Genomic DNA, 72,089 nt, shown 5'->3' with positions numbered 1-72,089 from the left:
GAAGTGTTCCATGATTCATTGTTTGCCTGTAACACCCAGTGCTCCATGCAATATGTGCCCTCCTTAATACCCATCATCTTGCTGATTTTATCTCTACGCCTTGCCATTTTAATTACTATGTGTCTTGGTGTGGATGTCTTTGGGTTGATTTTGTTGGGGGATGTTTATGCCTTCTGCATCTGGATATCTATTTCCTTCCTCAGATTTGGGAAGCTTTCAGCTATTATTTCTTCAAATAAATGTTCTGCCCTGTTTCCCCTCTTTTCTTCTCCTGGGATTCCCGTAATGTGAATGTTTTTATTCCTGAAGATGTTGTTGAAGTCCCTTAATCTATTCACATTTTTAATTATTCTTTTATCTTTCTCCTCTTCAGCTTGATTGCTTTCCATTCTTTTGTCTTCTAGGTTGCTGATCCGTTCTTCTGCTTCCTTTAGTGTATTTTTAATTTCAGTTATTGAGTTCTTCATTGCTGATTGGTTCTTTTTGTTATTTTCTATCTCTTTGTTGAGGGTCTCACTGAGGTCCTCCACTCTTTTCTCAAGTCCAGTGACTATCTTTATGACCATTGCTTTAAATTCTCTAAGAGGCGTATTAGTTATCTCCACTTTGTTTAGCTCTCTTGCTGTGATTTTTGTCCTATTCTTTCCTTTGGGACCCATTCCGCTGTTTCCTCATTTTGTTTAATTCTCCATGTTTGTTTCTCTGTGTTAGCAAGGAGAGGTACATCCCTTGCTTTTGAAAGTAGTGGCCTAATGAAGAAGTCCTGTAGTGTCCTGCAGTGCGATGTCCCCTGTTCATCATAACCTGGCACATCAGGGGTGTCTCCTATGTGTGTCGCATGTACCCTACTATTGTGGCTGAATTGCATTTGCCTTCAATACAGTCATCTGTGATGCCTCTCTTTGCCTGTTGTGAGCAAGTGTTGGTCCCTGTGTTGTTAGTGGGCCATTCTGGGGTACAATGCTGTCAGCTCTTTTTCTATTTGTGATTTATTAAGAATATATTCTATTACGGTCTTATTTTCCTTCTCATATTTTAGGTCACTTTGATAGCTTTTATTCTTTATTTAAAACAGTTTTCATTGTATTCTTTGAAATTCAATTCTTCCTAGTCTTGTTGTTTTATTGTATAGGATGTTTTAATTTGACAATTAATTTTTATTTATAATTGATTAGCTTAAAATATTCATTGCTTTATCTTTTTCCTCTTTTTAAAATCCCAATTATTTTATTCTTTAAACTTTTTAGAGATTTTCCATTTTATTCATATGTTTATACACATGATCTCCAGTCTTAAAAATCATCCAGCAACATGGCTTTTATTTTCCCCATTTTACAGTGTGGTAGTTGATACTCTGAGAGGGAAGGGCTTGTGAAGGTGACAGCGCTAGACTGTCAGGATCATATTTAACATAGTCACCTTTTAAAAACATTTTTTTCATATGTTTTCTTTAATTCCTGGACCTTCCCCCATTATGTCAACTGGACATTCTGTGCCCAAATATCAGGTAGGGACATTGCAATTAAAATGATTATAAAAGGAATTTTCCTCTTGGCTTTTGTGTTTCAAAAGCTGAAGGATTAAGGAGAGTGGAAATGACTCAAGGACAGGTGAAAAATAAAAGAAAATAAGCAGGATAAGAGGACCTAAGTTTTTCCTTCTGCTCCCAAACTCTCAACCCCATGAGGAAATGATTATACTGACTCAAAGACTTGAAAAGGAAGTTAGGAGGTTGTAAATATGGAGGAATTCTTCTGAGAGGGTCCTATACCTGCTACGTAGGGGTGGAGTTGGCAAGATTCTCCAAATGTGTTTTCGTATTTGAAGCAGATGGGAACTGTGGCTTGACATTTCAGGGGTAGAGGCATAGGATAGTTAGGATTAGGATAGAAAATGGCTTACCATGTCCTGAGATAGCCTTCCAAAGATTTATAACACTCAGCATGTTGAAGAAGCAGCAAAGTCATGCAAACTCTTTTGTGGCATGAAAGATACAGAGCAATTTGTATATTATGGAAGTGTTCTGAGGATGGGAACAAGGGATAACTCAATGACACCTTTTATGGACTGGTGATAGAGATCAGTTGGGTTGATGGACATATCAACAATGTCACCACTAAATCCCATCATCTCTCTTCTTGAAGTCATAGAACAAATTATAGAACATCTGTTCTCTGTGAAGTTATTTTGTTACAGCTACATTCAAGATGCACTTACTTTATTTTGCACAATTACACTACATTTCCATCTTTTTTTTAAAGATTTTATTTATTTATTTGACAGAGAGAGACAGCAAGAGAGGAAACACAAGCAAGGGGAGTGTGAGAGGGAGAAGCAGGCTTCTCGCCAAGCAGGGAGCCCTATACGGAGCTCGATCCCAGGACCCTGGGATCACGACCTGGGCTGAAGGCAGACGCTTAACGGCTGAGCCACCCAGGCGCCCCTACATTTCCATCTTTGATACTCCTCCTCTGTACTGGAACAATCAAAGAGGTGATACAGGATAGAATGAAATCTCCAAGGATGACTTTGCACCTTTTATCATCTGGGATCTCAGAACAGCAGAATACAGCGGATGCTGAAACATAAAAGTGCCATAATAAAATGATTGGTTTGCTTAAGAAACAGTGATTTTGGCAAAGCGGTTTTGCACTGTATCATGTGAGGTTACATTGCCTACTTTCTTCCTTGCTCCCCCTCCTGACTCCACCTTCAACCTAGTTCACCTGTATGAAATGTCACCTGATCATCTGATTGAGATCCTATTAATATCACCACCGGATGTGGTGAAAGCATGATCAGCATCAGGATCCAACATCCGAAAGGATGGCCTCAGCTTTGAGCCCTGCTCCCTCAGGCTGCTTAACCACAAAGACATCCAAAACGTCTGCTACAGCCTCTGATCAGCTTCTGTCAATCCCAGAATCTAGCACTGTGTCTGATTAGGAAAGAAAAAATGCATTGGGGGGGGGGGTGTCCTTTCCTTTTGCAGTGTGTCTTTTGCCTGCTAGATCCCCTCTCTGCATTCTCCATAATCTGATTATAAAATTCCAGATGAGGTTTCTTGATTCTACATTCCTGATTTAGATGGGCTGATAAGCTGGGTCAAAACCAAGAACGTGTTATAGCAGGGTAAAATGTAAAGACCTAGATTAAAATTTTTAAAAAAATCATTTAACAAACAAAATGTTGGTAGAGTTGGGGGAGAGAATATGAAAGAGATGTGTTTGGAACCAGAATGAGAAAATCAAAGCATTCATCACAGGAGTAATTCCTCATTTACTTATTATTGTTAGTTCTCTTCTGTGTCTCCAGCACTTAGGACAGTCCTGGCAAATATTGTGCTATCACTAAATAAACATTGAATGAATAAATGACACACTGAGTGAACACTCCATCCCTGCCAGCTGAAGCAGACTGACTATTTGTCAGAAATGATGTAGAAGGATTTCTGCTCTAGGTGGAGTCTAAACCTTGGCCTCTAAGATTCCTTGCAAGATTGTATGACTCCAGTCATGTCAGCTTATTCATTCTAGATCATTTCTCTAACTGGAAACCCCCCCACACATAATTGAACAATGTAGTGTGGAGTGGTTATTAGTAATATATTGAATTCTTGAACATTTCCTTAAAATAGATAGATGTGGATATTTCCTAAAGAGGGGCCTACAGGTAAAACCTTTTCTTAACCTGGTGACAGTAGGGAATAGGGTCAAGCATGGGAAAGATATTGAAATTCCAAGTCGCCATCTTTTTCTCACAAAACCACTTGGAAATGTTTGAGGAGTCATTTTCACTGTGAATTCATGGTATAGGAGATCATCAAATAAAGCACTCACGTTTTTCCAGCATGGTACAACTCGAAAGCTTTGTGGAGTTGGTCAAAAGGCAACTGATGGGTTACTAATGGGTCTATATTAATTTTATTTTGCAGGTAATCAGTCACTAGTTGGGGAATACAGTCTCTGGTTTTATAATCTGCAAAACAAAAAGACTACTGTAATAAGATTTGAGAAATGCCAAACCAACCAAAAGAAAAAAAAATGTCATGGAGATTTTTCTTCTGAAAATTTGACACTGAACATGGAAAATAAATCATTTATACATCAGAAACCGTTGACTGCTGTTACTAAGTGTGCTGCTCCAGAAATTCTGTTACCCAGAATTCCTTTGGAGGAAAACTGGGTCAATATTCACATGTTACTGAGTTGAAAAATGGTCCTTTTAAACTAGAAGTCTCTAGCTCAGCTCCTGGGCTTACAATGGCATAAATATTTCCTCCTCTGTGTATTCACACACATAGAGATGGCATTGGAAACTTACTATCAGAGGAATGGGGACAGATGGAAATGTTCATTGACTAAAGCTGTTGGTCAATATTTCTCATAAATAAGGGCTCTTCTGGAAAGATAGGAGGAGATGCCAAAACACCAGGTTGGTGTTATATATTTATAAAGAATTATATGTACAGGTATATATATATAATTATACATATATATTATTTATATAGTGTTATATAATTAAGAAGCTTTGCTGCTAAAAGAGCACAACAAACTCACCAGCATGGAACTGAGGTTGACCAAATTATTTGGAACATTGGAAAAATCCAAAAACTATTTTGCAGGAGATAAAAATTGTATTTGAACTTAAAAAACCTATTTAATTAAATTAACTGAAATTGATTTGTAAAATTTTCCAACTCATTGGAGAAGTCTTTTATACCATTATAGCTCTGTTTCCTCAAGGAGAGGAATTTTCAATTCTATGTTTCTACAAGGTCAAAAGGGATTTCATGAGAGCAACCAACCAGTCCCTCCTATTCATTGACCTACCTCCTAAGCATACACCCTTCAGCGTCCGTCCAGAGAAAATCTTTGACGCATCCAGGGAAAGCTTTGAATTTGATGGAGCCACCCCAACGATCAGACAGACACCATGGCTCAGGTGGCAGGAATCCCAAGCAGCAAGCTGAAAATGACAATCATGACCGTAAGCACCTTCCCACGAATAAGTAACAACTACCACCAGAGGGAGAAGGAATCACGTTCCTAAATCTTGAACCTCTTCCTGGCCAGATGCTACCTCAACCTCAGCTCCGACACTGCCAGTGACGGGATCTCGCTAGAGAACCAGGAGAGTTCAGTGGGGAAGAGCACAGACTGTGCTAGCTGTATGACCTTAGTTAAGTTACTTAACCTCCCTAGGCCTCAGTTTCTTCATTTGTAAAAAGAATAATAATACTACCTGCTTCATAGAGTGGTTATGAGGATTAAGTGATTTATCATTCTTAAAACATTTAGAACACTATCTGACATATAGTGAGGACCTTATATTTGTTAAATAAAATTACCCACTGCCTTTGCCAGACCTTCTCCCTGGCCATGGTTCTCTGTCTAACCCATCTGTATTAAAACCAAACAAATCTACACATATGGGTGTATGAGGCTTTATTGTTTTTTTTTTAATTCAGTTTTGTAGGGCTGTATAGTGTACTTCTTCACATCTGTTTATTTTACTTCAAAAGGTTGACTGAACCTTTCTGTCTTTCTCCTTTCCTCTGTTTTGCCTTATTTTCTCTTTCCTGTTACCTATATCACTACCTTTACGTCCTTTATTTTTCAATCAAGCACATTAGGTACACACTGAAACATATTAAATGTCTATATTCTGTCCTCCAAACTGGAAAATCCAAGAGTGTGGTACCTATTTTATTCACTCTTGTATCCCTAGAACCTAGCACCTTGGTGCATAGGAATTCGTTGTTCACATGAATGAGTGGTTCTAATACAGGAGCCATAGTTGTCTTGTGAATTAAATAAGGTCTATACTTCAATATAAAAGCATATATGCAGAGCTAGGAATAAAGAAAGGGAGTAGTGATATTGTGGCCTTTTGGATGTTTTTTAAATTAATTAATTTTTTGCCTTTTGAATGTTTAAACTTTGTGTGCTACAATGATCTATTTTTAAGTATATCTTGCTTTTATTTTTAAAATAAACATTTTGGAGAGAATTTACATTCTGTTTTTACATTTGGGGTCCACGGGTCCAAAACCTATGTTCAGGAGAGTTTGTACCTATCTACATGAGAACATTTAGCATGTCCCTCCCGCACATTAAGCATCTAATCACTGTGCCCCAAGCCCACGTACCATGACATCAGGGAGTCCAATGGCCTCAAAGGCAAAGTCAACACCAACTCCTGTCATTTCCATGACCACCTGCTGGACAGGCTTCTTGAGTTTTCGAGGGTTGAGACAATCGGTGACCCCTAATGCTCTGGCCCGGGGAAACTTCTCCTCATTGATGTCAACCCCAATGATTCTAGCAGCACCAGATGATTTACAGCCCATGACAATGGCTGATCCGATTCCACCAAGTCCATAGACCACGCAGGTAGAACCACGAGTGACCTGCAAATTCACAAGGCGTGTCTGTATTAGGAAGCCAACCTGGGCACATATGTAATTAAGAAAACAAACAAAAACAGCCATTGAAACTTTTCGAACTGTATATAACAGTTGAACATGTAGACTGGCTGACGTAATTTTGATGCTTTTCAGGCAAATCACTATGACACATACTAACACAGGTACCGTCCTCACCTTGGCTGAGTGCACAGCAGCCCCGTAACCAGTGGGCACCTCACAGCTTATGGCACTGACTTTATCCATAGGAGCAGCAGCGTCAATTTTCGCCACTGCAATCTCAAGGACGACGGTATATTCAGTGAATGTGCTTGTGCGGAAAGAGTGATGAATCTTTTTTCCTTTGCAGGTAAATCTGCTGGTCCCGTCCAGCATTAATCCAGAAGAAGACAGAGCACTGTTCCGCAGTGACATAGACACAGGTGCAGGGCGGCATACACACATGGAGTTGTAAAGACACAAGTGAGCACCTTCAGTTACAGGTCAGTGCTTATACTGTATCAGCAATTTAACAAAAGAGTAAGGGGTAAATTACTAACTCTTGCTTCTCACAGAAGTTTCCCTTGGGATGCAAGCAGGAACTGCATTCTCTACACTGAGGAATAATGAGTGTGAGGACTTTATCTCCTATATATAAAAAATAATAATACAAGCATTAGTTTAAAATATTCCTGGAACCGAAATACAATACCGTGTTTATAAAAGTTTCATTGGATCGTTGGAAAACTTGCTGCGGGCAGGTTATGACGGCCAGGATACTACATTGCCCATTGTTGTTGTTTCTTTCTTTTTAAGTTTTTATTTAAATTCCAGTTAGTTAACATACAGTGTTATATTAGTTTCAGGTGTACAATATACTGATGCAACACCTCCATACTACACCCAGTGCTCATCACAGCAAGTGTGCTCCTTAATCCCCACCCCCTACGTCACCCATCCCGCTGCCCGCCTCCCCTCTGGTAACCATCAGCTTGTTCTCTATAGTTAAGTGTCTGCTTCTTGGTTTGCCTTCCTCTCTTTTTTTTTTTCCTTTCCCTTTGCTTGTTTATTTTGTTTCTTAAATTCCACATATAATTTAAATCCTATGATATTTGTCTGTCTTTGATTGACTTATTTCACTTAGCATAATACCCCCTAGCTCCATCCATGTCATTGCAAAGGGCAAGATTTCATTCTTTTTGATGGCTGAGCAATATTCCAGAGTGTGTGTGTGTGTGTGTGTGTGTGTGTGTGTGTGCATGTATACCACCTCTTTATCCATTCACTTGGGCTGTTTCCATAGCTTGGCTATTGTTGATAATACTGCTATAAATATTGGGGTGCACATGTCCCTTTGAATTAGTATTTTTGGATCCTTCAGATAAATACCTAGTAGTACACAATTGCTGGATCATAGAGTAGTTTTATTTTTAACTTTTTGAGGAAACTCTGTCCTGTCTTTCAGAGTGGCTGCACCAGTTTGCATTGCCACCAACAGTGCAAGAGGGTTTCTCTTTTTTCTACATCCTCACCAACACCAGTTGTTTTCTGGGTTGCTCATTGCTGTTTTGAAGGAGAAACTGTATAACCTGGTTTTAGAAACTACATTATTCTTTTGGGCAAATAATGGAAATTTGGGGGTATTTCTTATGGGGTGGGTAGTTGTAGGTCTGCTTTCCCCTGCTCTGGAAGTAGAATAGTGAAACTAAGAATAAACCTTGGAGATGTTATCTAGTTTAACCATTTTGTTTTCCATTGGAAGGATTTAAGCCCCACAGTGTAGTCACCTGCCTAAAGTGGCTTGACTAGGTAATAACAGAGCACTTTTCATTGAGTCTTCTTGCCCCACGATGGCACACTGACCCGTAGCAGGTCTTCTTTAGTGGGGCTAAGTTCCTAGATATGCTAACTCTAGGGAATAAAAGAAATCACTCTCCCTCTGCAGAGAGAGTTCTGGAGAGAATATTGATTATATTTGGATCCAGTCATTAACTAGCCCTCCTGGGCCTTAGGGTGACAGGCTGGATGGGGTCTGCGAAGAAAATTAATTAACAAAGTCATCACAGACTTACAAAGGCCTGTCAGAAGTCTACAACATTGTTCCTTGTGGCTCTTACAATTTTCCTAACAAAGAAACAGCCCCCTCTTTGGCCTCTTGCCGGGTTTAGATGACATTAAAATCTGTTGTAAATTTAAATAAGGCACATCTTAACTTCATTGGCCCTTAAAATTTTCAAAGATCTTGGATCTCAAATTCAGGAGAACTTTTGCTCTCTTATCCTTTCCCTCCAAATGTTCATTGTTTTCCACAAAATTTTCACTGGAATTGTTTCTGGCTAAAGAGGACTTAGAGCATATGTCTCACCTGTGTGCGTTATGTTCTCGGAGACATAGAGACCATGCCTTTTACCTTTGTCCCCCTGCTATGCCTAGTGGCGGATGCATGGTAGCCGCTCCATAATTGTTTGCTAGATGAATTCCCTGGTAAGAGCTTCACAAGTGTCCTAACCATGCACTCTCTTAAATCTCTTTGTGTGCCTGGCTCCAAGCTGTGGGGTTCTGTAGTACCTTAATCCATGTGATTGCCCTTATTCGTTCTGTTCATTCCAGACGTGCTAAGAATAGCTATGGCAACATCTTTTTTGATAGTCTGGGGAAGAGCATCTACTTGCTTTCTTTGATTCTTTGAATATCATTATCATCCTGTCAATGAAAATTCAAATTCTATATTCCAGTTGATTAGAACGTTCACTTGTCAAACATTCTAAGGCATTCTAGCCCTGGGACAGGCAGTGTGCTAAGCATGTAGAGGGTTCAGGTACATAAAAGAAACAGTCTCAATAGTTTTCAATCTATCTAGAAGTACACTGGTCCTGTCTCAAATCTCTTTTAGCTATGGGCATATGCTTGGCTCAGCTACTACCCTTCTGGATTGTTAGAGAAGACAGTAGGGAAACTGTGAATCTTGGAGTCACTGGATACACTTAATATAATGATATGTGATTAGTTAGAAGAGTCTAGAGGCAAACCAATTTTTTCTCCTGTAAATATATGTTAATGCATTTTAAGTTCCTCTAACTCTGTGCCAGGGTTCTCTTTGGGAGGCTGTTTGTGGGAGGGGTTTCATGGCCCCACTTCCTACCTGGTTTCACTGAGCTCACTCCTTTGCCAATACTCTCCACAATCCCAGCTCCTTCATGGCCTGGGATGTAAGGAAAGACTGCTGAGAGTAATCCTTTTATTGCATGATCATCACTACCGCAGATCCCTGTAGATGTCACCTGCATAGGAATTAAGTGACCAAAGATCAATTGGTTTGGAATTTTTCTTTTTTTTTTTAAACTGAGACTGATTATTAAAAAAATTTTTTACATGAATTATGTCATTTGATCCCTATACCAATGCTCAGAGGAATACAGGGCATGTCTTATCATTTCCAATTTAGAGATGAGGAAAGGGAGATTCAAAGACTGAGAATGACTTGTCCAAAGTCACATGACACATGTTCAGATCTGGAAATAAATTTAGGTTTTTTGAAATCTACTCTGTACATTGATGTCATCAAATAGTTTTGAAATATGAGGGACAGTTGCATACAGGGAAGGACTTTTTTGCCCACATTATCAATAGCACCGCCATTGAGAAATAAAGAATTTTAGGCCCATATTGTGGAATATTTTCCCATGCTCTGGGAAAATCTGTTTTAATATTTTAAACTTGTACGTTGAAAACATTCTTTAAATTAATAATGTAAAAATGTGTTTCAGTTTAAATTAACCATTGCAAAATTTAGTTGTCAATTAGAAGTTTTGAAACTTTTTACTTAATGGCCTGAGTTTTCTTGTCTGTTAATAGGCCTGACCCAACAACAGTGATCATAAAAATGAAACATTTAATGTACCATAACCCCTAAGTTATTGCTCTGCCTGGAATACAGCCAGAAAAGCATGTATCCGAGCATACTGACTAGTTTTCCAGTATGTGTAGTGGGAATGGCAGCATTTATAACTGGAACACTGGGAACAACCATGGTATATGATTGTGGCAAATGGCTAAGAAGATATCTCATGAGAAATATGCAGTGCTAAAATGGCTTCAAGATGTTATAAAAGGCTAGAAGTGTCATTTTAAGTAAGCAGCAGGCTGGAATCTCCTTATTGGGTTTGTTCCATTTATCAGATAAGAATATGTGGTTATTTTTGGGAAGTTGTCCATGGCATAAGCTGGAGGTGGAATTTTCTGTGCTTCTGAACAGATCCAATCCTTAAGCTTGATTTTGTCCAGGGTTCAGTGTGGTATTGCTCAAGCTTTTGCTGATGCAACTTCCCCCTTGTTGGATTGTGGATTTTTTATCTAGGGTTTAGCCTTTGTGGTGAAGGAGCATATCGGTGTAAGGTCAGAGAATATTGGCTAATTAACTAGGAAACATTTCAACAGATGGTGACCCAGTACACAATAAGCACTAATTAAAAGCTGTTTGGATGGATGATAAGTAGAAAAATATAGCTTCAGAATAGCAGTCAGTTACTAAACTTCTTCCTCTGTCTACATTCTTATCACTTTTCACTTCGTTCTTTACCATCTCTCACGGGTGAAATAAAATCTTTAGCGTAACACTAGACATGGAGTTGATAATTTATTTAGTGCTAGTTCCCATATTCTCCTATTTTGTCTTTCACAGCCCATCTGTCTTTTTCTGCTTTCCTCCTTCCCCTCACTGCTTTCCCTCTGTCATCTTTCCAATTCCCTTCATTTCTTTTCTCCTGTAACCATTCTCTTATACCTTCTACTTTGATTAGATATACTATGGACTAGAAGCATATGGCTTTCGGTATTTGTTGTGTTCATTAAATCAAGTGTTGAATTTCCTGGTCAAATTAGAAGGTAGGTGAAGTTAACGTTTAATAAGACTTAAAGCAATAATACTCCTAATACTGAGTATTTAATGATTTTGTAAAATTTGAAATGTATTGATTGAGAGGTGATTTGAGAGTGGCAAGGAGCCTTTGACAGGTCAATGTTTCCTATCCCTGGTGTAAGTTCTGTTCAATAATTGTTACTCTTCCAAGTCGCTAAGACTATCATGGAATCCTACCTGCTCATTCCTAGAAATTGAAATTTACCACAGAGTGAACTTTTTCAGACAAACTCTGAGATTATTATAATGTATGAGCCCAAAATAATAGAGATGGAAAATTAGTCTGTTAGTCACTGCGTATTCATTTGTTGATATCAACTTTGTGTCATAGAAGTAGGGAGAAATGAACTTCTTATCCCCTTTCCCTCAAAAATGAAAAAAAAAAGTTACCACTTAAAATACCCTCTAGGTCACATTGTGAGGTATATAGGCCTAAGATGATATGTAATTTAAATAAAAATTTCAATATTGAAAAAATAATTATGGTGGATGAGTGAACTACCAGTATTTTACAAGTATTAAGACTATCTTAAACATTCATTACCTGTATTCATTTATCTGCTTAAAAATTTCTTAGTAAAAGCTAAGAAAAGTGGACAAACCCCAAATGCAAATTTTATACATTTTATATATATAATTTATAATATATAATTTTTATATGAAACAAAACAGGATTTCCTTACATTAAGCTTCACAGGTAAAAGTTAGAAGACTTAAATTTACCTTAATACGAACTTCCCCAGCCTTTGGTGGTTCAACTTGTACTTCCTCAATTGAAAGAGTAGAATTTGCTGCCCAGGCAACGGCTGCCCGGCATGTAATTGTCTGTTGACACAACGACAATAAAATGACATCACTTAGTGAAAAAATTTAAGTTTTATTCTGATCATACAAATGACACTTATTTGTTATAATTAGTAAAAATACAAAAATAAAAAAGCAACAGAAGAAAGATCATCGCAATTTCAGATACAACCTGAATTTTAGCATGTTTCCTTCCAGTCTCTTGAAACAATTTTGATATAGTTGAGATTGTGTCCATACGCAGTTTTGTATTCTGCTTTTTTGCTAGTAATGGCCACCATGTAGTGATCAGTTATCATCTACTTGTAAGCAAGCATTTTCTCATGACTTCAAATGCTTTGTAATCAGAATTTTAAATGGCTGCTTTATATTTCATCATGTATATCCCAATTTGCTTAACAACTATCTAGACATGTAATTATTTCCATTGTTTTGACTGGTCTAAAGTATACTGCGATAAACAACTTTGGTCATAATTTTGACTTGCCTGGTTTCCTAAAGTAACAATTACTTTGGAGAAGATAGAGACATTGGTAGGGCTAAATTTATCTCCAAATTTCTTTACAGAAATGTTGAATAATTTGGCTCAATTCCTAGAAGTATGAAAGAATATCTGTATCATCATTTATTCCACCCTCATTGGCATTGACAGTAGTCATTAAAACCGAAGTATCTAATAGGTACAAAAAACTAGCAATTTTTTTTCACTAGTATTTTTTGAATGCTAATCATGTTGAATATTTTCTATGTTTATGTTAGTCATATGTATTTTCCTATTTTGTGGAGTGTTTGGTCATATAGTTAATATAAGTATCTACTGGTATCTTGGTGTTTTTCTTATTATTTGATCTCTTTATACATGAAAGGAGTGAGCTATTGTCTGTCAGCTTGTTGTACATGATTTTCCCTGGTTGATATTTGAACCTTAATTTTTATGAAGTTACATGCATGTGCGTGTGCACACACACACACACACACACATTTTAAAATTTTGGCCAATTGAAATATCTTTTCCTTTGTTATTTATTCCATTTTTATACTTTGGAAATTCTCTCCATATAGAGACTAAATATTTATCTTCTTTCTAGATTTTTATAGTTTGATTTTTAAATATTCAACTTGTAAATCCAACTTAAAATTACTTTTTTATGTGATGTGCACTTATAGACTCTAAATGAATTGTCCTAGCATGAACTCTGATTGTTTCTCTCATTTCTGCTTAAATGAGCCCCTTTACTACAGAAGTTCTTACATTTACAAGTTAGGTGCTCTTTGGAAGCTGTTTCTATCGTCCCATTTCTCTTACTCTCAGTTCCTGCAGCAACAGCTTGATGATTTGAATACTTTAACTTTTTGATATATCTTAATGTCTGCTGGGACTAGTACCCTTTATAATTTTATGTATGTTCCATTTGCAAGTTTACTGCACTAGTAATTGTAAGATATACTGAGCCCACTAAATCTATTATGTCTTCAAGAAATTTAGACACCATTAGAGGAGGTAATATGTCTTATACTACAAAGAAAAGGGACAAATTCCAGAAGAGAAATTCAAATAAAATGATACCAAAAAAAAAAAAAAACCAAAACCCAAAACAAAACATTACATCTGGGATGCCTGGATAGCTCAGTTGGTTAAGTGTCCACCTCTTGGTTTTGGCTCAGGTCATGATCTCATGTGTTGTGGGATTGAGCCCCGAGTTGGGCTTCTCACTCAGCTGGGAGTGTGCTTGAGAGATTCTCTCCTTCTGCCCTTCCCCCCCCAAATTAAATAAATGTTTCAAAAAAAAGGAAAAAACATTACTTTCTTCAGGATGAAATGATTCTGCTTTTATCTACAGAACTCAAGTAAAAATTCATGAAAAAACTTTTGTAATTTCAAAATGATACACACTCAAGGCAAAAAACTTGGAAAACTCAGACAAAGGTAAAGGGGAAAAACTGCAAGTCTGGCACCTAGCTATTACTATTTGTAACATTTTTGGGTAGGTCTTTCCAATTGATATTCTATGTGTGTTTGTGTAATCATACTAAGAATACTGTTTTATAGTCTGCTCTTGCACTTTGCTTTATAAATGTTTTCCAAGGAATTTAAAATGATCACTTAGGACTCTATTGACTAATATATCATAATTTATTTAATCAGTTTCCTAGCATTTGACACATCTGTTTTCAGTGTTATACTCTTTTTTTTTTTCTTTTTTGGAGAGAGAGAGCGAGCATGAGTGTTGGGATGAGCAGAAGGAGAGGGACAAGCAGCCTCCATGTGGAGTGCAGAGCCCAACCCACCCCAAGATCACGACCTGAGATGAAATGAGTCGGAGGCTTAACTGACTGAGCCATCCAGACGTCCCTCCGGTGTTACACTCTTTAAAACAATGCCACAGTGAACTTATTTATAAGAACAACATGATTATTTCCTTTGAATAAATTTCTGGGTCAAATGATAGGCATATTTTTAAGACATTTGATACAATATTGTCGAACTATCACCTAAGAAATTTCTAGAGTTATTTTCCCACCAGTGATGTTTGAGTTTCCGCAGGTGGGAAACATTAAGAATTGTCACTAAAAATCTTTGCTAGTCTGATTGGAGAAAATGGTGTCTTAATTGTGTTTCAGTGTATGCTTTTTAGATAACTAATGAAAATGATATAGATCTATTTTAAAGGTATCACTTACTTTGCCTGAAGTGTCCATGATGAATTTTCTTTCCTTGGTGCCTTCAGGTATACCCGAGAGAGCTGCACTTCTTTGACTCTGCTCCTGGACAACCTAGACAGAGTATTTATACTGTTTGCATACCAAAAGTCATTAAGCATAATTACATAATCACAAATCCACATGGGGAAAACCAGACAGGTAAAGTGGTTGGCAAATATGTGAAGGTGAAGGACAGAAAAAAACATGGGAGAATGATTAGGGAGGGAGGGGGTTCAAACAAGGATGCTGAATAAGGAGAGCTTGAAAGGTAGCAATGCTGAGAAAGCAATAAAAGGGCTATTAAAATGTGAATTAAGTGACAGAAAATAAGAGGAAGATCAATTACTAATTAGTTAGCAACAAGAATTTTTGGATTGTCAGTTACATAAGAGGTATTGCTAGATCCAGGCAATGTAAGTATAACACAGGGTCTCTGGGGGTCAAAAAAGACAGAAAAGCACAAATAATGATATAAAGTACTACAAAGAAGCTGAAGACAGAGTAACAAAGAAGATAAATTCATTGTGAACAATTAGAGTTTTATTTAGGTAACACTTGAGCTGCATCTAGAAGAAAGAATTTATATAAAATAAAATAATGAGTAGCATATTTAAAACGGGGGTTTGAGCTTAATCGAGGAAAAGTGAAACTGCATGGGCTTTGGGTAATGCTAATAATGATGGTTATTCTGCTGTTCCTGATAATGATAAGGATGACAATGATCATCATATTTATCTTTTAATATTTGTTTACTGCAGTGTTTCTCTACATCAGAGAGCAAAGAATCCATTGTGGGAAGTTGTAACAATTTGTAACTCTGGGCCCCACCGTTGCTATTCTGGCTTCTGCTAGATAAGGATACCAAGGAAAATAGTAGACAAGAAAGCATCAAGGCACCACTCATTAAATTTCCAGAGTAAGAGTGTGAGTTCTTTGGTTGGCTACTCAGGCTGCCCCTGATTCACATGTCTTAGACATTATTTGTCCAGAGCTTCCTTGGAGGAGGCCAATGAAGCAGTTTCTTTGCTGAGAACATATTACCTTCACAGTTCACAGCTACTATAAGGTGAGAGTAATTTGGGTAGGAATGGATGTGAGAGTAATTTGGGACAAGCTTCAATAATTAGTAGCTCTCTAGATTTGGAGTTTTTTCTGGCGATGGAACTCTCTTAACCCTTTAGTTAGTTGTTTATAAGTTTCATTTGAAGGGTTTTATATCTCCTAATAATTCAGAGATGTTCTCAGGGTCCTGACCCTAACACTGCTTCTATTTTATCATGCCGTGTAGGGACTTGCCATCCCCCAGAGGATATTTTGAAGCTCTTGCTGTAAGACTTAGACCAGAAACTGGGCTAGGGTGGAGAAGCCCAGCTTCTTTGCTCTGAAACCTGGCCAGGAGAATGTTCTCAGGAGGCATGTCAGGTGACTATGCTTTATATAGGGAGGTATCCCCTTTATGGGCAAGATGGTACAAGAATGGAGGTTCTTGGATGGGGTTGAAAGAACTTAGGATTGTTCATTCTTCTCTCTTCTTAAATAACCTTGCTCTACAATACCCTGGTCATGAAGCTTTCTGCATCCATGCACTACTCTTGGAAACTACACGTTGCTCCTATTCAGCAATGCTTGAATGCTCAATATTGTCTGAGAAGATTGACTATGATTTGAAGTGAACGAATGTTCTGATGTGAATGATTTTTTTCAGAAGGGTCAGTTTGGGCTTGTCTCTCCCATAGCATCTTGCTAAAGGCTAAAACATTAGGAAGTTTTTTTTCTTCCAAGTTGCCTAAATTTAGAGCATTAGTGGGCATGTGGTCTGAAGCCTGAGATGACAGGTGATAATTGACCATTTAATTGCTCTTCTATAAATCTATCTTCCAAATCAAGGATGGTGGGATCTTCAGTGCTTCTCAATCCCCTCCACTCAGTGAGTTCCAAAGTTCCGGCATATCAGTGAACCATTTCCCTTCTGGGACCCAATTTTTGTATTAGGGCTCTTTTCTGTCCAAGTTACTGAAACCCAACATGGACAAACTTAATGCAAAGGGGGAAAATGTTGACTTAACAGAAATCATGAAAGGAATGAACAACCAAACAAGGTCAAGGGCAGGAATGCAATTGGGAGCAGAAACTTGAATCAATTCAACTTTAGTAGGATTTTCCTCTTCCTTATGTGAGGCAATGCAGCAAAGCGGTTAAAAGCATGAATACTAGTACTAACAGACCTGCATTCAATCTTAGTTCTGTCTCTCACATGCTGGGACATAAAGCAAGAAATCCAACCTTTCTAGACTTCAGTTTCCCCATCAATAAGATGAGGATGACTATGGTAGTTCCTACCTCATAGGTTTGCTATAAGCATTAATTAACAAATGACGATTGTTTAGAATTGTGCCAAGTACATAGCATGGCCTACATATAGGTATTATCTATTATTATTATTATTATTATTATTATTATTATTATTACTATGTCTCTCAGCACACTGATTGCCTCTTCTCACCACTGCCTTGCTTTTGTCAGCCACATAGTGGGAAATATGGCCACAAAAAAGCCACTTAATTCTTAAATCTAACAATTCCAACAAGAGAGTTCAAATCTGTCTGTCATTTTAAGTCCAAAAATGTAATGAAGTCTCTCCTTGCTCAGTTTGGGTCTGGTGCTCACTCCTGGACCAATGAAACCTAGCCCAATTTGTGGAGATGTGGAAGAATTTGGTAGCTGTTTTCATAGCCATGTTTATGTCCCTGAGCGGCTGACGGTGGCTGGGGAAAATCACAGGGCAGATTGGCTCCGTTGTAAATTCTGGATCACCAAGATGAAGTGAAGTCTCAGTAGTGCTTGGCAATATATCATTTTCCTAGCCAACTTGCTGTCCAATTTCCTGAAATAAATGTCAGTCTTTGAACACTTGTGTCAAATATCTGACCATTATCCACCCTTCCCTCCATCTTTTTCCATCCCCCTTTCCCTCTAGAGATGAACTTACAGTACACTGAAAATTCACCCAGTTGCTCCAGGCAAAACCCTCCCCTTTCTATATCCACTTCATTAACAATTTCTGCAGCTCTACCTCTGATATATTTCCCAAATTTGTTAGTGCTTAATGTCTTACTCCCTACTCTAGAATACAATTTCTGTGAGAATAGGGACTTTGAGTCTCAATATTTTTCTTCTATTCCAAGTGTCTGGAATGGTGCCTGATATATAGTAGGATATCAGTAAGTATTGATTAATTGAATTAAAGTGAAGTTATCAGAAAAGAACTTCCTTGGATGCCTATTATGTAATGTATGTGTTATGTAGTCATGTAACTGCATTCCTACTCATCTTGTTCTTCCCTGTCATCTGTCTCTGCTTAGGAAACTCGTTGTTACTGATTTCTTCTGTCAGTGTAACTTGTCAGCTTTTTCTTTTTTTAAGATTTTATTTTTTAAGTAATCTCTACACCCAGCGTGGGACTCAGTCTCACAACTCTGAGACCAAGGGTCACACACTCCCCTGACAGAGCAACCCAGGCACCCCAACTTGTCAGTTTTTTAACATAGTCATCCCTCTTCCATTAAGAAGAAAAACAGAAACAAACTTTCCATTTTCCCATATCTCTTTCCAACTTCTGCTGGGAGTCAAGATGGATGTTTATGTGGCTCTCTGAATTGAGGGTTAAGTGTTAAAAGCCAAATACTATTAGTCTGGGCTTCTGCTTATTGGCCTTGAGAAATTTTAATTGTCCTGCCTGTAATTGGGAATTTGTGGGTGGATTTTTATATTTGAATAATTTTAGTTTGACTTCATAATCTGAGTTAGAGGATGCCAATGTATAATTTGACTTTGAAATTTGAGTAATTTGGACTGTGTAGCTTCAGGGAGTTTCTACAGTATTTCAATAGGTGTTTGGCAGTGACTTCAAAGAAAGCAGTAAACCAGAGTCGTATCATTGAAGACACAATTTAAGAAAAGACCCTTCACACTCACTTTTTCTTTACCTTCCTCTCACTCCTTCACACATGCCATCCTGTTTTATACTCTCAGCACTCCATCGAAGCATCTATTTTGAATTTTATTCACGAACTCCATTTCACTAAAGCCAATGGCCATTTTCCAGCAGTCATCCTGACAGTTCAGTGCCTCTGGTCATATCCTTCTTGAAACTCTTTCTTCCTTTGATTTCATGGTTCAACCTTCTTCGTTTTTTGCCATAATATTTGGTTGTTCCTTTTCTGACTTTTTAAAAAGCTTCATCCTCCTCTTGTTGGCCATTAAATATTCACACCTAGGTTCTTGGCTTTGGCAGAGCCAACTTGCTGAGCTTGAGAATTCAGCCTCCCCTGTCTGCTACCCCTGCAATATTTGTAGACTTGATTCTGAGCTATGGTTAGCTCTTCAACTTCAGGAGATTGGAAATGAAATGTTTACTGTGGAACTGTTCTTTTCTACTTCGTTCTCTTCCTAAACTATCATCTTCAGTGTAGTTGATGTTTAGACAAGATGCTTATCATGTCTCTTTATTAAAGTAATATTTTTTCTTATTATAAGTGATATGTGCTCATTTTAGAAAATTTAGAAAATATAGGAAGCATAAAGGAAAAAATAAAAATTCTTATAACCACATTACTTATTAATAACTGTAAATATTTTAGAACTTTTTTCTACAAAAATAAGTTTTATTTTTTTCAAAGTTAAGATTGTACAGTTGTATTATATACGTTGTCCAGTTTTTGTAGTTATGATCAGTGGGAGGTTCAGCCTCATGTAAATGCTTCATCATGGTAATAATTGGAAGTTTTGCCACAATGTGATCATGGAATTCCTGATGAAGATTTTTGCTTCTTGAAAATTTGGAGCAGTTTATATTCCTAGAAGCATTAAACACAAGTGCAAATCTTATAACTTCACTATCATTGAATATTATATCATTTTATATATGTTGCTCACGTCATAGGGTTTATTTTACTTACTTATGCATAGTAAACTTTAGAGAGGTTAACAGTGCTTCAAAATTTCTTTTGCTTTTCAGTGTTGCCATTGAGAGCAATCATTCTTCTTAATCACAGAGTAGTAAGGATGATGATAATGATAATTATGATGGTAACTATCTAATAGTTTTAAGTAATTTACATATGTCAGCCTTCAAGAGACTATATGGTATAGTATAAAACTATTGTCTGTGGTGTCAGAAGACCTAGATCTCAATTCTGGCTGCTCTGCTTATTAGCTTCATTAATTTGGCCAATTCTATATATATCCAGGTCTAAGTTCTCTCTCCTCTAAAATACCAAAGTAGTACCTACCTCTCAGTGTTATGAGGATCACATGAAGTGATGTATGTAAGGTACTGTACATAATAATGTTTTTTCTTCTGCTATTTATAGCTATAATTTTAAATGATTATTATAAGCCATGATCTCTACTAAAAACTTTGACCATATTTCACTTAATTCTCAATTAAACAAATCTGAAATATTCTCAGCATATTTCGGGATTAGTTTTTTGCTATTGTAAGTTCCAGGTGGGTTGCAAAAGTTCTAATAGTTATTGAGCCAATCTGGCGTTTTGTATTGATTTGGATTATATGGAAATAATAATTTTGGTTACTACTACAAACAGAAGTCATTGGCTTTTTGAAAGTAAATGTAAGCATTTACTATGATGAGTATGCTTTTTTAAAAAAACTTTCTTTTTAAATGTCATATGCAAAGGCAGTAAAAAAGAGAGTCAAGGAAAGAGAATGCAAAAATGTTTATAAAAACTTCCATTTCTAGAAGTAATTTTTGGGCAGTCATTGTGGGATGAAAATTGAATTTCAAAAGTTTTGAAGTAATATAGTAAAGACGTCATTCTCTTCAAATTGATCTACATATTTAGCAAAATTCCTATTAAAATTCCAGTAATTTTTTGTAGATATAGACAAGATTATTCTGAAATTTATATGAAAAGTCAATGAAACTAGAATAAACAATTTTGAAAAAGAAGAATTAAAGTGGGGGGTTTTACTCTACCTGATCTTAGTACTTACCATCTAGCTACAGTAATCAGGATGGGGTGGTATTGGTGGACAAATAGAAACATAGATGTCAATAGAACAGAATAGAAAATCCAAAAGTAGACCAACACAAATATATCCAATTTGACAAAGTATAAAAGCTATTCAATGGAAGAAGAGTAATCTTTTCAACAAGTGGTCCTGGATTAATTAGACATTAATAAGCAAAAAATGAACCTCAACCTAACCTTTATACTGCATAAAAGCCTATCTCAAAGTGGATCATGGGTATAAACACAAAAACATAAAACTATAAAACTTTTAGAAGAAAACATGGGAGAATAACTTCAAGACTTTGGGTTTGATAAAAAGTTCTTAGACTTAACATCAAAATCATAATCCATAAAAGAAAGATAATGTAAATTGGACTTTATCAAAATTAAAATTTTTTTCTTTGTAATAGATCTTATTAAAAGATGAAAAGATAAGCTACAGATTGGGAGAAAATGGTTGTAAACCATATCATCAAAACAAACAAACAAACAAAAATACCATATAATCAACTATAGCCTTAGATCTAGAATACATAGAAAAACTCTCAAAACTCAACAATAAAAAAATTTCATTATTAAATTAGCAAAATACATAAACATATATTTCAGTAGAGTTCAGCATCATTAGTCATTAGGGAAATGCAAGCTAAAACCATAATATATATACCTATTAGAACTATACATCTATTAGAACAGCTAAAACTAAAAATAGTGATAATACTGTGCTAACAAGGATATGGAAAAACTGGATCACACATGCATCACTTGTGGGAACATGAAATGGTACAGCCATGCTGGAAAATAGTTTGGCAGTTTCTAACAAAACTAAATATGTACTTACTGTATGTACTGGGTTAAATAGCATCTAAACTACTTGGCTATCGAGGACCTCAGAATGTGACCTTATTTGAAAATAGGGTTGCTAGAGACTGAATGAGTCTCCTCAAAATTCATATGTTGAGACCTAATCTCCAATATGATGGTATTTGAAGGTAGGGCCTATGGGGTCTAATTAGGTCATGACAATGGAGCCCTCTTTTAAAAGAAACTCCAGAGAATTCTCTTGCACTGTCTGCTGTGATGGCACATTGAGGAAATGGCCATCTGCGAATTAGGAAGCAGGCCCTAACCAGGTACCAAATCTGCCAGCACCCTGATCTTGGACTCCCCAGCCTCCATTACTGTAAGAGATAAATGTGTTGTTTAAACTACTTAGTTGAGAGGGTCCAAGATGGCAAAGGCGTAGGAGACCTTAGTTTTGTCTGGTCCCAGGAATTCATCTAGATAGCTATCAAATCATTCTGAACAACTGTGAACTCAACCAGAGACTCAAGAAAAGAATAGCTGCAACTCTACCAATAGAAAAGCGACCACTTGCTGCAAGAGTGACAAGATGGAAAAACTCACCTCAAAAAAAGAGAACAAGAGGCAGTACTGACTTCCAGGGACCTAATCAGTATGGACATAAGTAAGATGCTTTAGTTCAGAATAACGATTATAAAGATACTAGCTGGGCTTGAAAAAAAGCATAGAAGACACTAGAGAATCCCTTTCTGGAGAAATAAAAGAACTAAAATCTAAGCAAGTCAAAATCAAAAAGGCTATTAATGAGATGCAATCAAAAATGGAGGCTCAAACTACTAGGATAAATGAGGCAGAAGAGAGAATTAGTGATATAGAAGACAAAAATGTGGAGAATAAAGAAGCTGAGAAGAAGAGAGATAAACAAGTAGAGGATCATGAAGGGAGAGCTTGAGAGATAAGTGATACCATAAAGTGAAACAATATTAGAATAATTGGGATCCCAGAAGAAGAGGAAAGAGAGGGGTGCCTGGGTGGCACAGTGGTAAAGCGTCTGCCTTCGGCTCAGGGCGTGATCCCGGCATTATGGGATCGAGCCCCACATCAGGCTCCTCTGCTGTGAGCCTGCTTCTTCCTCTCCCACTTCCCCTGCTTGTGTTCCCTCTCTCGCTGGCTTTCTCTATCTCTGTCAAATAAATAAATAAAATCTTAAAAAAAAAAAGAAGAGGAAAGAGGGGGGGGGAGAAGGTATATTGGAACAAATTATGGTGGAGAACTTCCCTACTCTGGGGAAGGAAACAGGCATCAAAATCCAGGAGGCACAGAGACCCCCCCCAAATCAATAAAAATAGGTCAACACCCTGACATATAATAGTGACACCTGCAAATCTCAAAGACAAAGAGAAAATCCTGAAAGCAGCTCGGGGGATAAGAGGTCTGTAACCTACAAGGGTAGAAATATTAGACTGGCAGCAGACCTATCCATAGAGACGTGGCAGGACAGAAAGGATGGCATGATATATTCAGGGTGCTAAATGAGAAAAATATGCAGCAAGAATACTTTATCCAGCTAGGGTGTCATTCAAAATAGAAGGAGTGATAAAAAGCTTCCAGGACAAACAGAAACTAAAAGAATTTGTGATCACCAGACCAGCCCTATGAAAAATACTAAAGGGGATCCTTTAAGTCAAGAGAGAGCCCAAAAGTAACATAGACCAGAAAGGAACAGAGACAATATACAGAAACAGTGACTTTACAGACAATACAATGGCACGAAATTCATATCTTTCAGTAGTTACTCTTAATATAAATGGGCTAAATGCCCCAATCAAAAGACACAGAGTATCAGAGTGGATAAAAAAGCAAGACCCATTGATATGCTGTCTACAAGAGACTCATTTTAGACCCAAAGACACCTCCAGATTGAAAGTGAGGGGGTAGAGAACAATTTATCATGCTAATGGACATCAAAAGAAAGCTGGGGTGGCAATCCTTCTATCAGACAAATTAGATTTTAAATCAAAGACTGTAATAAGAAATGAGGAAGGACACTGTGTCATAATTAAAGGGTCTATCCAACAAGATCTAACAATTGTAAATATTTATGCCCCTAACATGGGAGCAGCCAATTATATAAGCCAATTAATAACAAAATCAAAGAAACACATTTGATAATACAATAACAGTAGGTGACTTTAACACCCCCTCACTGCAATGGACAGACCATCTAAGCAGATCAACAAGGAAATAAAGGCTTTGAATGGCATACTGGCCCAGATGGACTTCACAGATATATTCAGAACATTCCATCCTAAAGCAATGGACTACACTTTCTTCTTGAGTGCACATGGAACATTCTCCAGAATAGGTCATATTGTGGGTCACAAATCAGGTCTCAACTAGTACCAAAAGATTGGGATCATTCCCTGCATATTTTTAGACCAAAATGCTTTGAAACTGGCAGACAGTCACAAGAGGAAAGTTGAAAAGAACTCAAATACATGGAGGCTAAAGTCCTACTAAAGAATGAATGGGTCAACCAGGAAATTAAAGAAGAATTTAAAAAATTCATGGAAACAAATATAATTGAAAACACGACAGTTCAGAATCTTTGGGGTGCAGCAAAGGTGGTCCTGAGAGGGAAGTATATAGCAATACAAGCCTTTCTCAAGAACAAGAAAGCTCTCAAATACACAACCTAACCTTACACCTAAAGGAGCTGGAGAAAGAACAGCAAATAAAGCCTAAAGCCAGCAGGAGAAGAGAAATAATAAAGATTAGAGCAGAAAGCAATGAAATAGAAATAAAAAAAACATTGAAACAGATCAATGAAACTAGGAGCTGGTTCTTTGAAAGAATTAATAAGATTGATAAACCCCTAACCAGACTTATCAAAAAGAAAAGGGAAAGGACCCAAATGAATAAAATCATGAATGAAAGGAGAGATAGCAAGCAACACCAAGGAAATACTATTATAAGAGAATAATATGAGCAACCATATGACAACAAATTAGACAATCTGAAAGAAATGGATGCATTCTGAGAAACATATAAACTACCAAAACTGAACCAGGAAGAAATAGAAAAGCTGAACAGACCCATAACCAGCAAGGAAACTGAAGCAATAATCAAAAATCTCCCAACAAACAAGAACCCAGGGCCAGATGGCTTCCCAGGGGAATTCTACCAAACACTTAAGGAAGAATTAAAACTTATTCTTCTGAAACTGTTCCAGAAGATAGAAATGGAAGGAAAACTTCCAAACTCATTCTATGAGGCCAGCATTACCTTGATCCTAAAACCAGAAAAAGACCCCACTAAAAAGGAGACTTACAGACCAGCATCCCTGATGAAACGGACACAAAAGTTCTCACCAAGATAGTAGTTAATAGGATCCAACAGTACATAAAAAGGATTATTCACTGTGACCAAGTAGGATTTATTTCTGGGCTGCAAGTGTGGTTCAACGTCCATAAATCACTCAATGTGATACATCACATTAATAAAAGAAAGGAGAAGAAACATATGGTCTTCTCAATAGATGCAGAAAAAGCATTTGACAAAATACAGCATCTTTTCTTGATTAAAACTCTTCACAGTGTAGAGATAGAGGGAACATACCTCTACATCATAAAAGCCATATATGAAAAGCCCACAGGAAATATCATTTTCAATGGGGAAAGCTGAGAACTACTTCCCTAAGGTCAGGAACACAGCAGGGATGTCCACTATCACCATTGCTGTTCAACCATAGTACTAGAAGTCCTAGCCTCAGCAATCAGACAACAAAAAGAAATGAAAGGCATTCAAATCAGCAAAAGAAGTCAAACATTCATTCCTCACAGATGATATTGTAGTCTATGTGGAAAACCCAAAATACTCCACCCCAGAATTGCTAGAACTCATACAGGAATTCAGTAAAGTGGCAGGGTATAAAATCAGTGCACAGAAATCAGTTGCATTCCTATACACCAACAATGAGACAGAAGAAAGAGGAAACTAAGGAGTCGATCCCATTTACAACTGCACCCAAAACCATAGGATACCTGGGAATAAACCTAATCAAAGAGGCAAAAGTTCTATACTCAGAAAACTATAGAACACTCATGGAAAAAATTAAGGAAGACACAAATAAATGGAAAAACATTCCACGTTCATGGATTGGAAGAACAAATATTGTTAAAATGTCTATGCTACCTAGAGCAATATATACATTCAATCCTATCCTATCAAAATACCATCAACATTTTTCACAGAGCTGGAACAAATTATTCTAAAGTTTGTATGGAACCAGAAAAGACCCTGAGTAGCCAGAGGGATGTTGAAAAAGAAAACCAAGCACAATGCCTGACTTCAAGCTGTATTACAAAGCTGTCATCATCAAGAGAGTATGGTATTAGCACAAAAACAGACACATAGACCAATGGAACAGAATAGAGAACCCAGAAACAGACCCTCGACTCTATGGTCAGTGAATCTTCAACAAAACAGGAAAGAATATCCAATGGAAAAAAGACAGTGTCTTTATCAAATGGTGTTGGGAAAATTGGACAGCCACATGCAGAAGAATGAAACTGGACCATTTACTTACACTATACACGAATATAGACTCAAAATGGATGAAAGCCCTAAATGTGAGACAGGAATCTATCAAAATCCTTGAGGAGAACACAGGCAGCAACCTCTTCAACCTCAGCCACAGGAACTTCTTCCTAGACACATCACCAAAGGCAAGGGGAACAAAGGCAAAAATGAGCTATTGGGATTTCTTGAAGATAAGAAGCTTTTGTACAGCAAAGGAAACAGTCGACAAAACCAAAAGACAACAAAGAGAATGGGAGAAGATATTTGCCAATGACCTATCAGATAAAAGGCTAGTCTCCAAAATCTATAAAGAACTGATCACTCTCAACACCCAAAGAACAAATAATCCAGTCATGAAATGGGCAGAAGACATGAACAGACATTTCTGCAAAGAAGACATCCAGATGGCCAACAAACACATGAAAAAATGCTCACTATCACTTGGCATCAGGGAAATACAAATCAAAATCACAATGAGATACCATTTCACACCAGTCAGAGTGGCCAAAATTAACAAAGTAGGAAATGACAGATACTGCGAGGATGTGGAGAAAGGGAACCCTGTTACACTCTTGGTAGGAATGCAAGCTGGTGCAGCCACTCTGAAAAACAGTATGGAGGTTCCTCAAAAAGTAGAAAATAGAGCTACCCTACAACCCAGTAATTGCACTACTAGGTATTTACTCCAAATATACAAATGTAGTGATCCAAAGGGGTACCTGCACCCCAATGTTCGTAGCAGCAATGTCCACAATAGTCAGACTATGGTAAGATCCCAGATGTCCATTGAGAGATGAATGAATAAAGAAGATGTGGGGTGTGTGTGTGTGTGTGTGTGTGTGTGTGTGTAATGGAATATTATGCAGCCATCAAAAAAGGAAATCTTGCCATTTGCAACGACATGCATGCAACTACAGGGTATTATGCTAAGTGAAATAAGTCAATCAGAGAAAGACAATTGTATGATCTTACTGATATGTGGAATTTAAGAAACAAATCAGTAAGATCATAGGGGAAGAAAGGGAAAAATAAAACAAGATGAAATCAGAGAGGGAGAGAAACCATAAGAGACTCTTAATCATAGGAAACAAACTGAAGGTTGCTGGATAGGAGGAGTTTGGGGTATGGGGTAACTGGGTGATGGACATGAAGGAGGGCCATGATGTAATGAGCACTGAGTGTTATATAAGACTGATGAATCACTGACCTCTACCTCTGAAACCAATAATACATTACATGTTAATTAATTGAACTTTAAAAATGTTTAAAGAAAGATGTCTTTTAAAATAAATTTATCTAGGGACACATGGGTAGCTCAGTTGGTTAGGCATCTGCCTTCGGCTCAGGTCATGATCAGGGTCCTGAGATTGAGCCCCACGTTGGGGTTTCTGCTCAGCAGGGAGTCTGCTTCTCCCTCTGTTCTCTCTCTCTCTTTCAAATAAATAAATAAAATCTTTTAAAAATAAAAAAAATAAAATAAATTTATCTAAGTAAAAAGGTTAAAAAAAACACTACCTAGTTGATGGTATGTTTGTTATAGCACCGTGGACAGACTAAGACAAGGGTCTTTGCAGATGTATACTTAAGATGAGGTCATACTGGATTAGGATAAGGCCTAAATTCAGTATAAACATATGTCCTTATAAGAAGAGAAGATACACAGTGATGTGCATGCAGGTAAGAAGGCCATGAGAAAATGGAAACAGACCATGATTGGAGTGATCTCACAACAATTTAAGGAATTCAAGGGACTACTGGGAACCATCAAAATCTAAGAAAGGGGCAGATTCTCCCTCAGAGCCTGCAGAAGTCACCAACTCTGCTGACCCCTTGATTTTGGACTTCTAGCTTTAGAATCGTGAAAGAATGAATGTTTGTTGCTTTAAGTTATCCAGTCTACAGTGATTTGTTACAGTAGCTCAAGGAAATGAATACAGATTTTTTAAAAAAGATTTTATCTTTTTATTTGAAAGAGAGAGAGAGTGAGTGAGAGAGAGAGCATGAGCAGGGAGGGGGGAGAATCAGACTCTCCACTGAGCAGGGAGCCCCATGCGGGACTTGATCGCAGCACCCTGGGATCATGACCTGAGCTGAAGGCCGTCGCTTAACTGACTGAGCCATTCAGGCTCCCCACGAACATAGATTTTTGTATGGAGAAGTGGGTGCTCCTTTAACAAGTACCTAAAAATGAGGACGTGGCTTTGGATTTGGTAATGAATAGAGGCTGGAAGAATTTTGTGATACAAGATAGAAAAGATCTAGATTTCTTTGAAGAGACTGTTGGCAGAAATATAGTTATTAAAAGGTGATTCTGGTGAGGGCTCAGAAGGAAATGAGAAATCTGTTATTGGACTCTGGAGGAAAGGCAATCCTTGTTATAAAGTGGCAGAAAACTTATCTGAGTTTTATTCTAGTGTCGCGTGGAAAGTAGAATTTGTATGTGATGAAGCTGGTTATTTAGCTGAGATTTCTGAGCCAAGTGTGGAAGGTATGTTCTGGTTTCTCCTTAATGCCTAGAGTAAATAGGAGAAGAAAAAGATAATTTGAGAGGGAACTGGTAAGCAAAACAAAACAAAAACAAAACAAAAAACACTTGATGATCTAGATAATGCAGCTCTGGAACAGAGCCAAGGATGTGGCTGGACAAACCTTTACTGACGAGATCAGTGTTATCCATGAAGCTGATCAACTATTTCATCAGAAGCCAGGAATAAAAGTGAGGTTACCAAAGAAGGATCTGTGGAAGACCCTCTTATATAATGGCGTGGATCCCCTGATATACACAAAAGACAAGCAAGATTCTTGAAAAACATTATAACAGCAGAAATACTACCAGATTGAACTGAAGGGGCCAGAGACAGTATGAAGGAAGGTTGCTGGACTTCTGGGAGTCTGCAGACAGGAAAACGGCTGACAGAACTGTCCAGCTACATACATGTGCTCCCTTTAAGATGAAAGAGGGTGGGGCTGTGGAGGCAGAGTCCAGAGTGACAGGCCCAGAGGGTCGAGCCTCCATGAACCTGCAGGGGGGTGTCTGCCATAGAAAATTATTCTCAGGCCTTGAAACCTAATGGAACTTGTCTTGCTGGGTTGATAACTTTCTTTAGACCAAAGACTCCTTTATTTCTTCCATTTTTTCCCTTTTGGGATTGTCTGTCCTATGCCTGCCCCACCATTGTACTTGGGAAGCAGATAACTCATTTTCCAGGTTCCTAGGTCCACAAATAGGTAGGAACTTTGCCTCAGGATGGATCATACCTAGAGTCTGACCCATATCCAATTTAAATGGTAAGATTTGGAACTTTTTGAGTTGAAGATATTTAGATGAGAATTTAGAATTTAGAGTTAATGTTGGAATAGGTCAAGCCTTTCAGCGAATATTGGGATGAGGTAACTGAATTTTGCACATGGGATGGAGAATTTTTATGAATTTTGGGAGGCCAGAGGAAGAACTATACCAGGTTGAATAGTGTTCCCCCAAAATTCATGTCCACCTGGAGTTTCAGGAGTGGCCTTATTTGGAATAGGGTCTTTGATGATGTAATTAGTTATGTTAAGGTAGAATGATGTCACACTGGATTAGCATGGGCCCTAAATCCAATGTAACCAGTGTTCTTATAAGAAGAGGAGAGTATACACAGAGACACACACAAGGGAAGCAGGCCATGTGATGAGGCCCGTTTGTAATGGCGGCATTTTGTACAATGCCTGGGAAAATAATAAATGCTTCATAGATGTGAATGGAATAATTATTGGTTTATAGAAATAAATTTTTAATGTGAAAAGCAAAAATATATTTTAAAAGGAAAGAAATAGAATCAGACCAAGTAAGATACTCAGGTGAAGTTGAATTTTTTTCTTCTTAAGTATTAATTTCAAGTTAATTCCTATTAATTTCTAATTAAGAGGAAAATTAATTCATGTTGTTTCCTAATTAATTCTATTAATTTCCTAGTGTAGTTTTATCAGTGGTTATCTAACTCCATCTCTGGGTCAGTGCATGAAGTTCGGAATCACCAATATTTGGTGATAGAAAGATGTTTGTGTTTTTATTATTCCTATCCCTCCTTATTCAGTTGTTTGCTTCAGCTACACCAATCTGTGTTTATTATTCCGTGTGTCTTCCTGTATCTCTGCTTCTCTTCCTCTCTCCTGTCTGACTGGGAGGGTTTCTTCCTCACTCTTTTTTTTTTTTTAATTTTAATTCCACTATAGTTAACATCCCCAAAAAGTTAAAAATAGAACTACTCTGTGATCCAATAATTGCGCTACTGGGTATTTACCCCCAAAATACAAAAAACACTAATTCAAAGGGATACACGCACTCCTATGTTTATAGCAGCGTTGACAAATAGCCAAACTATGAAAGCAGCCCAAGTGTTCTCCCTCACTCTCTACATGTCTGCTTCACATTTATTTAACTCTCTCTCCACATAACTACGGAGGGAATTTTTGTTCGTGTAGTTCATTTGGAACTTAGCATGCACACTGCCTTTTGTTTTCTGTTTTCTGTGTTGGGACTGCTTTCCAGACTGGAATTGAGTCAAGAAATGCAGCAGTCAAAACTACAAAGTAAAACTTTTCTTTTTCTTCCCCTTTTTCTTCCTTCTCCTCCTCTTTTACATAGGAGACTGGGTTTGAACTTCTACCCGGGACAGTTCAATGATAGTTATTTTTAGGGATTAAATTTACTTAGATATTTTTAGTCTTGAACTACAGTTAAATTGATATTGAGTTAAATATTGACTCAATTGTTAGATATCGATGAGCTAAATTTATATTCGTTCATATCAATCTCTTTTCATTATTATAAAACTACTACCAGTCAAAACAATTCTTTCTTTTTTTTTAAGATTTTATTTATTTAATTTTGAGGTAGAGAGAGAGGGAGAAAACAAGCAGGGGAGAGGCAGAGGGAGAGGGAGAACCAGACTCCCACTGAGCAGGCAGCCTGACACGGGGCTCAATCCCAGGACTCTGGAATCATGACCCGAGCCCAGAGCAGACGCTTAACTGACTGAGCCACCCAGGCATGTCAGTCAAAACATTTCTGTAGAGAGACTGACATATGCTCCAGCAATCTCCTCCTCTTCATAGCAGGGAAGTCATACGGGCCAGTCAGTAGCAGCAGAGGGGCTCAGGGTCTCTGGTGTTTCTGCTCCATGAGATAGACATCTGCACTGAGTGTGCACCTTCCTGTTGCAGGCACGCAGCTGGGCACAGGGGGGTGGCGGTGATGGGTAAGAGATGGCCTGTGCCTGCGCCAACAGGGAGTTTGGAGCAGTGGTGGTGGCATGGCCTTGGGTTCAGGCAGACCCTATCTCCACTAGTTGTTTAACTTAAACTTACTGTTTAATTCTCCTTGACCCTAGTTTTCTTATCTCTAAAATGAGGACGAATAATCCTCATTTTAGTTCATCCAACCACCTCCTCAAAGGGTGGTTGGATGAACAAGTGATGTAATTCTTTTAAAGGATTTAGGAGGCATTCTGGCAGATAAGACAACCCTCAATAAATATTAGCTACAATTATTATCCATAAAAGCAAGATTACAGTCTATGGGAGAAAAGACACACAGACAACCAGGTCTTGTGTTGGCCTAGCTGGGAAGTGCCATATCATGGGTACGAGATAGCGCTCTGGGAGCAGAGAAGGAGGTGCCCTTCTGAATGAAGGACTCAAGGAAGCTTTGTAGAGGTGCAGGCATTTGAGGTAGACTTTAAATAATCTTGGAGAATAGAGAAAAATCCTCACTGGGCCATTTCTGTTGTCCTTTATTCAGTATAACTAGTATATGTATGGTTTCCAGGGAATAGAAGTTTGCTTTTTTTTTTAATTCACATTTGGCGACCTTATAAAATCCATCATACAGCCAGCTATCTAATTAAATGTAGTTTGTCCAGTTAGATAAGTCAACATAAAGGATATCTTTCCCTAGAATTGCCAAGGGAACAATTTCCTAACTGGTCCATGGCTGTATCAGCAAGTTTTAATTATGTAGTCACTGAGAAATGACTGGGGGCTAAGAAACATTCGCCTACTAGAGGCAAGGGAGGTCCTATGATTTCAAGTTACTTCCAGTTTGGAAAGGTCTGAAGGAAAGAAGAAAGTGCCAAATCTTGTGTGTGGCATTCAAGGTCCTTTTTAATCTGCCTCTAACCTTCCTATCCACCGTATCCCTCCATTTTCTCCAGTATAGGATGTATGTTCTTTAAAATCTTCTATGTTGTCCCCAGAACAGAAATCCATTTCTCATTCAGCCTTGCTCATCATGTTCCTTCTTTTTTCTGTCCCCTTGGCTCATTCAGATCCTACCCAAATGCTGAGACCGAGGTCAAAGTGCCCCACTATGGAGATGTGCTAGCTTCATTTCATAGTCATCACTTCAACACCAGCATTCCTCCTGTGGCATTTGGGACTCATTCTCTTCTGTTGCTCTTTTTATTTAGTATAGAGATCAATCTTTCAAATACTACTGGAAATTTCTGGATCAGGGACCTTTTTAAATTTCATTTATGTTCTCAGCTGTATTTAGTAGCATGTATGCAATAGGTGTTAAATAAATAGTTGATGAATTTTTGTGTTCATTTACCTTAGGGCAGGCCTATGCTAACCATGGGAATCTGTAATGAATATAATCCGGTCAACAAGACAGAGGAACCCTCATATGAGGTGGGATGTGGTCAGCGCCAGTAGAGTTCCGAAGTGGTATCCAGAGGAAGAAGACTCTACCCCGTTTTTGTTGTTGTTGTTGTTTGTTTTGTTTTTGTTTTTTTCATTTGTGCATTCTCAACACCTAACTCACTGCCTGGCACATAGTGAGTGCTCAGATATTTGTTCACTGAACTGAAGGAGTGACTTCTACTTAGAGAGTCAAGGAAGCCTTGAAGGAAAGTATTTTATTAAGTCTTATCTAGAAAGATGAGTGGGAAATGAGAGGTATAAATGGAATCAACATAGACAGAGAACCTTAAACAAAATCTTTTCTCTTAATATCCTCTTTTACACATTTTCCTGTTTACTCATCTCCCCTACCCAGAGACCTGGGGTTTGAGGGAATTATAGCCATTACCACCTTGTTTTCAAGTCCTAAGTGATTTTGACACTCTGATACCCAATCATAACATTCCGTTACTCCATGAACATATGGCTTCAGGAACAACCCAAAACACATGAGGACAAACTCCATAGAGTCAGACTATCTTCTTTGATAATCTCTGGCAAGTTTTCTGCTCTTACCCATTGCCCTGTCTTTTAGAAGTTTAGATGGGCAGGTCAGAAGAGTAGGGGACACGTTATTGGGTATCAGTGTTCCCAAATCAAAATGGCCATGACAGACCTGGAACACCGTTTGGAATATTCAAAGGTAATCCTATCAGTTTCTAAAGGGTCACAGGGTATCCCTCCCTTCCACTTCTCTCTCTCTCTCTCTCTTTCTCTCTCTGTCTCTGTCCCTCCTTCTCTCTGTAACTGAGTCTAACTCTATATAACATTGCCATCCAAGCACGATCTTCAAAGTTCAAACTCTCCAGAGAGAGGATATGATTGTTTCAGACCCAGTCACAGATGCCCCCTTGGGTAGGTGAGATAAATAGCCTTGAGGAATGTCCATTCCTAATCCCTGGAACCTATGAATATAGTTGACCCTTGAACAACTCAGGGGTAAGGGGCACTGACACCCCCTTTCCACTTCACAGTTGAAAATTGCATATGACTTTTTACTCTCCCAAAACGTAATAATAGCCTACTGTTGACTAGAAGCCTTACCAATAACATAAACAGTTGATTAACACACATTTTGTAGATTATGTATTATATACTGTATTTGTATAATAAAGCAAGGTACAGAAAAGAAAATATTATTAAGAAAATCATAAGGGAAAAAACTAAAAGAAAAAACACAAAAGAAAATCGTAAGGAAAAGAAAATAAGTTTATACTACCGAACTGTATTTATTGAAAAAAATCTGCCTGTGCAGTTCAAACCTGTGTTTTTCAAAGATTAACTGTATGTTGCCTTACATGCAAAAGGGATTTTGCAGATGTGATTAAATTACAGATCTTTAAAAATTACTATTATTATATTTTTTATTATTGAAGTATAGTTGACATGCGATGCTATATTACTTTCAGGTGTACAACATAGTGATTTGACGAGGCCATACGTTACATGATGCTTGTCGTGATGTGTAGTCACCATACAATATTATTACAATATTATTGATTATATTCCCTACACTGTACTTTTCATCTCCATGACTTATTTATTTTATAACTGGAAGTTTGCACCTCCTTATCCCCTTCACCTATTTTGCTCATCCTCCTACCCGCACACCCACACATACTCTGGCGCCCACCAGTTTGTTCTCTGTATTTATGAATCTGTTTCCGGTTTTTTGTTTGCTTGATTATTTGTTTTGTTTTTTATATTCCACATATAAGTGAAATCGTGTGGTATTTGTCTTTCTTTGTCTCACTTGTTATTAACATGATACCCTGCAGGTCCATCCGTGTTGTCATGAATGGCAATATTTCATTCTTTTTCATGGCTGAGTAATGGCTGGGTAATATACCCCTATATACGTATATATACACATATTCATATAAACACCATGCATACATATACCGCATCTTTTTTATTTCTTCATCTATCAATGGACACTTAGGTACTTCTGTATCTTCACTATTATAAATAATGCTACACAAATATAAAGGTGCACATATCTTTTCTAAATTAGTATTTTTGTTTTCTATAAAGATCTTGAAATGAGGCAATTATCCTGGATTACCCAGGTGGACCCAATCTAAGCACATGTGTTCTTAAAATAGAAGAAACTTTTCAGGTTGTGGTCAAGGAGGGTGACAGGACTACCCACGGTCCTCAGATGGCCATGTTACAACAGGGAGTGTATTAATTTTTTGTTGCTATTATAACAAATTACCACAAACTCTCTTGGAAGGTTACCATGAAGGCAAGGACTGGCATCTCTAATACAGTTATACAGCTAATAATGAGCATTGCTAGGATTTGATTCCAAAGCCTAAGGGGGAAAAACCAGCATCTTTGCAAGAGAGCGGGCTATCTCTTTTTTTATCTAGAGGACTCATAATTTACAAGAACCTAAGAAAGAATATTGTAACTGGCAGAAATCATTCTCAGTCCAAATCCTTAGTTTTGGGAGGTTAAATTTCTTGGCATAACTATGAGACTAATGTTACTTTAAAAATATTTAGAAAGAAAAAATGTAACCCTTCCCATATGTACATAAATAGTCTGAAAACTTTAAAGCATGAGGGATGAGTTACAGAATGAAGAGTGGTGGAGGGAATTTAGTAACAGTAAATAGAACTCTGGACCAAGATTTTAAATTCCTAGAGCAATTTTGAAAAATACGCACATTCAAAACCATTAGTTCCTTTATAATTAGCATTTCATTTTGATTTTAATACTGAAGCCAAAAATGTTGAGGGAATTGAAATACTGGGGCTGTGGAGCCAGGAACCTTGCCAGGAACAAAATTGTGAGTGACTTGCAGCTCCTGTCTGCCTGTCTCCCGAGGGTGTTGGGAAATAATCTAGGAGAAGCCAAAATCCCAAACCTCAAAGATGTACACTTCATTTCTCTGTGAGACCCAACTGACAAACAATCTGAATGTCCCACAGATGTGTTGGGGACTTACTTTAAATCATCTCTATGCCATATTTGGCAGATGCAAAATGAAGTTACTGAGATGATGTAGAAACACCTAATGTTCATAATATTTTGAAATAATACAAATACAAATGCCATGGTTGTGACAATATAAAAATATCTTAAAACTAAAAATAGTCTTTTAATGGTGGAGAGTTTTCTCCTCAATTTAAGAATATTTTTCGTGAAAACAAATTATTACTATCAATATCTAATATTCATGGGTTGCTTAGTTTGCTAGGTACTTTGCATACATTGTTGCATCTAATTTAATTCTTAAAATTAATGTACGAAGTAGATATCTTTGTGGTGCACATATTCCAGATGAGGACACTGAGGCTTAAGGAGTTTACATAAATTTTTCAAGGTAAAACAATTGGTGGTAGAGTCAGTATTCCAGGAAGCCCAACTCCAGAGTTAAATAACCTGCCTAACAACAACAACAACAACAACAACAACAACAACAACACAACAGTGATAGCTAATATCTTTGTCATTCTCACTATGTTCTAGGTACCATTTTAAATGCTTTACATTTATCAATTCATTTAATCCTCACTATAATTGTGTGGTAGGTTCACTATTATTCCCATTTTAGAGATGCATGTTTTTCATCAATGGCTTTGTCATCACTAAAACCGCTTTTTGAGTTCTGTAGCCGTTCTCCAGAACATGTGAACTATACTTCCATCTAAGTTGCTTGAGACACAGTACGTTTTCAAGTAAGAGCTGATACAGTACTGGAAATTTTATTGCCAGACACCAAGGCATATTCTAGCATGGGCTGGCAGTGCCTTGCATCTGGACATAACTTGCACCCTGGAGCTTCCCCACCCTTGTCCTGGGGAAATTACTTTTCTTTCTCCATGGCGAGAGCATCAGCTTCCTAGATCCCATGTCTCTCTCTCTTCCTCTCTCTCTCTCTCTCTTTTTTTCCCAGAGATTTTTTTCCAGCTTTATTGACATATAATTGGCATATACATTGTGCAGGTTTAAGGGTACAACCGTTTGATTTGATACACTTCTATACTGCAAATGATTTCATCATAGCATTAGCTAACACCTGCATCATGTCACATAGTTATCAATTCCTTTAATGTGGTGCAAACATTTAAGATCTACACTCTGACTAACACAGAGATTTTATCTATAGCTGATAACTTCCTCAGTTTGCCACCTGGTTGTGCCTTGTGGGAGAGAAAATATATATCTCCCAGCATGTTTTGCGTTTTTCTTCCTACAAAAACCATTCAAATGTGGATGTAAGACCTCTTCTCACAATAACGCCTCTCATCAATGGCTTCAGTGCTTCCCTATCTGGCGCAGCCCCAGGATTGCTTGTGGGTTTTGTTACAAGATACTCAGGCCTCTCCCCAGACCTACCGTTTTAGAATGCTGGGCATGGGCCCAGGAATCAGTAAGCCCTACAGGCGAGGCTGGTGCACAGCCATGTGGGATCCTGCTCGGTGTGCTTGCTACTTCGATGTGTGACCTGAAGACCAGCAGCAGCAGCAGCACCAACCCTGTTATAAACCCAGAATCCACACTCTACTCCAGACTGTCTAGATCTTCAAAAGCCTAGGAAATTCTTGTGCGCACTAAAGGTTGGGTCTCCCTGGTCTATGTGCCTTCTAGGCACAGAACCAGACTGTGTGGTACGCTCTGGGTGTGCACTCTGATCAGCTTGCTTGGGCTTGAGGAGTCCACGGTTTGGTCCGGTTCCTTTCTCCCCCTCCCCCTCCCCCCCTCCTCCTTCTCCCCCCCCCCCTCCTCCTCCTCCTCCTCCTTCTTCTTCTTCTTCTCCTCCTCCTCCTCCCCCCTCCCCCTCCTCCCTCTCGCCCTCCTCCTCCTCCTCCTTCTTCGTTTCTGAGGTAGAATTTAGTGTCTTCCTCTTGATTTAGTTTGTCACTTTGGGAGAACTTCATCAGGTAGCTTCATGAGAAAGGTGCAGGGGGACATAAATTTCTTGAGATCTTTTATGTTTCTAATGGATTTTCATTCCTGCTATGAAAAATTTCAATTCTCAAGTGCTTTTTTCCCTTCCATTGTAACCTGTTCTTATTTCATGCATAGAGTATCTTCTTGTCTCCTTCAGGAGATTAATAACAGCTTTTTGGGAGATTTTTAAATTCTTTCTTTTTGTGGATTATTTCTTCTAACTTCTTTTTCTTTGTTTTGCTTTGTTCTCTCACATGTTAGAAAGCTAGAATCACCTCCGACGTCTGGTGGGTTTTGGTTGTTTGCTTCTGTTGAAGAATGGGACACTAACAAGCTGCTGGGAAGCTCTGGATACATTGGTGGCATTTGTTGACCATGGGATTTGCTATAGAATTATCTGGTGGTTTTTATTGTTAGGAAATCTGCAATGTCAATATGCTTGAGTCTTTTCTCTTTGGGCTGGTCAGATTCTTCACAGAAGGATTTTCCAATTTTTTGTGTGGAAGGTACATATGCCCAGCTGCCACTACTTAGGGGTCCGAGAGGGCAATTGAAGATGCCAGTATAAGTCCCTTGAAAGAAAAAGGTAGAATCCAGGACTATGCAGGCAACTCCAGTTTGTTTACATTAATCTCATATGACTATAAGCGAAAACTCTATTAGACCTTATAGTCTCACATTTAATAGCTCTTAAATGGTTTCTTTTAAAGCCTGTGGATTTTTTTTTGTATCTAGCCTTATAAATCTGCCTTAGATAATCTCAGGTTCCTAAATGATCCAGTGAGAAAACACATCTATGACTGTATGAGTAAATGCAAAATGTACAAAGTTTTAAAATCTTTTCAAGGATTTAGACATCTCAGAATAATTTATATATTATTTAGACAATTATTTGGCCAGAGGGTTTTTTCTTAAATGAAAACAAAAATCACAGTAACTTCAAGTTAATTTATAATTACATATGAATGTTGGCAGCTGAAAGGTTTTGCATCATTTCATATGCCTGTTGGCCATTTGTATTTTCTCTGTTATGAATTTCCATCGTTGCTCATTTTCCTATTGAGCTGTTTGTCTTCATTGTAAAAAAGCTCTTAGATATTAGAGATCCTAATTTTTTGTTAACATGTGTTGTAAATATTTTTCCTTGTGTATTATTTTCTTTTTGACTTTATTTCTTTATACCAAAATTAAAAGTTTCTACATACTCAAAATTTGATTTTAAATACTTTCATGAAATTATTGAAGTCAACTTCCCATTTTATTTGAATTAATATATCTCATGAGAAGTCAAAGATTTAAAGTGATTATTATATACCACACACATTTTCTCCTTTATTCTCTATGCCCTATGCTTCAGTTACTCTTATAATCCTGCTTTCAATACCCATGACATCTGCCTGTGCCTTCTCCCTTTCTGTGGATGTTTTTGATTATGGTCCTAGCCAATAACTTCTGTCTTGGAATACATATTTATATGTAAATATAATCACTTGAACTATTTAATCAATTTTCTCCATAGTAAAATTTGATTTATCCAATATTCTTCTTCTTTTTTTTTTAACAGGGATGTTGGGGCAGAGGAAGAGAGAGAGAGAGAATCCCAAGCAGGCTCCATACCCAGCATGGAGCCCAATGGGTGGCTAGGTCTCATGACCTGAGCTAAAACCAAGAGTTGGATCCTTAACTGACTGAGCCACGCAGGTGCCCTGATCCAATATTCTTAAAAGTCTTAAAGAGAGGACTGGTAATCAAATTTTTGTTAAGCACATTCTTTAATAATTTATAAGAACTTGATATTGAGGGTTTCTAGTTCTGAGTTCTATTGTCATGTTGCAGTAGACAGAATTCTAAGATTACTCCCAAGAATCACTTACCCTGTGTGCACCGTTTGCATAATGCCCTACACTTAACTGTAGTTGGCGTCTTTGAATATGATGGTCTAGTCACTTGCTTGATTAGGTTATTTTATATGGTAAATGATGATGGTATTGTTGCTGCCATGATTATATTGCATTACATTAAGACTGGAGGAGGACTGGAATTCAGGAGATTGTAAGCATGAAAGGACAAATGGAAGGAGCCAGCCTGAGATTGTTCCTGGCCTACCACCAGCAAAAGAGTGGAAGATTAAGTCCTCTAACCACGGGGAACTGAATTTGGCCAACAACCGTGTGAACTTAGAGGAGGACTCCAAGCCCCAGAAAGGAATTCAGCCCAGCTGACACCTTGATCTCAACTTAGACCCTGAGCAGAGAGACCAGTTTAGCTGTGCCCCAACTTTTGCTCTAAAGAAACCATGAGATAACACATGTATGTTCTTTCAAGCCACTAATTTTATGGTAATTTGTTACATAGCAGTAGAAAACTGACACACATATGGAAAATGTTTCATGTCATTATGAATCACCCACAATTATGTGTATTTTTCAAGTACATTTTCTTAAATTTAGAGTAAACCTTTATGTGTAATCAAGGGAGATGTTTAGAAAGGGATAACTTTCAGGTAGTAAGGACAGGCTTTGGGGAGGACAGGGAATTATGGAACTTTTTTAGTGATGTGGAGGGTGAAGGAGACAGGTGAGTAGAGATGGGAAAGTCACTTGAGGGAAGATTTTGACTTGCAGAGGGGGAAGCATAGAGGAAACTGACAATAGAATACTACTTGCTAGGAAATTTTTGAAAATGGAAAATTTAGTTTAAAATAAAAAAGTATGATACAAGAATAGAAATAAGGTCTAATATAATTTAAAAAGTCTTATATACTGGCTAAATGTTAAAATTATTTATTTCTACTTCTGATATTTATATAAAGGAATTTTCTTTAAGTTTTATTTATTTAAGTAATCTCTACACCCAGCGTGGGGCTTGAACTCATAACCTGGAGATCAAGAGTCACATGCTCTTTTCTTTTTTTTTTAATTTAAATTCAATTAGCCAACATATAATACATCATTAGTTTTTGATGTAGTGATCAATGATTCATTAGTTGCATATAATGCCCAGTGCTCATCAGATCACGTGCCCCCCTTAATGCCCATCACCCGGTTACACCATCTCCCTACCTCCTCCCTTCCACAACCCTCAATTTGTTTCCCGAAGTCAAGAGTCTGTCATGGTTTGTCTCTCTCTCTGATTTCTTCCCATTCAGTTTTCCTTCCCTTCCCCTATAGTCCTCTGCACTATTCCTTATGTTCCACGTATGAGTGAAACCATATGAGAATTGTCTTTCTCTGCTTGACTTACTTCACTTAGCATAATCCCCTCCAGTTCCATCCATGTCGATGCAAATGGTGGGTAATCATCCTTTCTGATGGCTGGGTAATATTCCATTGTATATATGAACCACATCTTCTTTATCCATTCATCTGTTGAAGGACATCTGGGTTCCTTCCACAGTTTGGCTATTGTGGACATTGCTGCTATGAACATTGGGGTGCATGTGCCCCTTCTTTTGCTACTTCTGTATCTTTGGGGTAAGTACCTAGTAGTGCAATTGCTGGGTCATAGGGTAGCTCTATTTTTTTTTAATTAAGGATCTTTTATTATATTATGTTAGTCACCATACAGTACATCCCAAGTTTCTGATGTAAGGCTCGATGATTCATTAGTTGCGTATAACACCCAGTGCACCATGCAATACATGCCCTCCTTACTACCCATCACCAGTCTATCCCATTCCCCCACCCCCCTCCCCTCTGAGGCCCTCAGTTTGTTTCTCATTGTCCATAGTCTCTCATGTTTCATTCCCCCTTCTGATTACCCCCCCTTTCTTTATCCCTTTCTTCCCCTACCGATCTTCCTAGTTCTTATGTTCCATAGATGAGAGAAATCATATGATAGTTGTCTTTCTCTGCTTGACTTATTTCACTTAGCATTATCTCCTCCAGTGCCGTCCATGTTGCAGCAAATGTTGAGAATTCGTTCTTTCTGATAGCTGAGTAATATTCCATTGTATATATGGACCACAACTTCTTAATCCAGTCATCTGTTGAAGGGCATCTCGGCTCCTTCCACGATTTAGCTATTGTGGACATTGCTGCTATGAACATTGGGGTGCATATGGCCCTTCTCTTCACTACGTCTGTATCTTTGGGGTAAATACCCAGTAGTGCAATGGCTGGATCATAGGGTAGCTCAATTTTTAACTTTTTAAGGGACCTCCACACGGTTTTCCAGAGTGGCTGTACCAACTTGCATTCCCACCAACAATGTAGGAGGGATCCCCTTTCTCCACATCCTCTCCAACAATTGTTGTTTCTTGTCTTGTCTATTTTTGCCATTCTAACTGGCGTAAGGTGGTATCTCAGTGTGGTTTTGATTTGAATTTCCCTGATGGCTAATGATTTTGAACATTTTTTCATGTGTCTGTTAGCCATTTGTATGTCTTCATTGGAAAAGTGTCTGTTCATATCTTCTGCCCATTTTTTGATTTGTTTATTTGTTTCTCGTGTATTGAGTTTGAGAAGTTCTTTGTAGATCTTGGATACCAGTCCTTTATCTGTAGTGTCATTTGCAAATATATTCTCCCATTCCGTGGGCTTCCTCTTAGTTTTTTTGACTGTTTCCTTGGCTGTGCAGAAGCTTTTTATCTTGATGAAGTCCCACAAGTTCATTTTATCTTTTGTTTCTCTTGCCTTTGGGGATGTGTCATGAAAAAGTTTGCTTTGGCTGATGTCATAGAGGTTGCTGCCTATGTTCTCCTCTAGAATTTTGATGGATTCCTGTCTCACATCGAGGTCTTTCATCCATTTGGAGTTTATTTTAGTGTATGGTGTGAGAGAGTGGTCAAGTTGCATTCTTTTGCATGTAGCTGTCCAATTTTCCCAGCACCATTTATTGAAGAGACTGTCTTTTTTCCACCGGATGTTTTTTCCTGCTTTATCAAAGATTAGTTGCCCAAAGAGCCGAGGGTCCATTTCTGGGTTCTCTATTCTGTTCCATTGGTCTATGTGTCTGTTTTTGTGCCAATACCATGCTGTCTTTGTGATCACAGATTTGTAGTACAGCTCGAAATCCGGCATTGTGATGCCCCCAGCTTTGTTTTTCCTTTTCAACAGTTCCTTGGCGATTTGGGGCCTTTTCTGTTTCCATACAAATTTAAGGACTATTTGTTCCAGTTCTTTGAAAAATGTCATCGGTATTTTGATCGGGATAGCATTGAAAGTGTAGATTGCTCTGGGTAGCATGGACATTTTAACTATGTTAATTCTTCCGATCCATGAGCATGGAATATTTTTCCATCTTTTTATGTCTTCCTCAATGTCTTTCAAGAGTGATTTATAGTTTCTAGAATATAGGTCCTTTACGTCTCTGGTTAAGTTAATTCCAAGGTAACGTATGGTTTTTGGTGCTATTGTAAATGGGATGGATTCCCTAATTTCTCTTTCTTCAGTCTCGTTATTTGTGTATAGAAATGCAACTGATTTCTGAGCGTTGATTTTGTATCCCGCCACATTACTGAATTGCTCTATAACTTCTAATAGTTTGGGAGTGGATTCTTTTGGGTTTTCTATATAGAGTATCATGTCACCTGCGAAGAGAGACATTTTGACTTCTTCTTTGCCGATTTGGATACCTTTGATCCCTTTTTGTTGTCTGATTGCTGTTGCAAGGACTTCTAGTACTATGTTGAATAATAGTGGCGAGAGTGGGCATCCTTGTCGTGTTCCTGATCTTAAGGGAAAGGCTTCCAGCTTCTCCCCATTGAGAATAATATTTGCTGTACACTTTTCATAGATGGCTTTTATGAGATTGAGAAATGTACCTTATATTCCTACACTCTGAAGGGTTTTAATCAGGAAAGGATGCTGTATTTTGTCAAATGCTTTTTCGGCATCAATTGAGAGGATCATATGGTTCCTGAGTCTTTTCTTGTTGATATGATGTATCACGCTGATCAATTTGCGAATGTTGAACCACGCTTGCATCCCAGGGATGAATCCCACTTGGTCATGATGGATAATCCTTTTAATGTACTGTTGGATTCTATTAGCAAGGATCTTGTTGAGGATTTTGGCATCCATATTCATTAGGGAAATCAGTCTGTAATTCTCCTTTTTGATAGGGTCTTTGCCTGGTTTGGCGATCAAGGTAATATTGGCCTCATAGAATGAGTTTGGTAGCTTTCCTTCTGTTTCTATTTTTTGAAATAGCTTTAGGAGAATAGGTATTATTTCTTCTTTGAATGTTTGGTAGAATTCCCCAGGAACACCGTCTGGGCCTGGAGTTTTGTTATTTGGAAGATTGTTTATCACTGACTCAATCTCTTCATAATTAATTGGCCTGTTTAAGAAATCAGTTTCTTCCTGTTTCAGTCTTGGTAGTTTATAGGTTTCCAGGAAGGCCTCCATCTCTTCCAGATTGCTTAGTTTTTGGCATATAGCTGATAATAGTTTCTAATAATCCTTCCAATTTCATTGGTGTTGGTCATGGCCTCTCCTTTTTCATTCATAATTTTAATAATTTGGGTCTTTCTCTTTTCTCCTGGATAAGTCTTGCCAGTGGTCTGTCAATTTTATTGATTCTCTCAAAGAACCAGCTTCTTGTCCTGTTGATTTGCTCTACTGTGCTTCTGGTTTCTAATTCATTGATTTCTGCCCTAATCTTGGTCAACTGCTTCCTCGTGAGTGGATTAGGCCTGTCCCTCTGTTGCTGTTCCAGCTTCTTGAGGTGAGAATATAAAAACTGCATTTTAGATTTTTCTATTCTTTTGAGTGAGGCTTGGATGGCTATGTATTTCCCCCTTAGGACTGCCTTTGCAGTATCCCATAGGTTTTGGACTGTTGTGTTTCATTCTCATTGGTCTCCATAAATTGTTCAAGTTGATTTTTGATTTCCTGGTTTATCGAGTCATTCCTCAGCAGGATGGTTCTTAGTCTCCAAGTGTATGAGTTTCTTCCAAATTTTTCCTTGTGGTTGAGTTCCAATTTCAGAGCGTTGTGGTCTGAGAATATGCAGGGGATAATTTCAATCTTTTGGTATCGGTTGAGACCTGTTTTGTGTCCCAGAACATGGTCTATTCTTGAGAATGTTCCATGGGCATTAGAATAGAATGAGTATTCTTTGGTTCTGGGGTGTAGTGTTCTATATATATCTATGAGGTCCAACTCATCGAGTATGGCATTCAAAGCCTTTGATTCTTTGCTTTGTCTTTGCCAGGGTGTTCTGTCTATTTCTGATAGTGGAGTGTTGAGGTCCCCTACTATTAATGTATTTTTATCTATATGTCTCTTTATTCTGGTTAAGGGTTGGCTTGTGTATCTTGATGCTCCCCTGTTGGGGGCATATATATTTATAATTGTCATATCCACTTGTTGAATACTTCCTTTAAGAATAATATAGTGCCCTTCTGCATCTCTAACTATAGTCTCTAATTTAAAATCCAATCTATCTGATATGAGAATTGCTACCCCAGCTTTCTTCTGAGGTCCATTTGCGTGAAAGATGGTACTCCATCCCCTTACTCTCAGTCTGAATGCATCTTTGGGTTCGAAATGAGTCTCTTGTAGACAGCAAATGGATGGGTCATTTCTTTTTATCCAATCTGCAACCCTGTGGCATTATGGGAGTGTTTAAACCATTTACATTGACACTAAGAACTGAGAGATAGAATTTTAATGATGCCATGTTGCCAGTAAAGTCTTTGTTTGTATCGGTTGTGACTTTCTGTTCTGTATCACTCTTGGGGCCTTTTTACCTTTATGGAACCCCCCTTAATATCTCCTGTAGGGCTGGTTTCATGGTTACGAAATTGGTTAGTGACTGGCAATTCTGGAATGTCTTTATTTCTCCATCAATTCTGAATGACAGCCTTGCTGGGTAAAGGATCCTTGGCTGCATGTTTTTCTCTGAAAGAGCTTTAAAAATGCCCCCCCAGCCCTTTCTCTCATTCCAGGTCTGTGTAGACAGGTCTGACGTAATTCTGATGCCTTTGCCTTGTACGTGAGAAATTACTTTGCCCTGGCTGCTTTCAATACTGTATCCTTGGATCTAATATTTGCGAATATGCACTATGACGTGACGTGGCGTAGGTTTGTCGTGGTTGAGCTTGGGAGGGGTCCTCTCTGCCTCTTGGACACGAATGTTTGTTTCCCTCACTAGATTAGGGAAGTTTTCAGCTACAATTTGTTCAAATATCTCTTCTAGACCTCTGTTTTTCTCCACCCCCCCGGGGATGCCGATGATTCTGACATTGGATCGTTTCATTGAGTCAGTAATCTCCCGTAACCTACATTTGTGGGTGTGGATTTTTTTAAGACCAGCCTCTATTTTCGTTTTTTCCTCTATTAACCCATCTTCCAATTCACTAATATGTTCCTCTGCTTCGGTGACCCTGGCCATCAGAGCCTCTAGTTTTGCCTGCATTTGGCTCATAGAATTTTTAATTTCTGTCAGATTCGTTCTCATTTCTGTCCTTAGAGATTCTATATTCTCAGTAACCTTTTCGTTAATAGTTTTTTCAATTCTACTCATCATTTTGACCATCGTTACTCTGAATTCCATTTCTGATACTTTGGTTACATCCATATCCATTATTTCTGTGGCAGAGGCCACAGACTCACTGTCTCTTCTTTGCTGGGGGGGGGGGCTTCTCCTTCTTGTCATTCTGATGAGGAGAGGTTGCGGGATTGTCCAGAACCCAAATTATTGAATGGGTTCCAGGCCGTGCCCCTTGTTTTATAGGGATCTTAGGGATGTGGGCTTCTTCTTTAAAGATTTTATTTATTTATTTATGTGGCAGCCAACCAGCGAGAGAGGGAACAGAAGCAGGGGAGTGGGAGAGGAAGAAGCAGGCTCCCAGCGGAAGAGCCCGATGAGGGACTCCTTTCCAGAATGCCAGGATCACGCCCTAAGCTGAAGACAGGCGCTCAATGACTGTGCCACCCAGGCACCCGGGTTGTGGCCTTCTTGATTTTTCAGCCTGCCTTCTGTGTTCTGGGGGAGGGGCCCGCCGCGCTGATACTCAGGCAACCCTGTTTGGGTAGAGTCTCCGTGTCCCCTGCAAGGGGGGTTGGGGATGGGCACTCTCTGAGCCGGTATTTCAGGCTTTTGTTCTCTGGCGGCTTTCCCTGGCGGTTTGCTGTGCCTCTTCTGAGAGTCAGAGCAGCTGCGGCCAAATTTCAGCCTCTGTCACAGAACAGAAGGATTGCGGCCCGTTCTCCACTGATGTTCTGGCCACTTTAACTCTGTTTCTGTTGGTGCTGCTCAACCCTGCAGTGTCCCCGGGATGTGCGCCCCACACCCGGCGTCCCAGCCCTCACTTCCAGGGCCGGTGCGTCTCTGTCCTTTGTGTTTCTAACGCCGCCAGCCGCCAGCCGCCCCGCGCACGCTCGGCAAGCTCCCGGTCTCAGTCTATTTCTGGTGAACACTCCGGGATTCCGGTGTTCTGCGAGATGCCTGGTGGCGCGCGCTCCCGGCGCACGGTCTCAGTCCGCTCTCTTGCGGGTGCCGACCGCGAGCCCCGCCCGCTCCCCCGTGCAAGTGGCTACTGCTTCCCGGCGCCCGAACGCAGCGGCTCCCTCCCCCTTCCATTTATCTTCCGATATCTGTGCACAGTTTCATGGCTCCCCACTTCGTACCTCAATACTCAGCACTGGAGATGTTCATTTGTAGAGATCCAGATGTATCATCCTGCGTCTCAGGCTGATTCCGTGGTTGTTTAGGCTGGTCTGGTACCTATCCAGCTCGACTCGGAGGACCGGCTGAAAAAGGTGTCTCTTACTCCCCCGCCATCTTAACTCCTCCAGGGTAGCTCTATTTTTAACATCTTGACGAACATCCATACTGTTTTCCAGAGTGGCTGCACTAGCTGGCATTCCCATCAACAGTGTAAGAGGGTTCTCCTTTCTCCACAGTCTCGCCAACATTTGTGGTTCCCTGTCTTGTTAATTTTAGCCATTCTAACTGGTGTAAGTTGGTATTTCATTGTGGTTTTGATTTGTATTTCCCTGATGCTGAATGACGTTATGTATTTTTTCATGTGTCTGTTGGCCATTTATATGTATGAACAGAAGTGTCTGTTCATGTCTTCTGCCCATTTCTTAACTGGATTGTTTTTTGGGTGTTGATTTTGATAAGTTCTTTATAGATCTTGGATACCAGCCTTTTATCTGATATATCATTTGCAAATATCTTCTCCTATTCCATAGGTTGCCTTTTAGTTTTGTTGACTGTTTCCTTTGCTGTGCAGAAGTTTTTATCTTGATGAAGTCCCAAAAGTTCATTTTTGCTTTTGTTTCCCTTGCCTTTGGCGATGTGTCTAGTAAGAAGTTGCTGCAGCCCAGGTCAAAGAGGTTGCTGCCCATGTTCTACTCTAGGATTTTGATGGATCCCTGTCTTACATTGAGGTCTTTCATCCATTTTGAGTTTATCTTTGTGTATGGTGTAAGGGAATGGTCCAGTTTCATTCTTCTACATGTGGCTGTCCAATTTTCCCAACACCATTTGATGAAGAGACTTTTTTTTTTCAATTGGATATTCTTCCCTGCTTTGTTGAAGATCAGTTGACCATAGAGTTGAGGGTCCATTTCTGGGTTTTCTATTTTGTTCCATTGATCTATGTGTCTGTTTTTGTGCCAGTACCATGGTGTCTTGATGATCACAGCTTTGTAATATAGCTTGATGTCAGGCATTGTGATTCTTTTTCAACATTCCTCTGGCGATTTGGGGTCTTTTCTTGTTCCATACAAATTTTAGGATTGTTTGTTCCAGCTCTGTGAAAAATGTTGATGGTATTTTGATAGGGATTGCATTGAATGTGTAGATTGCTCTGGGCACCATAGACATTTTAACAATGTTTATTCTTCCAATCCATGAGCAAGAGTCACACGCTCTTCTGACCGAGCCAGCCAGGCATCCCTATATAAAGAATTTTAAGTAATGTATTTAACCAACAATTTTTATAGTTCCAAAAATATAGCAAAGAGACCCTAAGGACTCCAGTAAGCAATTTGGGCCAGTGGTTCCTTCTTCCCAAAGATTATTAACGACTGGCCCTACAACAAATGTCCCTCCCAATTACCCCAGTATATCTAGGAGATTGGGCAGGGGAAAGAGGAGTTTTTAGTCATGAGATTTTGTCCCAGTGGGAAGCACTGTAGCTCTTCCCTCCCCATTTTTTTCCTAGCTTGTGGGAAGAGTTGTGAGACATTTGCTCTCCCAGAGAGTTGTAGAGATTTCTACTTCTGAAGCAATGAACATTATGTAATCATGACAGCTAGGTCCCAAGGTGTTATCAATCTTCAAATTTTGGAAGTGTATTATGTAAATCTCCCCCTCCCCCCAAATGAAACGAGATACTTGAATATACTGTGACTTCTTTCAGACCCTTAATGAGTTACTTCTCATTTAGTGTTTAATTTATGAGTCATTTTTCTAGTTACCCCAGTTTCCCAATTGTCCAGACAGTAGACTAGTTTATAGCAAGAAGAAGAGAAAAGAAAAAAAAGAAAGAAAGAAAGAAAGATAGAAAGAAAGAAAGAAAGAAAGAAAGAAAGAAAAGAAAAAAGAAAATCACTTTCAAAGTTATTGTTTCCTCTTTATGTAATACTAATTTTCCATATATGAACTATTATGCAATTAGAATTCCTCACTTTTTCTTCACTTACCAAATTAGAATGAAATGTAATTCCTTTTGGGAACTGTTTTAGAGGAAATAATAATTTTTGGTTATTTCACAAGAATTATTGTATCTTTAATGATCAACAGAGAGCCACAGAATTGAATGGAAATGTAGACCCAGAGAAGCAACAGGACTCATTCATGAGCTTAAACTTTACCTTCACGGTAGTGGACATGATGAAATTTGATCACTCCACACCACTGTGTTCTATTGCTGATTGCATATGTCTAAATTGCAAAAGATCAAGTTTCATAACAACATTTACTGCTCCCCTACCACGTGTATTGCAGTATGTTAGGTACTGGGGAGATTAGTTACATACAAAACAAGGTCTTGGCACCATAAGATACAGCCCTTATAGTGAGAGATTTAAGTGAAAGTTCAACATAATTTAACATAGTGTTAGACATAATAAACATATTAAAGGTCAATATAACCTTGAGGTTATACAATATTAAAGGTACATGTAAGGCAATACAGGAAGACTTGACCTCTAAGCTGTAGAACTATCTGTTCAGGAACGAGAGAAGAAAAAATTCTCTTTCTGCCATGTCTTATGATGTCCATGTTTTCATTGTTGGGTAGCCTTTGTCACAATAAAGGAACTTTGGTGTCTCTCTCAGAAATATTTTAGTAGCTCATTTTGATTTTTCACTTTCTTGTTTCTCTCATCAACACGATGGCAGGCTTTGATGTTTGGCAGGCTTCCACGAGGGAGGAGGAGCACACCAGGTAGTGGGGCTCAAGTTCAACTAACAGTGTGGGGATTAAGAAGTCTAAGAAGTGGGGGCGCCTGGGTGGCACAGCGGTTAAGCATCTGCCTTCGGCTCAGGGCGTGATCCGGCGTTATGGGATCGAGCCCCACGTCAGGCTCCTCCGCTGGGAGCCTGCTTCTTCCTCTCCCATTCCTCCTGCTTGTGTTCCCTCTCTCGCTGGCTGTCTCTATCTCTGTCGAATAAATAAATAAAATCTTAAAAAAAAAAAAGAAGTCTAAGAAGTGTATTAGCTTGAAATGGATTCAAGGGCAAGTAATTGAAAATCTGACTCAGAGCGAACTTAACACCTAGGGGTTATTTTCTTCCCAGATAATCAGAATTTGGAGGTACTCATTTTCCTCCATGTGTTCAGCAGCATGATGGCATCAAGGCCAGTGTTTCTGAGAGTAGCTTAGCCTTCCGCATGATTGTTACTGTTAGGTCCAAGATGGATGTCCCAGCTCCAGGTTTTACAACTATGTTTAAACAGGCAAAGGGGAGGAGGAAAAAAGGGATTGTGCTAATCCCATTTGCTTCCTTCATTAAAAAATGGGCAGCTTCATTCTAGAAGCTTTCATCAATATTTTGCTACAACTCTGTTGGGAAGAAGAATATCACATGGCCACTCCAGATGCAAGAAAGCCTGGGAAGCAAGTATCTAGCTTTCCCAAGCCCTGTGGTAGAGGTGGCAAGGTAGAAGTGGTTTGAGATGTACTGGTTTAGGCAATGGATATTATTGGTCAGGGAACAAAGGACTACTGGAGGTAGGAATATGTGCTTTACGTGTAGGGTCTCAGTTATCACAATGATGCTGTAGGTAGGTGCTTTTATTATCCCTATTTTACAGATGAGAAAACTGAGGTTAGTTAATTTGTACTAGTTAGTTGGTAAGATTCAGACTAGATGGTTGCAGGGATCCACACTACCTGTTGACATTCAAAAAAATTTTTTTAATGCAGTTTCATGCTCCTACTGCACTACTACTGCAGACTTAAAGTCAGATGTCGCAGACTTTTATGTCAATGCTTAAAAACATATTTTGAGCAATGGCAACATGACTGGAATAGACATATCACCTTCTAAAGATAATATAATGAAAGTGATAATAGTCCATTGAATCTACGAATTTTGTTTGTTTAAAAAAATTTTTTTGGGGGGCGCCTGGGTGGCACAGCGGTTAAGCGTCTGCCTTCGGCTCAGGGCGTGATCCCGGCGTTATGGCATCGAGCCCCACATCAGGCTCTTCCACTATGAGCCTGCTTCTTCCTCTCCCACTCCCCCTGCTTGTGTTCCCTCTCTCGCTGGCTGTCTCTATCTCTGTCGAATAAATAAAATCTTAAAAAAAAATTTTTTTTAAATTCATCTTATTTTTCATATAGTCAGTTTTCATACTTGGGAGAGAGTCAGTGCAGACCTTCAACAGCATGCTCTGGGCAGCAGCCCTAAGGAAGATCTGGCATGAGAGTGAGAACTGGCCGCAGGACCCTGGGCTCCATAATCCTGTTAAAAACACTGCCTCAATCTCTCTCTATAGAAACGTGGCAGATGGATGGCCAATAGTCTTGAAAGGCTTGTAATATTCATTAACAACAAATTGTGTAGAGTCATCTGTGAGGTTGGGAACAAGGTAGGTTTTTGATTTTTAGGGTGAGTTAACATACATAATCTGGCTCCACTGTCTTCTAGGAGTTTGACTTGTTATTGTTTTCATTATTTATCTTTGAAACATGGTCATTTCCTGATAAGTTTAGTTTAAATGCTAACAGTGTAGGAGAAAGAAGGCTACATAAGGCTTTTCTGAATTTTCATATTTACTGGTGGACCTCATAGAAAAAGCATCAGTAAGGTGATAGGGCCAATGTTGATAGTGTTTTTCAGAGCACATGGTTTGTTTAAGCTGTGTGCCTTTAAACCTCAGACTCTCATGTTTTTATGTATGTACAAACCAGAGTTAAAAAGAATCCTTCCTTGGAAGTTAGTTGGTCTATTTTATGTGAAACATCTCACTCTAATAAAAATTTGTAAGATTCAGGAACTCATAAGGATTGATGCTTAGTTGACAAATGGAAATTGTGCATCTTCACTTAGGGTCTTCGTGAAGCCACCCGTGGGGCAGGTAGGTAGTGGTTTGCATTGTAGTGTTGTAACTGGGATGACCAAGGGAATGGGTAAGCTTTTCCCCTCCCATCCAAAATCTATATTCAGACTCCCAACATCTTCCTGTCTACCTGGTTATTCATCCACCATCCTGGACTTATGTTTGAAATGTATACCACCCTTAACAAAGCTTACAGTGAGGCTGCTGTTGCCTGGGATAGCAGAAAGCATTCCCAGCAGCACCCAAAGACTCTAAATCTTGTGCTTTTATCCTAGGGTGTAAGTATTATTTTCTGTATGTATAAACTGCAACACATTGTTACACATACAGAAGGGGGACTAGGTTTGTGACTGCTATGATAACCAGTCATCGTATTTACTAATTTTTAATTTGGCTGTGTTAATATCTCCCAGTCCAGAGTTTCAATTTACAGTTATTAACAACCAGTGAGCCCGTGAAGTTGCAAGGTGAATTCACTAAGATAGCTGCTATGAGTAATGTCCAGTGCACACATCATATTTTAGAAGTTCCCTTCTACATTGTTTGCAATTTGGAAAGCATTTCCCCATATGCATAAATTATGGGGAAGATAAATCCCATATTAGAGATCTTCTCATTATTCTTCTTCATTGCTCCCTAAAAAGAGCTCATTTGCTCTTCACCCTGTTGCCACTGCTCTTAAAGTCTATTTGTCCAACCTTGTAAAGTTGAGCATTCTTGCCCCTTTTCCCTTACAGCTCAATTCTTGAATTTCTTTGTTTATGCCATTTGCTTCTCTTGCTCTCCATTTTTTTTTAAACTAGATCTACCACTTCCAAAGGTAAAAGGGAGCTTTTTCCCCAAATCTCTGGCCTTCATAACCCAGTGTCTCCTCATTGTCTTCCTATCTCCACTGGCTGCTGCTTGTCTCTCCTCTTCACAGAACTTCCTTCTCTTTTTTTCACCCCAAAGATGGGGACACATCCCAACACCAGTCCTCTGCTCTCAAAAATTGTTTTTGTTTTCATGCTTTTTACTATTACCTCTACTTCATATGACTAGGGAATGTGCCATCTTGGACCCCACATCTCACATCTCCTTACTGGACATCTTTGAATACCTTCTGTCACCTCCATCTACCGTGCATCCTACATTCCCAGTCTTGCTGCCAAGTCCCTTGTATTCCCTAAGAATATCTCATTTATCTGATGCACTCTTTCCCCTTTGGCACTGCCCTGGAACAGGTTCCATTCTCTCTTCCCGTAACCTAGTGAAAGCCTCCTTATTCTCCTCACCTCTAATGCTCCCTCCCCAGGGCTGCAAGAATGAGTTACTAACGTGTCGTGATCCATCACCCCCCTGCTCAGAAAATTTCAAAAAAGCTCCCATGGCCCAGAGGATAAACTTGAAAGTTCCTTTGAAGAATTCAGGAATCACTGTTACCTGGCCCCACGCATTTCCCATCTTAAAGTTTGCAGGTCAGCAATACTAAATGATTATAATTCCCAGAATACATTCTGTTCTTTCATGCTAAGCCCTCTGTCTGGGACCCTCCTCCCCATTTTCTTTGTCAAACTCCTCTTCACTTTTTATTATTTTATTTTTATTTATCTTTAAACATTTTTTAAAAGATTGTATTTATTTGTCATCATTTAGACTGTCTCTCATCAGCAGCACCGGCATAAAACTGGGCGCACTGAGTAACACGGGACCCATAGTGTTCTGTGGTGTTTTCTTGGGACCATTCTGACAGCTGCCTTGACCCTAAATATCTCCTTCAGCCTCTTTGACAAAACAATTAAACTAAGCCCCACGTGTGCCTGGGACTCCACGGTTGACAGAGCCCTGTCACTAGCATCATACAGTCTAATCTTTATGAAGCTGTATTGGCCTGTTGGAGTAATTTTTTTTTTAAAGATTTATTGGTCCATTACTTTAAGTTAATTGAGGTAAAGAAACCTTTTAAAATCTACAATAGTTTATCAAGTAATATAAATTCTTCTGTTGACCTCAAAACATAATGTTAATCTCAGAGTAAACAAGAGGCAGAATTTTTATACACAGATATATGGAAAAAAGTGGACAAAACCCCTCATGTCAGCATCAAAAATGCAACAAAACCTTTATTTTTCTTCTTATAATCCCTGAATTCCACCACAAAGAGAAAAAGGGTGACTTTCCCCCCCAAGTTTTAATTTAAATTTCAGCTACTTAACATACAATGTAATACAAGTTTCAGGTGTAGAATGAAAAAGTTTGGTAGTTTCACGAAGCAAAGACTTTGATCTGTAAATAAATCACTTCCTTGTCTACACACATTCTTGAGTACATTTTTTTTTTTTCTAATGGCTTTTGATCTGGCTTCCTGGCAGCATGGGGAGAAAAGAACACATTTACATGGGGACTTTACCAGTACCTCAGTTTTGTCTTTGAAAATTTTCAAGGTAAGGAGTGATTTCTAAAAATAAACACATTCCATAATTTGGGCATGACTTAAGCACAAGTTTTTAATCTCCTTTTCAATAGTTAAAAAATTAGAAAGTTTGCTGGCAATTTATTTCATGGGAACATATCAGATGTACGTCGTCTCCCAATGCATTGTCAATGCACAGACAGTTGGGGACAGGCACACAGAAGTTCCATGGACAGGCTCTCTGCTGGACAGGCCTGAAAGCTCGGCGTGTCTGGGTGAACGGTGCTGACTGTTAAGAGCTGCTGGTTTGGGGGTCACCGAAAGCCCAGCTGACACAGGCGTCATTTTGTCACACTGATTCACATTTTGTTTGCAAGCCACTTTCCCCTCCCCATTTCTACACTGGTGAAAAAGCGATCCCCCATTTCTCCTTCCACCATCATTGTGACCGAAGGGTTGGTCTGAGACTGTGAACCGTCTGTCAGGTGGGGGTGGCGACAGGTGTTATCTGCCCTGCCCCGGCCCACAGGGAACCCAGAATCACCCGGTGAGTGTGGCGCTGCTGGGCGAGGTGCGTGCGCAGTACTCGATCATTGGTTTTAATAGGAAAAGCTCTGTGACCATGGACTGAAGTATGTGAGTCAACACACAGGTGTCAAGTTTTTGGCATTTCAACCTAGGGAGAATCTTGGTCTGAAGCATGCTGCTCTGAGGCCCCCGCAGTATCTTTTCAAAAGCTGCTCTGCAGAATTGGGATAAACCTTTATTATTGTCATACGCTCGAGTTCTTTGTACCTGTGTGATCTGTCAGTGCTAATACCATAAATCCTCTACCATCAGAAGTGGGAAAGGCACTAAGTCAATCTTTTATACTTTAAAACGCAACCAAAAAAAAAAAAAAAGGGTTTTGTGGGTCCTTGTGTTTAGAGTAATTCTTTAAAATAAAGGATGAAACGGACTGAGAGAGGTTGAGTAACTTACTGAAGGTCACCGTTAAGTAGGGGGTAGGTGACTTGCTCTCAGTCTAAAGTCCTTTCCACAATATCGAACAAATTGTAGACACAGAAACAAATAACACTTTTGGAGAGACACAAAACCCCTTAAAAGAATAAGCTTTTTATGTACATTTGGAGATAAAGCTTAAAATGCAAATCTTTCTTTGAGAGCGGGAAACGTGAACAAATGAGTACCACAGGCTCTTGCATATTCAAAAATTACATGAGTTCCAGGATTATAGACTTAAATTCTATATTAAAATTACATTATATATAACTATACTATAAAAGTTCCAGATTAAAAGCACACATCTGTATATGCATATATGTTTACTTAGAAAATACATTGCTTTGGATGTTTGTGCCGTTTCTTAGTTACCCTTTGTACATGTTGTGTTCATAGCTGCTTCAGTCTGATTCTACACTTCAAGCCACCATATTACTTTTTAATTACTTTATGACTCATTTTCAGTAAATCGTAATGATTGTTCAGCCAATAAAGCACAAAAAATTACAGATTTTTGAATATGTTTCCATTTTATATCTGAACCTCATATTTATCACATGTAGCATGAAACTGCTTCTGTTTAAAAGAATAATTGTATATTCACTGGAAACATTATCAAAAGCAATAAGCGTACTTCCCTCTGTCATATAAAAATATGTGACATTTCCCCCCAAATTTCTTGTATTTAGAATATAGTGAATAATATGGTAACAACTTTGTATGGTGCCAGATGGTAGCTAGACTTATCGTGGTGATCGCTTCATAATGTACGTAAATGTTGAATCACTACGTCGTACATCTGAAACGAATATAAGATTGTATGTCAGCTACACTTCAATTAAAAAAAAAGAAAGTCGTGCATATAAAAGTTCTAGACCTTCTCTACTTGTAAATCTAAGCGTATCCTTTCACAGATGATAGCGTTTCCCTTAGGGTTTTGGTACATTTCATAAAAAGGGAAATACAGACGGTGGAAATAGGAATAGAAGAGTTCAAGTGCATTAGCTCGTCACGCGTATGTTGCGGGGGCAGGTATAATGAAGACCTCCTCCCCTAGGTTTCAGTGACTAAGGGCGGCACAGGTACAAGAAATTCAAGAAGTCAAAGAAATACCTTACCTTTCTGCAATGGGAAAGATGCCATAATTCAACATGAGTAGAATGATTAAGAAGGGAAGTCTACTGGACTCAACTATGCAGCTAATGCTTCATCTAGCTCTCACTTGAATTTTACACATTGGCTTGAAAAAGGATTGCACACGAATTTTTTGTTCTTTTGGATAGCTCTCATGTATGATTTATTGACTGCATTTCTGAAGAACAGAATTAGTGATGTCGTTTGGCTGATCGTTCCAGAAGGGGCAGGAGCCAGAAACGGCTGCAAGTGCAGGCATTTGTATGGTCTCAGAATGTTAGGATGGTGCGGATGCTGAAATAGGAAATAAAAGATATATTAATTGTTTTCATGTTCAGATAACCCACACTCTTCCGTGTGAGAGTCCGAGGAACATTCGGCGTGTCTCAGTGCAAAGCTGTTTGCGGTTCCTGCTACTTCATTCCCATCCCGGTGCATTCAAGTCAAGGAAAGTAGTGGGGTGGGTCCCCTTGATGGTTCTTTCTTGTGTGTTCTCCTGCCTTAAGCTCAATCATAACATCCTGAACTGGACTATCATTTAGGCCTTATTCCATACCAACATCCTCAAAAAATCACTTTTGAGAGCATGCGTAGTTGGCATAATCATACAAAACCACAATGGGTAAGTTCTTGCGTTTTGTCACATACTCCGTAAGTGCTTTTTGTACGTTTTATCATTTTAGCCTCAGCTGAAACAACATGCTGAGGCAAGTCCTAATATTTCCATATTAGAGATTAAAAATACTGAGAGAGAGGTTTAGAACTTGCTCTAGGCCACATATCTAGTGTGGGGTGTGGGAATTTAAGCCTAAATATAAAGCTGCACAAATTACAAAATGACAGATAACTTGCCTGAAGGAGCCAGAACGTAACAAAGACCATCTCGAAGGTTTCATAGAGCTTTGATAAAGAAATGTTGAAGGATTCTTAGAAATAGATAATAAAGTTGATTTGTATTCAGACTTCATTCTTGTGGGGATCAGAAATGTAACATTTACACTGGAACCAATGTCCTTCCTAAAAACTATCTTCTGATGGATATATACTTTTAGAAAAAGAGGGTCTTTGTGCCTTAAAAATATGTATATATATTCTTATATTTAATAAGGAAAATATATATAATTTTAGAAATGGAAAGATAGTGTGAAGAAGAAAGTAAAAATTACCTGTAACCCCACACCTAGACGTAATCAGTGTTAATATTTTCTTGAATTTTGATCAACTTTTTTCTAGACATATGTCAATTTTTTACTGCTCATATTGAAAACTTGCGGTCATATTGTATATAATTCTGTAACCTAAAATTACAATATGAGAATTTCCCAATTTAATGAAATAGCTTCTTTTTAATGGCTTCATTGATTTCTAGTACATGGCTGGAATTTATTTAACCACCAACCTTAATGTTGGACTTTAGTATGTTTCCAAGTTTTGATACTATAGATAATAGATAAGCGTGCTTAAATAGATGTGTATTTGATCTCTGATTAGTTCTGTAGAATAGCTTCCCAGAAATGGAGTTGCTGGGACAAAGGACCTTTTTTTAAAGGTTTCTGATGCAAGTTAACCAAACTGCTTTCCAGAAAGAATGTAATTTGGTGCTCTCCTTTCTCGATAAGATTCGTCAGACTGCCCAGTATAATATGTTATGTGTGTGGGTGCTTAAGAACTCCCATTTAAAGTTGAAAACCTCATGAGAAGTGTGAGATAGCAGGAAAAATATGGACGATGCAACTAGAAGTTTCGCTGTAACTGCCTATTACAAGTTGCACCTCGTGTGTAAGTGCAGATGACAAAATTCTTTTTAGGTGGTCATTGTAGTTAAATGTTAGAGGTAGGAAATGGAATTGACTTATTTTCCTAATCTTCGAAGCAAATGTAAGACTTCAGCATTTAAAAGAGCATTCCCCTTTACAACATAGGCACACCTCACTCTTCTGCTCCTTGCAGGTACTGTTTTTTTTAGGAATTGAAGGTTTGTGGCGACCCTGTGTTGAGCAAGTCTGCCGGTCCTACCTTTTCCAACAGCATTTGCTCACTTCCTGTCTCTGTGTCACATTGTGGTAATTCTTAATAACAATAGTAATAGTAATAGTTAATAGTAATAGTAATTATAGTAATAGTAATAGTTAATAAGAACAGGAAGTACAAATATTTCAAACTTTTCCGTTGTTGCTATATCTGTTATGGTAACCTGTGATCAGTGATCTTCGATGTTATTATGTAACTGTCACGGGACTATCTCGAATGCGCCAATAGAAGATGGTGAACTTAATGCATAAGAATTGTGTGTATTCTGACTGCCACTGGCCATTCCTCTGTCTCCCTGTCTTTCCTGGGCCTATCACCCGAGACACAGCAATATAGAAATTAGGCCAATTAATAACACTACAGTGGTCTCTAAGTATTCTAGTGAAAGGAAGCATCAATCGACGTGACAAATTTTATTGCTGTCTTATTTTAAGAAATTGCCACCATCACCCCAAACTTCAGCAACCCCCACCCTGATCAGTCAGCAGCGAGCAGCACTGAGGCACGACCCTCCACCAGCAAAAAGATTACAACTCACTGAAAGGTCAGGTGATGGTTTGCATTTTTAGCAGCACAATATTTTTTAATTAAGTTATGGACATTGCTTTTTAGACATACTGCTATCGTACGCTTACTGGACCACAGTATAGTTTAAAAATAACTTTTATAAGCACTGGGGAAGCAAAAACTTTCTTTGACTCACTTTACTGCATACTTGCTTTATTGCAGTGGTCTGGAGACGAGCCCATGATCTCTCTAAAGTATGCCTATACTTTTTAGTTGTAAAAAGTTCTTTGTAAACTGATAAACAATAATTGTGATGTTTTTAATGAAAAAATTAGTGATATCTGTATATGAAAAAATCTCAAGGTAGCTCTACTTCCTTCCATAATGGGTAGGTCCTTAATATAATTTAAATTTACAGCCATTAATGGTCAGCTTTTATAGGTGGCCAGGCAGAGGCTGCAGTGACTTCAGGTTAAATTAAGACTGACTCTGATTCTTTTTCCTTGCCAGGGTGACTATTCTCTCATAAATAAAGCTGAGTGGCTCTGATTATTCAGATTCACTGTAACCAAATACTTTGGTTTCAGTAGAATAAGAAGTACAAAGCAACTGTTTTAATTTCTCACAATATGATCTTAAATGTTATATATCCAAAGACTAAACCACTAATGGAGAAACAAGGCACGCCATTTTTTTTCATTCTTCCACCTTTCTTCTCTCTTGACCCATCCCAACCATAAAAAAGAAATTTAATATCTACCTCTTTCCAGAGCGAAGCAGGTCAAATCCTTCATTTATTTTTTCAAAAGGTAAAACATGGGTTATTAATGGATCCAGTGGAAACTTCTTGGCCATAAAATCAGCCACAAGTTTGGGGACAGAATCTTTAGTCTTAAAGCCTGAAAAGAAAACATCATTATAAGATTCAGCCACAGGTAAGAAGAGAATTTTAGAGGAGACTTTCCAAGCAAAAGTAAGATGAAAGTTTATAGAAAGTGCTACGTCCCACAGACTACTATTACTGAGGCTAATAAGACATAGTGTTTCAATATCCTTTTGCCATGGTTAGACTTTTTTTTTTTAATCCACCTAGACAAAATAGGGCCCTTAATTTTTAGCTCTCCCGTAGAGAAATTATACTATAGGTGCTTATTCCTGAAGTCAAGGAGCAAATTTAGCAGTTGCCTAAATTTAGGTGATGAGAGCACACATGAATGACTGCTATGGATTTCCCACGTCCTGTGAGGTATTTCGGTGCCTTGAGCCGTCATGGGTATAAAAGAAGGATACTGAAAGAGTCTAGTTAGTTTACGGGAGCACCAAAAATGTGTCTTGGGACCTTCTGTGTGTATCAGATCCATTAATCTAGTTGATTTAGAGCCTATGGCTACAAAGGGGTTTTAATTTACTTTTAACCGTGTTGCTTTTGAAAACTTGGCTTTGTCACCTGTAAAGGGGAAGAACTCGTGGGATTAATAAGAATTCAGCCATCAAGTCTAACTACGTACCACCAAAAATTGCTCCTTTCCAAGTACGTCCGGTCAGTAGCAACATGGGGTTCATAGAGAGATTTTGAGACTTAGGAGGTACTCCTACAATGACGCTTACACCATAGGACTCTTGACAGCAGGACAAGGCAGCCACCTGGAATAAAATTAATATTTAGCATCATTAAAGTGAATTTTCTGATAGTCCACACTCATGCTGCACGGGATCATGCAATATTGACGTAGCTAGATTGTGCGTGCAGGGAAGAGATAATGTCTTTTGTTTCTTTATTTCCCATTGTGCCTAGAATAGTGCTATGGTTTTAGGAAATGCCTAGAAAATCTTTTTTTAATGAAACCAGTGGGTGAATAAATTTGCGTATGCTTAATTCTTCCTTATAAAATAAAGAGGCAAACTTCATTACAAACATATCTATATAAAGTGTGATTCCTCAAATAGAAGTAGTGGTTTGTCATCACATGGCTCTCAGGCAGTCTGTGAGTTGATTAAGTCATTTTTCACTTATTTATCAAATAGATATTTTGAACTCAGTACTTTGTTTTATTTATTTTTATTTTTTTATAATAATATTTTTTTATTATGTTATGTTAGTCACCATGCAGTACATCCCTGGTTTTCGATGTAAAGTTCCATGATTCATTAGTTGCGTATAACACCCAGTGCACCATGCTATATGTGCCCTCCTTACTACCCATCACCAGTCTATCCCATTCCCCTGCCCCCCTCCCCTCTGAGGCCCTCAGTTTGTTTCTCATAGTCCATAGTCTCTCATGCTTCATTTGAACTCAGTACTTTGAACCACGTGTTTTGATGACAAACAGATATAAGGTCAATTACATCATCAAAATTGGTCTCTTAGCCACTTGATCGTCTCCTGGAACTTCAAAAGAAAGCCTTCCCCCTCCAGTCAAGTTTTTAAACATGTTCCATAGTAAGAGAATTGTTGAGGACCCCCCCCCAGCAATATATAATGATTAACCCTTTGATTTTGGAGTATGATATGTAGAAGACCAGGTAACCTCAAAACATGTGGCTGTTGGACATTTGGTATCTTCAAGTGAAGTAACAATCGAATTTCGCAGAAGAAAATAGAGGGAAAACAACAGAAAAAGGGCATAAGGAGAAATGCTACCATGTTGGATAAAGTTGGATTCTCTTGAAACTTCAGTCATCTGAAGTGGGCATATTGTCCCAAGTCAAGGCTACAAAGAGCTTTATTCTTAGGGTGGTGCTCCCTCTTACCAACACTGCTGTGATTTACTGGAGAACCTCAGAAGGGGGATTTGTTGTTTTCTGGGGACTGTTTCAGTAGGATTCTAGAGAATTCTGGTTAGGTGGAATATAACTGGAGATGTGTTCCTCATTGCAGTTGATGATATTTACAATTATTTGAAAGTAATGTTTTGTATAATCCAAAGATGATGTAAGCACTGCAAGATCAGAAACAGTATTGCATATCAACAGCACTAGCTGACATTTATTGAGCTTATCATCTGACAGGTGGCATTGTGCTAAGTATTTTACATGCATTATCTCATGTGATTTACAAACAGTGCTATGAGAAATGTACCTCCTAAATTTTTTGGTGGAAAAATTTGTTGACTTTCCAAAGTATTCAGCCCAACACATAGATATTGGGTGATTACTATGCGCCAGGCACTGTGCTGTCTGCTGTGGCAAAATGGGGCAGTGTGGTAAATGGTAAAATGCAATATTTTCTATTAGTAAATGATACTGGTCTAAAATTGGCCATTATTCCTTCTGGCCATAGTATAATATATGAAAAAAATCAAAATGTATTAAAATATAAAAATATGTTAAACCATTTTTGTTAAGAATGTGGGGGAAAAATCAAACTTGCCAATTTGAAAACAGAATTTATGTTACCTATATTTACTTGAGTTTGAATGTTTTTACTAAAAATTAACAAAGAAAATTTATAATGGCTTAATTAAAAAAAGACCCTAAAAGGGAAATATTACTTGAGACAGGTTTGCTTAGCTGATAGAATTCAAGATTTCTAATAGCAATCAACTGAATATCCCAGGTAACTGACAGGAGATGGAAAATCACCATTCATAGTTTTTAAACTATTATTTATATATAATATTTATATTCTGCTGCCTGAAAGTACACTCTGGAATGTAGAAGCAGGTATCTCAGGGCATTTCCTGTTACATACCATGGTGTCAAGCCGCCCAATGACTTCAAATGAAAAGTCCACACCGCCACCACTCATTTCCGTCAGCACGTCCTGGATGGGTTCCTTGTAGTCCTGAGGGCTGATGCACTCAGTGGCACCCAGCTCTTTGGCCTTTGCATATTTATCTTTGTTGATGTCCACCCCAATGATCCTGGCTGCTCCTGCTGCTTTACAGCCCATGATCACAGACAGGCCAACTCCTCCAAGGCCAAACACGGCACAGGTGGAGCCCGGGGTGACCTGTATTTACAGAAAATGCAAAAATGGATTAAACAATGATTACTAAAAAGTGCCCAAGCTGCATAAAGTGCCATGCCTTGTCCGTTATGAGGAGCTATTCAAACTCTTAGGTCCAATCTTCTGTCAAATCTCTTTTGGTTTTAGTTGCTTCGTGTTTAAATTAAGGGGGTTGAACTGGATGAGTGGTTCTCAAACTCTGCTGGACATTAGACTCACCTGGGAGCTTTAAAAATGTCTCAATGCCCAGGTCACAACTCATAACCAGTTCCATCAGAATCTCTGCAGGTGGGACCCAGTTCCCAGGTGACTGCAAAGGGAAGCCCAGGCTTGGAGCCAGTGGGATGGATGATCCTTAAGCTCTGAATTCCAGTGACTCCCCTCTTGAAGAGAATGTAATAGTTCAAGTCCATTGATACCCAGCTTTCTTATATCACACACAGAAATGCAAGTTTGGGGACATGAAATAATAAGTGGAAAAGATTATTCTGGGATACTGAAAAATAATTCAATCAAATCCTCAGTAATTAACTCCTTGGTTCATTAACTGAAAGTATCATGACCAGTATGACGAGAGCAGAAATTAGCTGTGAAACATAGAAAAGCTATTGTCAGCTTAGAGGAAAGCCTAAGAACAGGAAAAATTTAACATAACTAAGATAATACAGCTTGAGACTGCTGTGATCTTGTGGGTCATTATCCCCGCTTTTAAGAATATACTAATAAATGATAGTGCACTGAAAAGTTGGTCTGTGTTTTATTAATGACTGGTATTAATTATTACGAGTACTCTCAGCTTGTGCTCTGTGTAGGCTCAATTAGACCACCTGCTCAAACAGATGATGTGATTGCACAAGGGACTTAGTGCTAGAGCCACAGAAATTTGGAAAACAAGTGCTCTCAATTATTTAAATTGTCTGGGAACTGTTAGTAAACCTGAACTGCTGTAGTCAGCCTTCAGTGTGGGTAAAATATTTCTTCTGTCCCAAGTCATCATTCTGTGGGATACACCGCTTTTTACTTTACTTAGAAAAACTTGCGACTTGTGTTTGTGATTTAAAGGTGAAGGTACTTATGTATCATGGTTTAAGATTCAGCAGGAGTTTTGAGAGAAAGACTAGTTGCAGCTCTCACACTAACCAGCTGTGAGATTTTGAGCAAATAGCTTTATGTCTCTGGGCCTCCATTTCATAAAATGAAGGGATACTGCTAAATTTCCAACCTTTTGGGAAGAAGGGCCTTTAAAGAATTTCTCTTTAAAATCTGCCACCTTTAAAATCTGTGAGTGTGTGTGTGTGTGTGTGTGTGTGTGTGTGTGTGTGTTCATGGCAGGAGACGAGATGTAGCAGTGAAATCCCCTAATGACTGGAATAAAGGAAAATGCATTACTGAAGCCTCATTACTTCCCTTAGAGGGATCCACAGAGTGGGCGGGTTGGTGACTCTGGGTTTGGAGGTGTACCAGATAAGGCTTTGGAATCTACCGTTGATTCTAATTCTGGGAGTAGAGGATCCATGGACTAGATCTCCTCAGAGGTGACCCCTTTATTTCATTTCCTTCTGCTGCCTCCAAAGCCAGCAGGACCTACTATACCTGATGGATGTTGGTGCTAACAGTACAATCAATTACTAACTGAGCTCCCAGCTCTAAAGTTAAGTAATCACAGAAAGAACAAATATAGAAGAATAATTGTTGAAAATTACATCTTTACTTTTTCTTAACTAAGCATCAATAGCTTTTTCATCTGTGATAAACAGATAAGTTTGCAGGAAATGCTCCTCAATTCCTTCTGAGGCCATTTTCCCACACATAACTGATACCTTAAATTTTGTAGAGTATATCAATGTTACTGTAGGAACAGGGCGGAAAGCTACCAGTAAATCCATGAAGAACGATGTCTGATTATTGTGAGAATGATCGCTGATTATTGCTGTCCTTCTAGTTCCTGATAGTCTGAGCATAACCAGTTTGATCATCCATTGTCATTCCTACCTTGGCAACGTTGACGGCAGACCCATAACCAGTAGAAAATCCACAGCCAATGAGACAGACTTTCTCCAGTGGGGAGGCTGGATCTATCTTGGCCACTGCAATTTCATCCACCACCGTGTACTGGGAGAAGGTGCTGGTGCCGATGAAATGGTGGATGGGCTTTCCTCTGCAGGTGAACCTGGTGGTACCATCCTGCATGCTCCCCCGAAGTGTGCTCAGACTGGCCAGTACAACACAGACACACAGGGCATGAGACAGGAACATAACTGAGGCACACATCCATTGGCTGTGTAAGGAGAGTATCAGAAACTTACTCATTTTTCAAGCAGAAGTTGCCTTGCGGATGCTTACAAACGTTGCATTTTCCACACTGGGGAGTAAAGAGTGGAATGACTTTGTCACCTGGAGGGTATAAAACACATTCTTCTTAAATTTCTACCCAGGAATTCATAGAGCAAGAACTGAAAGCTTATGTGTATGTATTAGAGGTGTGTGACTTTGAAAAATCTTCAAGAAATAGAGTTCGGTCACCACCATTGGTCACTGGTCATTGCCTGCCAGCATTGTTAATGGTTTGGGTTTATATGTGCCTGAAGATTCCCAAAGAGGAAATGCAAATCTCGGAAACAACATGGATTTAAAAGACTATTTCTCCTGTATTAGTAGTTCTCTTTCATAGTGTGCCCTTTCTCTTGGGGGCTTTAGACATATCATCTCATAAATTCTTGATAATTAAACCTTGGATATTCTCACTATAACTGTAAATTTAAATTTTAGCTGTGAGCAGGCTGCCATCATTCTACTAGATACCTAGGAGACCCGGTAGTTTGTAATAGTTTGGGACAAATTAAAAATGAGTATTTTAGTAACCATTTCTTGGCTTTTCAAAGTGACTGTGCTTTTAAGGTTTTTGTTTTGTTTTTAAGGGAAAACTAACAAAAATGGGACAAAGAAGAATTCAAGAAATCCCTCTGTAAACCTCCACAGTGAGTTAGGCACTCTCTTTGAGGGTAAAAACTGACTTTCAAGTGTTTGTAGCTAGCAACTTAATTGGTAAATTATTTTTCTGCTTTGGTGGAAGACAGGGTAAAAAGTGTGTCATTTATTATTAATTTATTTCTAACTAAAGGAAATATTAAGAGCTGAAACTCAAACCAGATGATTTATTTTATTATTTTCTGTTCACAGGCCAATTAAGTATTTGGTAAGGGGGAGGCCACATTTACTGGTAAAGTGATTTTTTTAGAATTAGACAGAATTTTCATTTTTAATCACCTAAGCAACCTATCCACCAGACCCAGAAAAGAGGTTAGGCCATACCATTTATAGATAAATTTTATATGGAGATGATGGCATGGAAATTTTCTATGTCTTCACCCTTTAATCGTGAAGCTGTTCGTCTATATTAATATAAAAGTTAGGATAAAATAAATATTAAAGAGAAAGTAGTACTTTGTCACCAATCACATTTAACCACGTTTAAAGGTACTAAAACAGATGTTGTATACGGCAGGATGTCTTCTGCTAGGTCTACTTCCTTTCCTTCCATCTAGACTGTCTCTTTCAGGTTCAGGAAGGGAGGCCGTATTGGAAGAGGAAATCAGTGAAGGGCTCCTCTTCCCACCTAAGAGGAGATCATGTTGATTTAAGCATAGCCTCATGGCCCCCATCCCATGAAATCAGCACGGAACAGTTTTCAAACACTGATTTGGAGGCTCAGGACATAGACTTAATTTTTCTTATTTTGTCTCATTTGTAGTTCTCTTTGGACCTGACAGAAGACAGTACTCAGCAACAATAAAACGGAGATTACTCGTTCATGAACTCTAACTTCGCCAGGCACTGCATCTCTTTCTATCCTTACGTGACCCGGGATCTAACCTGGTGCCTGACATCTAGCAGGTACTCAATAGGCACTTGCTAAAGGAGAGAATTCATGAGTGAATGAAGGTACACATGTCAGAGTCAGGCAGGGAGGGAAGAAAGGAGAAGACCTATGTTCTAGTCCCAACTCTGCTGTGACCTTCTGCAGGGTCTTTCCAGGCTAGGTGATCTTGGGGTCCTGACCTGAGGCACATTCCCTAAGTGTGAATTCTGTACCTGGTTTTACTGTAGTCACCCCTTCTCCAATGCTTTCCACAATGCCGGCTGCCTCATGGCCCAAGATCAGAGGGAGAGGTGCAACGAGCGTTCCATTAACCACGTGTTCATCGGAGCGACAGATTCCTGAGGCCACCATCTACACGGTAAAGGCAGGATGATTAGGTCTAGAAAAGATTAGGACCCATTTCTTTTCCTCGTCAATTTGGAATAGTCTGTGAAAGAATTGTTTCTGAAATATTTAAGTCTTATTTAATATACAAGAATGTATCCCTTTTTATAGAAGTAGAAATTGCAGATTAGCACTAAGAAAATTGTCACTTAAGTTCTACCGTGTGAGGCTAATTGATTTTGAAATCTTGACGTATATCCCTTTGCACTTTTTTCCTGTACAAACACATATGTTCTTTTTTATTTTATTAGGATTATATTGTATATACTCTTTGATTCCTTTCTAAAGATTTGACAATTTGTATTTATATCTTTACTTGACCATAAATGTAATTCCACTGTTTGGATTACCATATAAAAAGTGTCTCTTACTGGATTTTCGCTTATTTCCATTTTTCCCATTTTCTGAATTTTTTAAACCTAAAACTAAACAGAAATAGAAAAATGTTTTACCTTAATACGGACTTCATGGGCCTTAGGGGGTGCGACCTCGACCTCCTCAATGGAAAAGGGCTTCTCCAGCTCCCATAGCACAGCTGCTTTGCATTTGATCACCTGGAAATTGAATAGAAAGATGATACCAGTTTTTCCCCACTTTTAAAGTCCGTGAGGGTAACTCATTTTATCATGTGCAGCAGCTAGCTCCACGTCTGGAACCTAACAAGTGTTCCATAGAAATGAAGAGCTTCTGATTTACGTAGAGAATAAAAATACATTTTTTATTTATTTTTTATTTATTTTTTTTTCTTTTTAAAGATTTTATTTATTTATTCGACAGAGATAGAGACAGCCAACAAGAGAGGGAACACAAGCAGGGGGAGTGGGAGAGGAAGAAGCAGGCTCATAGCGGAGGAGCCTGATGTGGGGCTCGATCCCATAACGCCAGTATCACGCCCTGAGCCGAAGGCAGACGCTTAACGCCTGCGCCACCCAGGCGCCCCAAAAATACATTTTTTAAACAACAGGCAAAGCAATAACATAAGGAAAGAGAAACAGAATTAACTATAATGAGATATTAAGATAAAAGAGAATATATTCTTTTAGGCCATCTTTATGTTGGTTTTTCTTCTCCAAGGGTTGTTTCTTCCTGATATTTCTTAATGTGATCCTTAAATCGGCTTTTACCCACAACTGTTGGCTCGTGCATGAAGTTCTAAATCAACATAATTTTGCTGACAGGTATAGTGCTGTTCACATAAAATCTATTGCCTTCTTGCTCAATTCTCTGCTGAAGCCCAAACAATCTAACTTTATGATTTCATTTGCACATTTGCCTCCCTGACTAGGATGCCTTCTCTTTCTCTATTTGCCTGTTCTCTTCCTTTGACTTTGTTTTCTCTACTGCTTGTGTGTGGCATTTGTTAATATCACTCATTTGACAGTTGGCTTTGGTAGTGCTGTCTTCATCAAATTTATGTGTAGAGATTCCTTCCAGATTAGATTTGCAACAGAAATTGCAGAGGTTACAGCTGTATACACCCACTCACACGCCCACATATACACGTATATGTTTAAAAATGGGAGAATGATGTGCTTGAATTTCTAGCTAGCACAGCTTACCCATGGAGGTTCTTAAAAATAAGTTGAAAACACGTTTTTAGTGCTTGTAAATGTAGTAGAAAGCCTGTCTTCATTGTTGAGAAACTTACACAGTTAAGGAAGTTTTTCCTAGAAAGAATTGGCATAATTGCAAATATGATAAAAAAAACTTCAATAGAAATGTATCCTTTTGACAATTCATTTTCATTATTCATATAGCAAATCCCCCCCACTTTGCAAGGTTTTTGCTACGGTCAATGCCACAAAAAATGTGAAAGTTCTTGGAAATAAGACACTAAGGGTAGATAGGTCCTAATTATAGGGTTCTGTTCTGGGCGAGTTACATGCTTGATCTTTAAACCTCACAATGATGCTACCAGGGCAGTATTATTGAATTTTTGGTCTTATTTTATAGATAAAAAGATCGAGGCTCAATTGACTCAGTAATTAACTGAGTAATTTTCCCAAAGTCACAAAGCTGGCTGTCCAGAAAATTAAGATCAATCCAACTCAAAAAAAAAAAAAACATCCAACTTTAGTTTTTTACCACACCATGGTAGTGAAAGATTAACAAAGGTTAAATAATAACAACAGCCACAATAATAATAGCAGTGACTAACATATATTGAATTATTCAACATTCTAAGTGCTTTACAGTATTAATTTATTAAATTCTCACAACCACCTTATAAAATAGATATCATTATTCCCTCAGCATTTGAGGTAAAGATAATTCAAGAAGGGTAAACATAAATGGTGTTGTCACAAAGCTAAAAGTGATGGATGTTGCATCTGGAGGGGAGGACTGTTTTCATTAACACATTTGGCTTACACTTTTGCTCTCTGACCTCCTTCTTTTAAGCTGAGTTTTGGCATATTTAATTTTCCTTTTTCCTAACTGTTCTTCATTTGAAACATAGTGCCATTATAAAGGCTAACCAGTAATGAATGAAAATAAAGAGAGTTGCAATGAGAAAACTGACAGCGACCGGTGTGATTTCCAACGGATCTTACTGATATAGGAGTGTTGTGTCACAAACCTCAGAATCTTTAAGTTATCATAGCAAGATAGTATATTGTGTGATCCACTCCTAACGTAACACCTGTACTGGAAACAATTGCACAGGCTTTTGTAATTGAGTAGGTAAACGACACGAATTGCTTATGTTGAATGACCACATGCATTTTTCTGCCCCTGTGAGCACATTGTACAAATAAACATGAATCCACGGAAGACTTAGAATCCATTATTTGTGTTCCCAGTGCTAATAAGTGATTCAAACTGTGTCACTGTTATTATTTTTTTGTTAAAAAAATGGAAAAGATATTATTCCATAGGATTTCTATGGAAGTTTCCTGGATTATGCCACAATAGGGCCCTTTTAATTCAGAATTTGCATGTTGATGTTGGCTGGCTTAACCTTGATGATTCTAATGCTTTGAAATCAGTATGCCTTTTGTAAGAGATTTCATAGTAAGCTTCAAAGGATAAAACCCTCTGAATCCAATTCCTCTCATAGAACTTTTGCCAAATTTAACTTTCCTGTGTTCCTAGAAAGAATATGATTACAAAAAGTAACATTTAAATTATGGTTTCTTAATATAAAGATAACTTCTTGATTAACAACATAGAATTTTAGGTTTGCAAATTATTCATGATTGGCCATAGTTACAGCACATTAATATAGGAAGTAAAAACTTTATTAGGTACAGATGCTATTCATTCTTGCTAAAGACATTTAGGAATAGTTTCTTCGTCTTCTTCTTCTTCTTCTTCTTCTTCTTTTTTTTAAGAAATAGAAATTAAATTTAAAGATCACCCAGTTCAACAGAAAAAAAAAAAACTCCACTGGTTTTTTCATGAAGCTTTGCATAAACCAATTATTAACAAGACAAGTTGAAAATTATTTTTTCCTTTTAATTGAACATACAGAGAGACAATGTGTAAACAGAATTTTTGCATTATTTCATGAGGGCACTTTTGGTTTCTTGCATGACCTCCACAAGTTACAGCAAATGTTATAGGAAACATTAAATTGCCATTGCATAACCTTTAAAGTTAAATTCAAACAGGAAACTCAGCTGTACAAAGAGATAAATTTTTTTAGAAAAAAGTGTCCTGAAACTCATCAACTATAAATGTACTATAATTTATACTTCAAAATAATTTATAAGAAATATGTCCCAGTGTTGTCACAGTCCATAAAATACGCTTGACAGAGGAATAGCCTATTTTCATTTCAGTTTAGCGGAATTGCATATTGAAGCACATAATGTATGTTGTATTTCAGTATATATTATTTTAATTTAGATGTGAATTTTAAATTTTCATTAATACTATATCTCTTTGTGTATTATATAATAAGAATATATTTCCAAAAGTAAAAAAAAAAAATGTTTTTGCTTACTTTTCCTGCTGTGCTCATGGCTCCGTTTTCTCTTCAGGCCGGGAGACTGGTGAATTTTTACACTCTTTTCTGCTTGAGTACATAAAGTTGATCTGTTACACAGATTGTTTGCTTTGAGTAACAAACCGTTGCACACACTATCTGAGGTCTTTAAGCCACACCCCTCAGCTTTTTCTCCAGCCAAGGCAAATCAGAAACAAAAGGTCACGAAGGCAGCGTTCAAACCCTGACTTTGTTTGCAATATGCCAATTTCAATTAATATCTTGATTTCATTAGGTTAAATATTTCCTACACATAAATTTTAATCTCCCTTTTTCCTGGATTTTATATTTCTTCTCTCTCAATCTCACACAGGGTGTTCAGAGTTCTGTTTTCTCATTGTGTGCACTAATATCCAGCTTCTTTAAAAAAATTTTTTTTTAATTTTTAAAGATTTTATTTATTTATTTGTCAGAAAAAGAGAGCACAAGCAGGGGGAGCGGCAGGCAGAGGGAGAAGCAGGCTGAGCAA

The 72,089-nt window shown here is 38.3% G+C and overlaps 2 protein-coding genes across 2 annotated transcripts; both read right to left on the bottom strand.

Annotated features, from left to right (window-relative positions):
* Positions 1-2,553: 2,553 nt before the first annotated feature.
* Positions 2,554-14,828, bottom strand: LOC123789306 (alcohol dehydrogenase 1-like). The gene is made up of 9 exons (XM_045793305.1): positions 14,811-14,828; positions 12,048-12,149; positions 9,549-9,687; positions 6,967-7,054; positions 6,605-6,824; positions 6,152-6,412; positions 4,833-4,968; positions 3,840-3,978; positions 2,554-2,578 (listed from the first exon to the last, which is right to left on the bottom strand). Exons 1-9 carry the CDS (start codon positions 14,826-14,828, stop codon positions 2,554-2,556), a joined length of 1,128 nt encoding a protein of 375 aa, XP_045649261.1.
* A 39,601-nt stretch (positions 14,829-54,429) lies between these two features.
* LOC123788784 (alcohol dehydrogenase E chain) lies at positions 54,430-71,729 on the bottom strand. Its single transcript, XM_045792339.2, has 9 exons — positions 71,579-71,729; positions 68,085-68,186; positions 67,461-67,599; positions 65,675-65,762; positions 65,361-65,580; positions 63,111-63,371; positions 60,928-61,063; positions 60,180-60,318; positions 54,430-57,175 (listed from the first exon to the last, which is right to left on the bottom strand). Exons 1-9 carry the CDS (start codon positions 71,594-71,596, stop codon positions 57,151-57,153), a joined length of 1,128 nt encoding a protein of 375 aa, XP_045648295.1. The 5' UTR covers positions 71,597-71,729; the 3' UTR covers positions 54,430-57,150.
* Positions 71,730-72,089: the final 360 nt, after the last annotated feature.

Source organism: Ursus americanus, chromosome 8, assembly GCF_024610735.1.
Source record: "Ursus americanus isolate L20-20 chromosome 8, mUrsAme1.1.p, whole genome shotgun sequence".
NCBI classification, from domain to species: Eukaryota; Metazoa; Chordata; class Mammalia; order Carnivora; family Ursidae; genus Ursus; species Ursus americanus.
Note: the sequence above shows the minus strand (reverse complement) of the source record. Positions and strands in the feature narration are given on the sequence as shown.

Coding starts and splice junctions, on each gene's coding strand:
- LOC123788784 (XM_045792339.2), bottom strand. Junction 63,372..65,360: donor CTGCCGTCAACGTTGCCAAG/GTAGGAATGACA, acceptor CTGTAAATACAG/GTCACCCCGGGCTCCACCTG. Junction 61,064..63,110: donor TTGGGCGGCTTGACACCATG/GTATGTAACAGG, acceptor ATTTTATTCCAG/GTGGCTGCCTTGTCCTGCTG.
- LOC123789306 (XM_045793305.1), bottom strand. Junction 7,055..9,548: donor AGTGAGCTCAGTGAAACCAG/GTAGGAAGTGGG, acceptor TTTTATATATAG/GAGATAAAGTCCTCACACTC. Junction 3,979..4,832: donor GAAGGGTGTATGCTTAGGAG/GTAGGTCAATGA, acceptor TTTGTTTTGCAG/ATTATAAAACCAGAGACTGT.